The 72,089-nt window shown below is 36.7% G+C and overlaps 2 protein-coding genes and 1 long non-coding RNA gene across 4 annotated transcripts; 1 reads left to right on the plus strand and 2 right to left on the minus strand.

The window, feature by feature from the left end:
- Positions 1-2,920: 2,920 nt before the first annotated feature.
- On the minus strand, positions 2,921-3,947 carry LOC127164413 (uncharacterized). Of its 2 annotated transcripts, none has more exons than XR_007827641.1 (3): positions 3,798-3,947; positions 3,185-3,379; positions 2,921-3,031 (listed from the first exon to the last, which is right to left on the minus strand). It is a non-coding gene; the product is annotated as an uncharacterized LOC127164413 (long non-coding RNA). The 2 variants fall into 2 exon arrangements; XR_007827642.1 differs by having other exon boundaries at positions 2,974-3,063.
- A 9,604-nt stretch (positions 3,948-13,551) lies between these two features.
- On the minus strand, positions 13,552-30,393 carry LOC127163660 (NACHT, LRR and PYD domains-containing protein 12-like). Its single transcript, XM_051106949.1, is given in 8 exon segments — positions 13,552-14,489; positions 14,897-14,943; positions 18,579-18,752; positions 26,822-26,995; positions 27,082-27,255; positions 28,268-28,441; positions 28,618-29,086; positions 29,089-30,393. Coding segments are annotated over 8 exon segments (3,000 nt in total). The 5' UTR covers positions 30,359-30,393; the 3' UTR covers positions 13,552-13,971.
- Positions 30,394-40,095: 9,702 nt separating this feature from the next.
- Positions 40,096-56,545, plus strand: LOC127164061 (gastrula zinc finger protein XlCGF57.1). The gene is made up of 4 exons (XM_051107714.1): positions 40,096-40,130; positions 41,736-42,344; positions 50,771-55,004; positions 56,371-56,545. Exons 2-3 carry the CDS (start codon positions 41,741-41,743, stop codon positions 52,177-52,179), a joined length of 2,013 nt encoding a protein of 670 aa, XP_050963671.1. The 5' UTR covers positions 40,096-40,130; positions 41,736-41,740; the 3' UTR covers positions 52,180-55,004; positions 56,371-56,545.
- The last annotated feature ends 15,544 nt before the right edge of the window (positions 56,546-72,089 follow it).

Here is a 72,089-nt window from a genome sequence, read left to right on the forward strand (position 1 = left end):
ATAGTGTGCAAAGGTGGTGGCCATGTTTTGGAGCAGCACCTGTGTTTTGCAGGTGGCTGTGTATTCTTTGGCTGCATGTCTTTTTCCCCATTATATTTCTGTTGCCTACAGATTATTTGTGAGGATAAATCCAGAGGATACAACATAATGCACTACAAAACGTCATAAGACAGGAGAAATGGTGAAGATGCACTGTTCCAGCAGTGGAAGACTGTATTTTTAAGTGTTATACATGCATTGTTTTAAATAAAGTATTTGATATTTTGTAATTATTGTGTCTGTTTTAATTGAATGTCAGTATGTAGAGTAAAAATAAAATACATTTCAATGAATTCAGTATAAAAATGATAAAATCTACTGAAATCTATATTAAAATGAATGAATTACAAACATTTACAATTTATTTATGTCTGAAATCTGGCACATTCATGTAACAAAGTATCATAATATACTGTAAATAGCATTAAAAGAGATATTAATTTTAATGCTGTGTGTAAATATCAGTAGTGATGCTGTACAATGAGGATGGAAATAGTCACCAGTGTGTAGTGAGCCACTGTCCTTATCAATGTCTGACTTTGTGAGCACAATATATCAATTCACGAGCTGATTGAGACGCACCCTCTGAATGGCAGTGGACCTTGAGGGTCAGAGTTGAGAAGAACCACTGACACACTAATTAGTTAATAATCACTCATGAATAATGAGTACACTTTACACTTTCTATTTGAACAGAAATATGCAAAATGTGACTCATATTCAGTGATGTTGTTATCTTATATTCCCTTTTATTTATGTGTCAATCACAGCTAAATAAAATCAAAGTCCATTCAGCCACAGGTCACTGCATCTTTGCTGTGTAAGTCCTTTTTGTTTTTTTTGTAATGTCAAACACATTCTCAGTATTTATTTTTGTTTCGGTTTTTATAACCATTTTAGGGATCACTGTTTTAGTACGGTTCTTATGTACTGTCCATTTAACATTTCAGCAGCTGACCTTTTTTTTTTTAGTACTTGCATAGTAATTTTAATTGTACCACATTTGCGATGCATATATAGGAAGTGACATAAAACTGTTGAAAATTCTAGAAAATTGTTCTCAAGTCAGTACCCACTCTTTTGTTTGTTTGTTTTTAACATTTACATTTTGGTTCTTTTTTTCTTTCTCATTTTAGATGCTGGAGAAAAGCAGCCAGGCTAAAGCATTTAAAGTAGAAACTTTTGTTGTGGCTCAAAAATCCAGGATTGTGATGGTGAAGGAGCAGAAGAAGCAGAAGATCAGAGATCAGGCAGAGATCTACTGATGCCCCTGAGGGAACCGATTAACTAATGTGTTAACCTTCTTGTGTTAACCGATTAACCTTCATGTCTTTCCAAACCTGTAAAACTTTTGGTCATCTTTGAAACAAAAATGTAGATCTTTTTAATGAAATCTGAGAAATTTCTGTCCCTCTGTTTCACACTTTATGCAACTACCACTTTCGAGCCTCAGAAAGGTAGTAAAGACAGCATTAAAGTAATCCATGTGACTCCAGTTGTTTAACCTCAGTTTTATGAAGTGATGTGAATGGTTTATATGCACAAAAAACATTGCATTTTTATTGACAAAAAAAATGTTCACAAGAGCACCATGATGCATCAGTGTTGTGTTGGTGTGAGAGCTGTCTGACCATCTTATGGTGCTTTTTTTTTTGAAAATGCATTGGAGATACATAATTTGTGAATAAAGATGTAATTTTATTGTTGTTGCTGGGTTTTTTTTTTTTTTGCATACACAAGGCATCTGTTAAAAATATCTTTATTTGCATTCTGCACAAAAGTGTTTTTATGGGTTTGGAGTGACATTAGGGTCATTAATGGCAAAATTAGCATTTTTGTGGTGAAATATGTTCTAATGTGGTTAGAATTGGTCATTGTTCTGTGTTATAAACATTTTCAGTATTTCAAAGATTATTGTTTTGAACAGTAAGTTTCAAATAAATATTGCTCCTTTGAAAGTTGTATTTGAAGAATACTGAAAATATGTTTTCCACAAAAAATATTGGGCAGCACAACTGTTTTCCACATTGCTAATAATCAGAAATGTTTCTTGAGCAGCAAATCATATTAAAATGTTTTCTGAAGGATCATGTGACACTGAATACTGGAGTAATTATGATGAAAATATAATTCACATGAATAAATGACCTTTCACAATGTATTCATATAGAAAACATATAGTTATATTTCATAATATTACTGTTTTCACTGTATGTTTAATCAAATGCAGGCTTCATTTGTGATCAGGAAAGTGTTTTTTACTTGAAAGATGTATTTAATGTGTCAAATGTTTTAGTACTATTTTGTGAATTGTCTTATTTTGAATATGAGATAAATAAAATCATGAATTTACGATTGAAATGCGGCCTGAAAAAGACGTCTTTTTGAACTTTCGCTTTACAACCACATTTAGACGTAATTTGGACGTCTTTTACTAGACGTCTTTTCGTCTTTCACTTTTCAACCAAATGTTGAAATGACTCAGAGGACATAACATATTTCAACATAAACGGAAGTTATTGCAAACAATCGCTGGTGGTTTAAAATGAGTTTTGAGTAAAAGCGGAATATAAATCTTATTTAAATCTCGGTCGGTGCCTAAAAAGTATCAAACTCGGTTCCCAGCCCTAGACACAAAGCTGTTGAGTGATAGTTTCTCTCTCAAAGTGTAAAGAGCACATGATAAGAAAGACTGTTTGAGAATCACAGACACTAATAAACACAGTAAAAACAATATCAGAATATGCAGCTTTCTGTGATTTACTGACAAATACACACTTGATCATCTGTTTGATCACGATATAAAGAGATTTAAATGAATTCATCAAAATTACTTCAGCACAGCATCAGTCTCAGAAACACAAATTGACCAGTGACACATCATAAGACAACACACATACCTAAAAAACAACTGGAGAAAGATGAAGCTCTCACCTCAGCGTTTGTACATCTGTCTTTTTCTTCCTCTGAAGTGTCGTGTTGATCAACAGCTCTGGAAAGAGGAATAGAAAGAGGAAGAGGAATCTGAAGAGACGTGAGAAAAAATGAGATGTGATGAAAATCACATGATCTAAACTCTCATCTGCTTTGTTATTCAGTCAGTTAAAATGAAAGTTTAATTCTCTGGAAAGGCTGCTGAACTTACTTAGAAGTTGCTTTACAAGTTTGTGAATATGCTTTCAGTGTTGGAAGTCAAGTGTCAGTCCCAGATGTTGGAGAGGAAATGACACTGCTAGACTCTGGCTCTAACTATATATCAGTATACACCGCTGAGGTATCGGTCAGGACACCAAAAATGAGGAGACTGGAGCTTTTTTCCCAAAATGTATTGAATGTTAGCCTAAAATAACAAAACATAACATTAGTATAAAATAAATAGGCAAATATTCATGAATGAGTCAATCACTTCCTAGTCAAGAATACTAACATTCAGTATCATCTCTAAATAACAGTTAAAGATCTAAATATGCAGAGGATGGGCAATTGAAGACTATGTAACTATTGGGGCAATAATACTGGTTAATCTGTATGCAGCATCAAAACTGACAGATTACCGATGGGTTACAATGTAAAACGTAATATGTAACTTGGTATTTGCATAATCTATCATAATTTAGCACATCATAATTTAGCATCCTCACAAGTGTTTACACATGTAAGTTATCATTACATGTCTGTGCTCGCCCATACAAATGTACAAAGTCAAATAATACACTTAAATCATGGTTGAAAATATATAGAAATAGAAGAAAACTTACTTTCGGGTCGTGTACTAACACTCTGAACATCAAAACACCAACGAACATCCAAATTACAGGCAGGAAGAACCTGCCATCTTAAATTTCCAGTGTTTCCTTAAAGTTTCAGTGTGTGTGTGTGTAGTTTCAGAACCGCAGCCACAGAACCGGAAGTGAGGGGTTAGAGTTATTGACAATGAGATAAGCATGGCGGAGAGCATGGTGAGTTGTGAGTTGTCTGTAATTGTTTTGCTATTATATGGTGAATAATTATCGTATATATATTAACTTAAGCGTTTTTTTTTTTTTTTTTTGAAGCTTTGAATATGTTTATTATTCATAAATATATTATATTATTATTCATAACATTTGTCATAGTTAATTGTGTGGTCCTTTCATCTACCTGAGCTGCAGCAGTGCAACTAATATTTACTTACAATATGCTATTACATAACAGTTTTACAGTATACTTATTTATTTATTTTAGGCTTTACTATACACTGATGTGAATTAGGAAGTAGACAAACACTGCATGTGTGTGTGTGTGTGTGTGTGTGCATGTATACAGCAACCAATTATTGGTGTGATAAGGAACAATGAAGGTTTTTTGTTATTATTATTTATTTGGTATTTATGGAAAGAATATTCTTATTTTATGCTGTTTTCCTGTATGCTCTACAACTTGTCTGATTTTACATCTGTAAGTAATTATTTAAATAAAACTTCATTTAAATAAATGTAATTGAATTAATAATTTAAATTAACCAAGATATGTATATTACAGTGCAGAAACCCTACAAGACACCCTTTCAAGTAGAGAACAAGCTATGCTTAGCAGCAGTGACGTATGTTTCAAATAACACACAGACACACACATATATATCTTAACATAATACATTTATGAGAAATATTAATATCTTTAATATTCTGCAATGAAGGAACTCCCAGTAATCTGACACATGACAGAAGCTGTGAAATGGCTCCATTCCAGCAGACCTCTTTTCTTTATAATGGATAAAGAGCACAAGGAAAAGGCCCTCAACAATCTCCTGGAACAATCAGAAACTTGTAGATTGTCCTTCAAATTTCATTTTATGCAGGATTGTCATGGCAAAATGGGCCTAATAGTGTATTGTTCACTTGATAAACTTCAATTTAATATCATTTATTTGAATTTGACCCTCTCAGCACTTCTTATTCTAATTCTATTCTTAAAAAAACGTGACCCTTTAATATTTGCACTCTGTTCATTTTTATGCTTGTTTTCTTGATAAAAAAAAATTAAATTCATTTTACAGTCTCTCTGTTTTATTTTTATATATTAACAAACAAACAAACAAACAAACAACAAAAACCCTTGCTACATGTACTGCGTTAGGCTAACTGAGACTTGTCATAGCACTTACATATTGCTCTTTTGTTGATTTTGATTGCTTCCATTGTCCCCATTTGTAAGGCTAGGATCAAGACACCAATGACTAGAAACAAGACTAAACTAGACTAGTGCAGTGGGTTTATTTTTGCTTTGTGTGCGTTGATAATAAAAGAGACTTAACACGATGATGCAGTTGTCATGTGTTTTACTTTCGGCTTTTGGTTTCTGTTTTGAAACACAACAGACGCCATCAGACAGTGAAAGGAAGAATCTCTGGTCTAGTTGTGCCTGTCAATCATTACATACTTTTTGGTAACGCTTTAGATTACAACCCGCAAAGAACTACGTAAGTAAACTGAATTTACGGTGTATGTTTGTGTAATTATAGTGTACGTATAAAGAACGTACATGTAGGTATAAGGGAACAATATGTTATATTTGGGTAATAAGGGGATAACAAACCAGATATTCAACCTGCAAAGACCTACATAAGTATACTGAATTTACGGGGTACGTTTCTGTAATTATAGTGTACCTATTAAAGAACGTACATGTAGGTATACGGGAACAAAATGTTACGTTTTGGTAATAGAGAGTAACAACCAGATATACAACCTGCAAAGAACTGCGTCAGTAAACTAAAGTTACGGTGAATGTTTCGTATTTATATTGTACCTACGTGTAAGTATAAGGGAACAATAGGTTACGTTTGGGTAATAAGGGGGTAGCAAACAGATATCCTACAAATAATTTATAATGGATTAATTTAAAAAACTTAACAGGTACCTGTTCTATTAAATCGTACGTTTGGTGTATCTATAAGTAAGCTTTTTAAAATTACTGGGAAATTATACTCTTGTTCCATGTAGTTACAGGGTAATTGTGCCTCTGCGGGCTGTAAATTAAAGTGGCGATTGTTCCCCTCTTGTTCAACGAAGTTACAGGGTACAATACATAAACACACAATCTGAAAATATATCTAAAATATTTTTTTATAGTCGCTAATCCCACTTCTACCTCTAAACCTAACGTTAACTATGACTGAACAGTAATAAAAATATACAAAACAGGAAAGTGCAATCACAATCATTTATTTATTGCAAAAATGTCAACAGCCATACAAAAAGGTAATCCAAATAACGATGCGTTTGCAGCCGCAGTCCTCTCTGGCGGAATACAGTAGGTTTGAGGTGCAGTAGGATGAGAGCAGAATTTAAATTGTTAATCGCTGAAAATATTATCCAGATTATTGTCTTGATCCACTCCTCGAAGGCGCCCGTACGTCATTCCAACACATCTCACCAGAAACACGGCATGTCGTAATCTGTGACGAATGCAGGCGAGAGCCAATAGCTGTGTCTCATTTCGAAGGATGCGCCCTCCGGAGGTTGTATCCTTTGGAGGTCGCATCCTCTCTAGGATGCGTATGCGGAGTGTCCTCAAGCCTAGAATTAAATGAGATGGCCTTCGTAGGACGGACGGAAAAGGAAAATCATGTTGCTATGACAACACACTAACAGTCTACACTGGACTCCACAAATGTGTCACGCCGCGGCCACCTAGTTGCGCTCTAACACTAAATAAATAAAGAAAAAATATTTCTAAACTTGAAAAGTAATTTGAAAAGAAAGTGTTTTTACTTGTTTTATTTTATTGCATATTGGAGGAACTGCAGCGCAAGTACAACTGACATCTGTTACAGAAAAAAGGAGAACAAAAAAGGAAAACAAAAATGTATTAGTTTTACTTTTTATATTTAAACAACTCATCGTCGCTTGTCTTTACATCTGCCGGCATCGCAATTTATTTTCAAATAAACGACCGTTGGTTACGGCGACGCAAAGAATGTTGGGTTATCTGTAGCAGCGAAGGATACAACGCATGCATCCTCCGAATTCCTGTGAAAGAAGGACGCATTCGAAGGTCGCATTTGGAGTGTCCTACTTGCTTTTCTGAAATGAGACAGCCTCTGTGACGTATGTAGCCTTCGAATGCAGCCTCCGGAGGGTGCATCCTTCGAAATGAGACACAGCTAATGAACGTCCGATTTTCCTGTCGCAAAATGCACTTTAGCACGGGTTTACGGCTGTTGCTGCTGGACTCGCTGCTAGAGATGGAGATGAAGATCGCCGGACAAAGCCTTGAATGTGGTTCTGGTCCTCGCAAATCGTATGGATTCTGAAGATCTGGGTTACAGCACACAAATAAAATTGTTTAATTTGTAATTATGATGCTTGTTCTGTGTATTTTATGGTTCTATTGTTAGTCACAGCATGTTAGAGAAAACGCCTTTATGTTCCACCACGGCAAACGAAGTTAATATTACATGAATGATTAAACGATTGCAGAAAAATGTTGCAATGATATTATGGAGGGCCAAATTACTCAAAATTAAATAATTAAATAAATGTTGAAATATATAAATAAATCGTTAAATGTATAATTTAATTGTTGAAAGCATAAATAAATGTATAAATATTTATTTATTTAAATATTTATTTATGCATACATTTATTTATTTATTTATTTATGCATTTATTTATTGCCTCCACATTTCATTTTGAGGTTTGCGGTTGTCGGCACATCACTCAACAATAGTGGGCGCCTTTCCAGCTCGATTACTTTGTCTTTCTAGTTCAGGCGCTTTTTTCATGTTTTTCGCATCACAAGCTATAGCTGATCGAGGATGGTACAGTAAAGATCTGTCGTTGACTCTTGCAGATGAAGTGACATGACATCTGACGCACAGAAACCATTAGCACACGCCACTATGATCAGTGGCACAACCACTGATTCTTCTGGTTTTCACTGACATGTATCAGCAGAGAGTGGCATGTGCCACTGACACTCTTACTGAACATGTTAACACACACACTTAACTGCACAACGATATTTAATTGATGACGCGTTTCTATCAAATGTAGGATTAGCAACATCGCGGAATTTAATTGTATATATGTGCTTGTGTGACTGTGCCGATGAATTGTGTCAGTGTCGCGGAATGTCACCGTGTGTTTATGTTATTTTTTTTTATTTATGTTATTATTATTATTATTATTATTATTAATTGATACATTTTAAATGTAGGAGTACAATAGTATTACTGTAATCAAGACAATTTTTTATTGATTTGTTATAATTTAAATAATTTATACTGTGGTTGCTAGGGATGGGAATTGATAAGTGTAGTGCGGTCAGTGACTGATCGGAAGGCGTGGGATCCATTTGCGACATTTATTGCAAACTCGAAGTCAAACAGGCAGAGTGTCAACACCAGCAAACAGTTCAACAGAGATAATCCACAACGTAAACGATAATCCAGGCAGGTAGGTCGGGGCAGGCAGCAGAGAGTCAAAACACGAGATAAACAGTCCAATCGGCAACAGATAAACACCAGAAATGAAAACGCTCAGGATGATAGTCGAACTAACCAAACTTCGCGGTGGGCGCGTCCGACCGGCGGCCTAAAATGGCCGACAGAGAGGAAGTGCTAGGAGGGACCCGGAACAGGAAGTGGCGGACCCCAGGTACGGAATTGTGGGAAACGTAGTCAGTTAGAACTCCGGTGAGGGTTCCCGCTGACGGCGGTTAGAGGGAGCCACAGAGACCGCTCCGGTGACAGAGCCCCCCCCCTGCGAGCGACTCCTGGCGCGAGGAGGTAGCCGGCGCCGGGGTCTACCTCTTCCACGGGGAGCTGGTCGATCCGGGTGCGACGAGTGGAAGTCGGCGGTGAGGGAGGGGTCAAGAATATCCACAGCGGGGACCCAGGATCTTTCCTCTGGGCCGAACCCCTCCCAATCGACCAGATACTGGAGGCGACCTCTCCGGCGCCGGGAATCCAAGATAGCCTTGACCTGGTAGACCTCCTCGCCGTCGATGATGTTGGGGGGAGGTCCCTGTGTGGCGGTCTCATCTAGGATCTCCACTCCTTCCGGGCTGTCAGCGGGCTTTAACAAAGAAACATGGAAGGTGGGTGAGATACGATATTCTGATGGCAGTCGTAATCTAAATGAAACAGATGTAATCTGTCTAATGATCTGGAAAGGACCCACGTACCTGGGGCTTAGTTTTCGACATGGTAGACGAAGACGCAGGTCCCGGGTGGAGAGCCACACCCATTGTCCGGGTTCATAGGGGGGGTGAGGACGACGTCTGCGATCTGCCTGAACTCTGGTGCGGCGTATAGCACTCTGGAGATGGATATGGGCCTGATTCCATGTTTCCTCACTTTGCTGAAGCCAGGAGTTGACCGCGGGTAGGTCCGAGGGTTCGCCGGACCAGGGAAACAGAGGGGGCTGGAAGCCCAGGATACATTGAAAGGGGGTGAGTTGAGTGGAGGGTTTGCGTAAGGAGTTCTGGGCGTACTCTGCCCAGAAGAGATATCGGCTCCAGGTGTCCTGTCGGTTATGGCAGTAAGTGCGGAGGAACCGGGTCAACTCCTGGTTCAGTCTCTCTACCTGCCCATTGGCCTGAGGGTGATATCCCGATGTCAGACTCACATTCACTCCGAGGAGGCTGAAGAAACTGGTCCAGAGGCGTGAGGAGAACTGGGGGCCGCGGTCAGATACGATGTCTTCTGGGAGGCCGTAGAATCGGAATACCCAGTTGCACAGTAATTCCGCTGTCTCCATGGCTGTGGGGAGTTTGGCTAGGGGAATGAAGCGGCAGGCCTTCGAGAAGCGGTCAATGATCGACAGGATGGTCGTGTAGCCATGTGAGGGGGGTAGGTCCGTGACGAAGTCAATGGCTATATGGGACCACGGGCGCTGTGGCACAGGCAAGGGCTGTAGCAGGCCGGCGGGCAGGCGGTGAGGTACCTTAGAGATGTTGCATGCTGAGCACCTCCTGATGTATTGGACGGTGTCGGCGCGTTGACCTGGCCACCAGAACCGATTGCCCAGCAGCTGCAGAGTAGCCTCTATCCCAGGGTGGCCTGAGCTGGGGGTGTTGTGTACCTCTGCCAACACTCGTGATCGGAGAGCGAGCGGGACATATACTAGGTTGGGCGGGCATTCCGCTGGAGTAGGATCTTGAGCCTGGGCCTCCGAGATCTCCGTCATAATGTCCCAAGCCACGGGGGCTACAATCATGGAGGGAGGTAAGATGGGTTCGGGGTTGCCGATTGGTAGGTCGGGTTCATAGAGGCGAGAGAGAGCATCGGCCTTGGAGTTCTGGGAGCCGGGCCGATAGGTGACGGAGAAGTCGAACCTTGAGAAGAACAGTGCCCACCGAGCCTGTCGGTGATTTAGGAGTTTAGCCGAGCGGAGATACTCAAGGTTCTTATGATCTGTGAGGACGGTGAAGGGGTGTTTGGCGCCCTCTAGCCAGTGCCGCCACTCTTCTAGGGCTAACTTGATTGCCAGCAATTCTCGGTTGTCCACATCGTAGTTCTTTCTGAATGTACGTGTTCATGGCCGCGGCCTCTGCCTGTGACAGTGGGAAGATACGTCCTCTGGGTGGAGTAGCCCCGGGCAAAAGGTCGATGGCACAATCACCCGGGCGGTGAGGAGGTAATTGGGTGGCCCCCTGCTGACTGAAGGCTTCAAGCAGGTCTTGGTATTCAGCAGGTATGGGGCTGGTGGTGGATTGAGAGCTGGGTGATGGTGGAGGCTGGCTCCCGGGCTGTACGCAATGTTGCTGACAGGAAGGTGACCAACGGGTGATAGTCCGGTCATTCCAGGCAATGGTGGGTCCATGGAGGTTCAGCCAGGGGTATCCTAGTATGATGGGTGAGTGGGGTGATGATATGACAAAGAGGCGGATGGTTTCATGGTGATAGGGAGCAATGTGGAGGGTGAGATCAGTGGTGGTATGCAGAATCTTGCCAGAGCCTAATGGTCGTCCGTCAAGGGCGGCCACTGTCACAGGGGGAGAACAAGAGGAGACAGGTACTTGATTAGCGGCTACAAATGCGGCATCGATGAAATTTCCCGCAGCTCCCGAGTCAATGAGGGCGGTGGTATTAATAGTGACATTCCCAAAGCCCAGCATAACCGGTATTTCACAACAACTTGAAGGGGGTACATCAGTACTCACCGCAGCTCGTTGGCGTGGTGGTCGCGTGGGGCAGGTGGCTCGGATGTGTCCGGGTTGACCGCAGTAGAGACATAAATTACCCCGAAGTCTTCTCTCTCGCTCCTCTACAGATAATTCAGTGGCTCCAATCTGCATAGGCTCGGGCGCTGCATCAGCCGCGGACAAAGGCGGGGACGTAGTAACGAGTTGGCGGTAGGGCTTACGTGAGCGCATGATGTTGTCGACTCTGATGGATAAGTCGATGAATTGTTCTAGCGGTAAACCCTCGTCCCGACAGGCCAGCTCCACTTGTAACTCCGCGTTCAGCCCCTTCCTGTAGTGAAGCTTGAGTGGACCGTCATTCCACCCGCTCTGAGCTGCGAGGGTTCGGAAACTTAGCGCGTAGTCCGCTGCGGTCCTTCGGCCCTGTTTCAGCGCTATGATCTGTTCTCCCGCCTCTCCGCTTTCCGCGCTTGGTTGAAAAACCTCCTTGAAGCGTTGCAAGAAAGCCTGAAACGAGGGGAAGGTAGGCTGATCCAGCCGCCACACCGCCGTAGCCCAATCCAATGCTCGTCCAGAAAGCAATGAGCACACAAAAGCGATCTTAGCCTCGTCCGTCGGGTACAGATGCGGCTGCTGGCTGACGAACAGAGAGCACTGTAACAGGAATCCCTTGCATTTGGCGGGCGATCCATCGAATTTCTCGGGAAACGCCAAACGCGGGCTGGCGGCGAGCGCCTGCGCCCCCGACGATGGAGCGATCGCGGGTGGTGGCGTGGTAGGAGGCGTCAGCTGGAGACCCTGCAGCGCTTGCACGAGCTGTCCCGTAAGATCCGTGAGACGGTCCAGTTGGTGCTGGTGAGCCATCAGGGTTGAGGCTTGAGCAGACAGCTCGGTAGTGATTTGCTGAACCGTCGCGGGGCTCGCTGATGGTGTCGTCTGTAGTGCGGTCAGTGACTGATCGGAAGGCGTGGGATCCATTTGCGACATTTATTGCAAACTCGAAGTCAAACAGGCAGAGTGTCAACACCAGCAAACAGTTCAACAGAGATAATCCACAACGTAAACGATAATCCAGGCAGGTAGGTCGGGGCAGGCAGCAGAGAGTCAAAACACGAGATAAACAGTCCAATCGGCAACAGATAAACACCAGAAATGAAAACGCTCAGGATGATAGTCGAACTAACCAAACTTCGCGGTGGGCGCGTCCGACCGGCGGCCTAAAATGGCCGACAGAGAGGAAGTGCTAGGAGGGACCCGGAACAGGAAGTGGCGGACCCCAGGTACGGAATTGTGGGAAACGTAGTCAGTTAGAACTCCGGTGAGGGTTCCCGCTGACGGCGGTTAGAGGGAGCCACAGAGACCGCTCCGGTGACAATAAGATTTTTACGATTCCATTCCATTTTCGATTCTGCTTAACGATTCGATTCTTTATCGATTCCCTTATCAATTCTTATTTGGAAGAAAAGGGACAACAAATTGTTGATTAGCATCACCAATGAAAAAAATTATTAAATAATAAAATAAATATTCTTCTGTAAAATTAACAAAATACAACATAAATTATTTTGTGGCAATTCTACAAGAATGTCCAACATTTTCTAATAGAAATTAAAATTCTCCTTTTTAAAAGGATATATATGAACTCAAAAATAGAACTGTCAGCCAGTGACAAATACAATACAGTGTGATGGTCATCTAAATGTAATGCATGAGAAGGCATTCATTTAACGTTAACCGTTACTAACAGCAAGTTTTACACAGCTAATATGATGGCAGTGTTTGTTAGTTAATTAGTTACCTGCAGTTTTATTAGCCGAGGACATGCTAACGTTGTTGCTGCTGCTGCCGCTGCTGGGTTGAGAACTGTTAGTCCGGAGGGGATCGAAAACGCAACATTCTTTTATTGTTATTGCATGCTGTGTGCACAAATGTTTTAGCATGTTAGTGGTATTTCCTCCCTTTGAGGAAATATCTACGCTGCAAGTATTGCAAGTTGCCCTATTTTCGTCTTTTTTGGTGAAATACAACCAGACTTTTGAGCGTTTGTTCCGCTTAGGCGCCATGCTTACTATTGACTGAGCGTAAGCTACGCAACGTGCGTAAGTTACGCAATGCGCGTGATGACGTCATTCGTGCCCACTGGAATCGTTAAGGGAATCGTTTGCAAATTTTGCAAACGATTCAAAGGAATTGAAACACTGGGAACCGGTTCTCAACAAGAACCGGTTTTCGATTCCCATCCCTAGTGGTTGCTCAATTCAGCAAAGTTTGTACAAATTTTAATACATTTTACATATTTTAGGTAAATAAAAATAATGAATAAAAAATAAGTTAATATAAAATAGTACATTAAAAAAATATATATATATTTTGTCCATAAATATACTGTGATTAAAACATGTTAATTTTCAAACTCATTTCAGTCTTGTGAGGAATTGATTATAATTATGATACAAACATCAATTAAAATCTGATTTCAGGTTGATTTGTGACTGTGTTTTATTATTTATGTGCAAAAACAATAGAAAGAAATGAATGACATGTTCATGAATCATGTTTGTATTCAACTAACAGATGATTTTGATCATAATAAAACAAATGATTGATGAGACACGACAATAAAACACAAATATACTTACACACACTGATCTTACTGTCTATATGAGGATTTATCACACACATTTATTCTGATTCATGTTCATATTCATGTGATGAAGAGACTCTATAACATCTCACTGTTACTGATTCATCATCAGCTCAAAGCATTATGGGTACAATCTCTCATCAGTCTGTTCTCATTCATCAACACAGTTTCACTGATGATCCAGAATAAACCAAAAACCCAGGATAGAGTGTCTGAGTGAATGTGGTCTGTTCTGTGTGGATGAGACTCATTGTGTCAGAGACGCTGTAGAAGGACAGAGTTCCTGCACTCACATCCACATACACTCCTATTCTCCTGCTGATGGGCTTCACAGGGAGATCAGTCACCATGTCATTGTATCTGAATGAGAATCTCTCAGGAGAGCAGAACAAACCCCAGGACTGATCATTAAATCCAAACCAACACTCATGACCCCGTCCCTTCCTGCTGATGCTCTTATATGACACTGATATTAACACACATCCACTCCATTTAATCTCCCAGTAACAGCGTCCACACACACTCTCTTTACACAACACCTGACGATAATAATCAAATCTGTCTGGATGATCAGGATACGGCTGATTCTCATCCACACGTGTCACCGTTCTGTTCTCCTCAGACAGACTGAGTACATTGTTTGCTGTGTTTGGATCCAGTGTGAGAAAACAGGCATCTGAACACAAGAACAGACACATTTATAACACAACAACAATCACTACAGCTGTGTGTGTGTGTGTGTGTGCATGTGTGTTGTGTGTGTGTGTGTGTGTGTGTGTGTGCACCTGGTATTTATCACGTTATGGGGACCAAATGTCCCCACAAGGATAGTAATACCAGTAAATTTTGACCTTGTGGGGACATTTGTGAGGTCCCCATGAGGAAACAAGCTTATAAATCATGCAGAATGAGTTTTTTTTTTTTGAGAAAGTAAAAGTGTGCACAGTCTCCTTTGAGGGCTAGGTTTAGGGGTAGGGTGACAGAAAATACGGTTTGTACAGTATAAAAACCATTACGCCTATGGAATGTCCCCATAAAACATGGAAATACAACATGTGTGTGTGTGTGTGTTTGTAAACATACATTTCTTCAGTCCTGCTGTAATCCTGGATTCTCCTCCATGATCAACACTAGAAAACACACACAAACACATTCAGTCAACAAAGTGTTGCTATGCAGTTGCTAAGGTAATTAAGGTGCTTGCTAGACTGTTAATATGCAGTTGCTAAGGTGCTTGGGGTGGTTGCTAGACTGTTGCTGTTTTAACAGTTGATAATTATTACTCTAATAACACCCAACAGTATATTGTGTTTCTATAGAGTGTAATTTCTGAGCTGAAACATTAAGATTTTGAGTGTCAAACCCAAAAATGCAGACGAGTGTTCAAAACTAGTAACTTTCATCGTGATCAGTGAGAAGTGATGCCTAAATATACATATAGTTGACATAATCTAGCAAACACAGTACGTTGTGAGGATGTTGTCAGTTGGTCGTCATTTGGTCAGTGTGACATTATTAATGACAACATCACGAGGACGTCATGGTAACGTTCCATTTTTTTATAATTTTGGTGAATGTCCCAGAAACGTCGTGTGCACGTCCTCAAAAGACGTCTGTAGTGAGTCACATGGTGAATGTTGTAGTGTCATGGTCAGCTGGTCTCCAGATAACTTTTCATATTATTTACTACATGTATTAGGCTCTTTAAGGTGTATGTCATTATATATCGCATATATAAGGGAAATATACTGAATTCATCAAGCATTTTGCATGATGGCATTAATTATTATGTAAATATAATAATTTATGCCATCATTTAAAATGTAGATATATATTTGTCATTGAATTAATGACAAAACAAAAACCAAGTGGTAATAATTTATGTATGTGAATGACAGAGATTTATTGAAAGAGGACATGGGACAAATGTCGGTTAATACGGTTAATACACGGTTGTCAATACTGTATTTGAGTCCTTAATACAGTAGCGTTCACACACAGTACGAATATTTATGGGTGTAACAACTGTGTTCTATAACCAAACTTATGAGATGGTTGATATACCATCATGTTCACAGTGTCAATAATATCTACAAAGATGTAAGTGTCATTTCATGACATGGTCTATATGTAGCCATGATTTAGCTCTAAATTGGACGGGCTATGTGTCGTCTGCTTTTAGTCCACCCGGTGAAATCGAGGCAATCAGTGGTCTAATTTTAACAGCTCGGCTACAGCCCTATACCAGACCAGTGATGAGCACGGACAAAATAGTCTTAAAATCATTTACATGTAATTTTTGCAAAAGTAAACTTTTAAAACATTTAAATTAGCATTATTGTATATTAAATTATTTTATTGCATTATTAAATATAGCATTATTTATTACACGAAAAATAATGCTAATTTAAATGTTTCAAAAGTTTACTTGAATTTGATAATATGATGTTATGCATCACACAAGCTGTTAAATGTAACATTCATACACACAATATTATTTGACTGTCTTTCATTTTATAAATAAAAACGCAATTACAATTCCCAACCGTTAGATGGCAATTATAGCCCTATTGAGACAGGACGACTGGCAACAATAGACTTGAAAGTTAGTAAGAGATCACTGCTGCAAGATCCTGCCATAATCATTTCAGCCGTTTTGAATTTTGTTTTTACACAAGAGAGCAGTAAGTTTACCTGTCGGAGAGCAACAGGCAAACAACAAATGATAAAGGACATTCCTACTTGGTCTTGTAAGTATCTGTTTTCGTTTTGATGTGTTCATTGTTTATATATATTTAGGGATGCACCGATACCGGGCCCGATACTGAGCTCCTGTACTCGTACTCATTAAAATGCCCCGATACCAAACGCTGATACCACATCATGTGACAAGTGCGTATGCAAACAAAGAAACACGGACAACAAAACAACAGACAGCACAATGGAGTCATTAGAGATTAAGAGAGATGTCTATGAAGTATATGTATGCAAGTAATATAATGTTAAACATTCAGTATTAAGCTTGTATAACTGGTGCGCATCAGCTGATAGGCAAAGCAGGCAGATTGGATTGAGCGTGCGGCGGCCAAGATGTGCGGGCTTGTCGAGTTAATATCCCACCTTGACATCACTGGAAAGTTTGTAGTTCGGTGAGATATGTCAAAAACAATTTAAGTAAATCAATGCACAAGTTAATTAATGGTATGGAGAGAGAGGGAGTGAGAGAGAGAGAGCACGAGACAGAGAAAGAGAGAGAGTGCGCGCTGTTGCGTGATCTTCATTGATGTTCGCATATTTAGCACACGCATCTTTTGGATTAAAACAAATTCATAAATATAAAAAAAATATGTAGGGGCATTCGCTATAAACATCCTTTATTTTCAACCTTAAGCATACACGACTGTCTGGCGAAAGTGAAACTACAGCAGCCTGTGTGAAATGCGATAGACAGTACTGTACTTGCGCATGTTTTGCTTGCTTCACGAGTGTTTCTGCATTATTTGAGTCGCTTTGGATTATAGCCTAAATAGCAGCATATTTCAGATGAAAATACGCTACTTATATTTCTGAAAATATCAGAGTTAGATGAGTGGTTCACGTGATTACAGTACTGAGCCGCGGTAATGGAGAAGTTTAATGCTATTATATTGAAGATGATAGTGGGTGCAGGACACAATTTATGATAATGTGATCTAAATAAATTTTGGTTTGACTGTATCTATTTGATAAATTAAAAGTATTGATATCGGGCGAGTACTGGAAAAAGTGGTATCGGTGCATCCCTAATAAACGTAAATGTCTGCTACTAGTTAAACAGCAGCTCTACTGTCTTCATTCACTTAGGTCAGAGGAGAACCGGTCCCCAACTGAGATGGAAAGATGTTTTTTCTGCATTTGTGTCACCTGATAGAGTTTGAGTTTCTTGTCACTGTCACCTCCTGACTTGTTTAGTTGGAGTCTGAAAGTCATGTAACTTTCAGAAATGTATTGATATAACTGCATTGACTAAAACCATTTTATGAGAACAAAGCTTAAACTGAATTAAGCTGCACTATCATCTTCTGAAGAGCTGCTTTACAGCTCAACATCAAACTGGCATTGAACTGAATTATATAAAGAAATGAAGGTGACTTGACTTGACTTGTCTTATTTTGTGGTGTAATGTCATTTGTGTTTTTCTCTCTGTGATTTCCTCTTTGGCTCCTCCCATCTCTTTGACAGAAACCTGATCACAGAAGCTGAGAAACATTTTCCAGACCGCTGTCTGTGTCCTGCCTAACTTGTTGAAACTGTAGTGTATTCTTATGGTTGAGTTTATTTATTTATTTATTTATTTTTGGCATTGCTCTTTAATCCTAGGTAATGTCAGTTAATCTACTGTAATAGTGACAACAACGTGTAACTTGTAATGTTCCAAGTTAGGGTTTTTTTGTTCCTTCATTTACAAGTTGTTAATGTTTACAACATAAATGATCAACTTGAATATGTTTGTTTTTATCATTTATGAAAACTGTAGGAAGGTGGCTGCCTTTTTAGTTGTGTTTTCACTGTCTGCTCCTGTTTTGTGGCCAGTTATGGAGTTAAAGTTCTGTTTTGTTGTTAATTTGTTTTTTCTGATCAGTTTAGTTAAGATTTTACGCCTCAGACCAGTGCTCTTTAAATCCTTTATATTGTTGCATCCTATAGAAACTCCTAGACTCATATAGATATACAGAGACACTGAAAAGTTTGAACAATAAAACCCCAAAACTCCTGCTTGACATACTTGAGTTTGTCCAGTGAGCAGTTTGGATCCTCCAGTTTTTTTGTGAGCAGCTTGACTCCTGAATCTCCTGGGTGATTGTAGCTCAGATCCAGCTCTCTCAGGTGTGAGGGGTTTGAACTCAGAGCTGAAGACAAATAACCACAGCCTTCCTCTGTCACCATACAGCCAGACAACCTACAAATACATACAACAACAGTCCGCATCACATTAGTGCGTTCGTTGTACCTTTTAATTTTGATAAGATAAGATTATGTCCAATTTATGGAGGCTTCATTTACATCTGGAAGGGCATTTCATCTGCACTGCATTTTATCTACACTATATACTTACTGTGCTAACATCATAGAGGAAACAAAAAGTGTGAGAAGGTTAAATCCATTCTTGACAAGCTCCTCTCATCATCTCCACAGGCCTCTTCCTTTGTGACAGTGGTGTTATTCTGGAGCTCTTGTTTCACAAGAGCACTTAAATGTCCACCTGAATGTTTTCAAACTTAAATTTTGAAAAAAAATGTTTGGACATTTACATGTAAGGAACAGAAGTTGACCTAGGAGGACTACAAATCTGCACTATCAAAAATCATAGCACAATATTTATAAATATAGATGTGTACTGACACTCTTTTAAAGACTCTTCTAAAGACTTTAGATCTGTTCTCTAGTTTCTCTAAAGGAGAGGCCATAATGTCTTAGTTTAATAGGTTAACTCTGATTTTATTTAAAATTTGTCTCTACCTGCTACCTGTCCTTCCACCTTGCTCTTCTTCTACACTTCTTCTCTGTCCATGTCTTCTGATAGTTTCTCCTCTTGCTCTTCTTACTACACCAATCTCCTCTTTTTTACATCCACCTCTCTGATCATCTCTGTAATTTTCCGCTTTATAGTTAAAGCAATTGTGATACATGTGTAAGCAATTAGGAAAAATGTGTTTTCTGTATGTTATTAAATTAACAGTCATTAGTTTTGGGCAAACTGAAAATATACCATGTGTATTTGATGAAATGACAAATTACAGAGTTTTGTTTGGACAAATGATACATAAATGCTTGTGATTTGTGTAAAACCAATAGAAGGAGCTACAATTGATTTATATTTATGTTTATTTTTTAGATTTTATATATTATGAAAACATTAAAAAAAAAATTGTGCATAGTGTTTTGAGAAAATCATTAGCATGATTTGTAATTTGTATGAAATGAATGAACTTACAATCCATTTAGGACAATTACAAAGTGGTTCAGATCACTGTGTCACCTGTTTTGAGAACAGTCACCTGTGTTTGAAGAATTGTCAAATCGGGGAGGAGCCACTCAAATATTTGCAGCAGTGGCCCCAGTTAAATTTGATCTATTATTCATAATTGACCAGCACAAAATAGAAACTATAACAACTGGTAAGTCTGATTAAAGTCAAATTCATTAAAAAAAAATGTTTTATATATTTCAAAAATACAAATGTATCAAAAATAAAAGGAAATTTGGCCCCAAATGAGCCAATGAACAGCAGTGCTCAATGTACATACTGTAGGCCGACACATACAGTAGGACTGCAGAACTTGTCCTGAGCATGTATGTCAATCTCTGTGTCTGAGTACTTAATTCAGCTTATGAATGGCATTTTGTATTGCAAGTGTCTGTTGCACATATTGATGCCTTGATGACAGTGGTAGGGGCTCAGACTTAATAAAGTAACTAGTTACATGTAATGGAATTACATAATGTAATTGCAAAATAAACTTAACTAATCTGTTACAGTTACTGAGAAACAATGTAGTTAAAGTTACTTATAAAAATTACAAAGCGGGTTACATCTGTATATTTTTACATGCGCCACAGACGTGTGCAGTGTAAATAAGGGGTAAGAAATTTATTCATCATACAGTGCAGATCTAGACTGAAGTTGATTGTGATGTTCTTTGTTAATGTAAATGTTCTTTGCTCGTTTTCAATTACTGAGGAAATGTAACCATTTCATTAACTGCTCGTCATCAAACATTTAAAAAGCATTCCTCCTCTCCTGAAAGATTTGTGCACATCTCTGTCTCCTCAGCACCATCACAAGCCCCTACTGGCAACTCCTAACCACTTGAGAGACGTCTGGAGCGGTTTTAAATAAGTGGGAGAGTAAGAGTGATTCTTGGCTTTAAGAAACTTGATAACTTGCTTTTATACTTAAGTTTGAAAGTAAGTTAATTTCATGAATTCTCAGCACTTAAGACTAAAATGTCACTTTGAGAAGCTTGATCAGTAATAATCTGGGCAACACTGATCCAACACCTTGTTCTGGACCACACATCATGTGGAATAATAGCATTTGGGCAGTCTGGTCCTGTATGCCAGAAATAGGCCCAAGTAAGCCTTAGCATTGCCACATGTAAGCCAACCAAATAAACCAAAAAAAAAAAAAAAAAACAAAAAAAAAACAAAAAAAAAAAAATAAATAAATAAATAAACCTAATGTGGGCCACAGTTGATTCTTATTCTAACCCTGGGCTTCCCCACATTCCTCATGTGGTCCACATGCTGCATGAAATGGTGGCATTTTGGCAGTGCTCCACAAACAGGCCACTGCACAGCCACATTTTAGCTAATAATAAACCAAATAAACCATAAATATACATTATCTGGGCCACAGTAAGCCTTAAGTGAGTTATGCATCAACAATACTCAACATATTGTGAAGGGAAATTTAAAATAGTCCTCCCTAAATGTTCAAATAAGCTGATTCAGAAATCTGGTTAAATCATCCAGACCCAAGTTTTGTACAAGCAGCAATTCAAGTCTCTGATTTTAAAAACAGTTATTTACAATTCTGAACCTAAATGCTTCTCACTCAGACTCTACCTACACAGTAAGTCTGTGAGAGCTGTTATTATACAGGGCTCCAGACAAGAAAAAAAAAAAAAATTGAGTAACGAGCCATTGGCTCCTATATGAAAAATGTAGGCACCAAATTTAAGGTGCAACAGAATAAACATGTTTTATTTTTCTTTTATTATTATTGTTATTTTAACATTTAAACATTTCAGTCATACTGTCATGTGTTTATGTCTAACCTGTTCTTGACTTTATTAGTATTTTAGTCCATCTTGTGAATGATCTGGGAAACAAGGTTCACTTAAAGTGGAAACTAAACGTCTTTTCCAGCTTGATATATACAATCAGAAAGAACTGTTTATTACACAGAATCTGTATCATGAACCAGTGTAGTTTGTGTTCCTCCTGTAAATATAAATGTTTATCCCATCCTATAAATATTGTCAAATGTCTTTCACACATCCAGTCAGTTTTTCTTCACTAGCAACAAGCAATTTTATGGGAGGTGATGAATTTTATCTTTAGCTTGCATTCTTGCATTTTTATCATGTAGACAACAGGTTAATTAAAAATATTAAATATTAAATGTCACTTGTCTAGACGCCATTACAGTGAATTTAATAGTGCTCAAATGATGAGATGGTACAGTGTGAAACAATAATGACTTAGTTTATTCACAAAAGAAAGAAGGTAATAAACAAGAAGTAATTAGTACACTGGCATTATTCACAAAACAAACTTGTAACCGTCAACTGAAACCTTGCATCTGCTGGCGTCTTCCACAGTTCCATGAGCTCATTACGTCATTTACTAGGGACAAGATATTTAAACAATCTTTTGTGACAGTCTTTTGCCAGCAGGTGTCACTATATTGACAATAGTAATGACTCATACAATAGCAAAATACTCTTTATAGTTATTTTTTTAACTGACTGATGAGCTTATGGACACCGAATGATCTATTGTTATGTAACAATGTTTACACAGTAGTGTACACCTTAACATGTTTTCCAGTTTGGCACAGAACCAGCAATTACATGAGACATTTCAGTAAATTCTTATAAAATAGCCTAACTTTTGATGTTAATTCATGTTCATGTCATACTATAGTGGTAAAGAGAAAGATATAATGGGTTCACTTGTTGCTTGAACTGAGGCATTAAAGCGATCACGTCTGTTGCGGTAAAGAGCGCCAAAACCATATTTATTGTTTGATTTTGTTATGAATTTGCTAGAGATGCACGATATTGTATTTTTGCCAATATCCAATATATTTTTCATTTCATTTTGGCCGATGCAGATACCGATACCGATATATATCCTTTTGTTTGGAAACAATAAAAAGCATACCTGGAATACACAACATACGGTATTATATACCGACTAATAAATTACAGAACGTTTAGCAAACACTGAGGAATCAAATAAATAAAAAAAATAAAAGAAAGCCTCCATAACCTCAGGCAAATGGCAAAGATAACAAGCTTTTCAAAATGAAAGTAAAACTAAACTGACTGACCGTGACAGTGCTTGTATGTTTTTGTTTTTTTTTGCACACGAATACTAACATGTTCATCTTCTCTGGTTTACAAAGCAGTCTTTTACTTGAAAACCAAATCCTGGGTCCGCTTCATTATTATCAATAATCGCTTCATTTTGCTGCGCGCTGGGAGCACTCCTGCTGAAGCAGCAAATACAAACCAGGATCTATACACGAAGCGCTCACACCAAAAGCATCTCTTCACGTGATCAACGTGGAAAGTAATAGAAATTTAGTCACTAATTCGTATGAACGAATTCTTAATTCACTGCCACAAAATCTTTTTCCCACCCGCATGTTTACCACAGTAAGAGATATGAAAACCTGGATTAAAAAGTGAATGACAAGAAAATAAACCTGCAAAATTAAAGGGTGAGATGATGAGGATTTGGGAGAAGAAACTATAAATATTATTTATAGTTTGTGGAAATGTGTAACCTACCGTGTTCTACCTTAGCGAAAGTGATTCACTGGCCGCGCGCCGTAAATACATTTGGGATCACTTTATTTTAAATGCTGATCATGTCAGTTGCAAACATTGCGACTGTGTATCAAAATACAACAACAAGCACCATGAAACCATTTAAAAAGGTGCATTCAACGGTCTAGTGACTGGTATATATCACAAAATGCCGTGAGACTGGGTTCTATATGAAACAGCCAACAGTAAAATGATCCCAAACGGAACAGCAGCGCGCTCTCTTCATTTTTTATCAAATAACCATATTTACATCTATTTGTTTCATAGTCATGCTACTTGCTACTAAGACAAAAAAAAATAATAATTCAGGTGAGGAAGCTGGCATTTTAAGTGGCATTGCACATCCTGTCATGCCACTATACGTCACTACAATAGACGCAGTTTGCAAGATTAAAGTTAACGATTTAAACGACAATCAGTCATGAAAATGATCAAAAACTGACATCCCTACTTCTTACCAAACAGGCATTATAGGACCCAGGTAAAGCTGCCACGTGCTATAATTGTTTACGTCCATTCTCAGTTTAAACACAGTGATCCAAAACTTTATTTCAAGAATGAGCCACACTGCTGACGTGATCTAATCGCTAGCACACCCTGAGCACACTGAGTGGGTATTTTTATTTCCATAAGAGTATTTCTCTTATCGGCAAGACATATCGGCATAATTTTTCATATTGGGCCGATGCTGATATTTATTTTTAAAGCCATTATCAGTCCGATATCGTGCATCCCTAGAATTTGCCATGATTTCAAAGCTGATACTTTGTTCATTAAAAAGTAACAAAGCATGAAGCCTATTGTGATTACTGGATGGCAAGTGTAACACATATGCGAATATGAAGTCACGCATTAACAGAACACAGCATATTACAGTGACGCATTGCTGCCACACACATATTATATTTTCCACTCAATTATGTTGTAATAACGAGATCTTATGTAATTGTAATGACATCTTTTCTCGTAATAACGAGATGTGTCATTAAAACGACATAATTATCTTTTTAATTATCTCGTAAAAACATCCTTTTTTCTAGTAATAACAACATATTATGTCATAAAAACTATGTTTTTCCCGTTATAGAATATGATTACATTATGTGAGCAAACCAAGCGATTTTCAGTGCTGCTTTTGACACAGTCCTGACATAAAGGAGGATCTGCAGGAGGGATAATAGAAATACAGTGTTGTAAATGTATTTTCATGCAATGGTTTTATTGTAGCGGCATGTTTATTAGGATTAATAGAAAAGTGTTTTATAACGTTTTGTTGTTATTGTAAAAGTACACAACACAAAGCAGACTATATATTTCTTTCCTGTGTTATCAAAATGCAAGAGATGGCACCGGCGCCACAGACCCGAGAAGTGCAGTGTTACGCTTTATATGAAATGTATATTTGAAAGAAATATAGCCTATGCAACAGCCAAACAGCAGGAAGAAACGTTATTGTGACTAATTTGCAGAACAGTACATGAGATTAACTCTTATTCTGTGTGGGACAGTAAAGACAGCTAGAGATGAAAAGTGGAGTCAAAAAATCTAGCTTAATTTTCATTTGTCCATTTTTCAAACAGAACGAAATAATAATAATAATAATAATAATAATAGCCTAACAACAACAATAACAATAATAGGCCTAAGAAGAAGAAGAAGAATAGGCCATAATAATAATAAACTGTTTTTAATTCTCTTTATTTCTTTTTGTTTGTATTTAGATTTTTTGTTAAATCAAACTTAAGTCATTCAAATAAAGAAATATTCCAAGCCCAGAGTCGATCTTTCAGAAATAACAGTTTTAATCTGATCATCTTAATGTGTGCAGCACCTGAACACACCTGATTCAACTCATCAGCTCATTAGTAGAGACTGCCTTAGTAAAGAAGACCTGAACTGGGTGTCTCACATAAGGGAGACATACAAAACATGCAGTGCTGGGGGCCTTTGATGTCATATAACAACACCTGGTTATTTTAGGCAAATTAGAAATCCTGTGCTGAACATGTCCTAAGGAAGTGGTACGTCTGGTCACCTTACTTTACAATCCGCTCCTCCTATCACTGTGGATGAATGTCTGGTTCCATTTCATGGCCCTTCAGACAATACATGCCAAACAAACCAGCCAAACATGGCATACCGATATGGGCCACATGTGAAGCACAGTCTATCTATGCCTGAAATATGAAGTTATATACTGATAAATCCCCTGGAAAAGCACCTGAGAAAAAAAAAAAAAAAAAAAAAAAATCAGGGCATGAGGGTTGTACTAGACATGGCTGAGGGACTAAATGGCCATAACATTACATGTGATACTTTTTTTCCACATCATACGCCCTGCAAAGTAGTGCAGATAAAAGGCTGGAATGTACCTTCTGGTGGGCTGTAAGAAAAACAAATGCTGTTCATATTCTGTCTATGCAGTTTGTTAGTTTTGAAACAAGCCCTGATACAATGCTCACATTACTTTTCATAGGTGTCTTTAGCTGAATTCCTTTTACTATCCTTGATATAAGAAAAATATATGTGCTTTTACAATTTTAGGTTAATCAGTGAGTTTCTATGGTGATTTGCGAATTTGTCGATAGTCACGCAATCGGTATTGTGGATGTCTAAGGGGCGGGGAGTGGGGGGTGGGGGGAGGGGGGTTTATTTAAAAGGCCTATTTAACAAGTCAACAAAGATATAAATGACCTGACACAAAAATTTTAGTCAAAAAGTCATATTCTGGAGGTTTCACTTGCTGGGGTCAAATTGACCCCACTGGAAAAAAGGTGTTAGCGGATTTTAGGGTAACAGGAGGGTTAAAAGCATGTTTCACTCATATTCAGATCAGCCTGTATCAGTTAACTGTGTTGCATCCTACTAAAAGTACCCAAATTTTATTCAAATATTTAGGCGATATTTACTATTTCAAATGTACATTTCAATTAGCCAGTGTCAAGTGCTACATCCAAACCAGAAGTGGGGAATATTTGCCATGTCAAATGTGGGACAAGTTAGACTTAAAACTGATTAGCCAAAGCTGACTGTGCCATATATTTGACAAAAGTGGCCCAAATTGTTGTGAATTATTTGACCAATATGTGGGCCATTTTAGGCTCACAGCCACATTAGCCAGTGTTTAATGCCCCATATCTTTGCCAAAACTGACCCAAATACACTTTAATATACTGGACCACATTTGCTAAAATATATGTGGACCACATCTGGTTTACACCCTGATTAGCCTTTGTTGATTGTGCCATATTTTTGCCAAAGGTGGCCCACATCTGGATGCTATCTGGGAATGTTTTTGTCTCTCATTCTGGCATTGCATTGAAAGCAGATTAAACATTTGTTGACAAAAATCAGTGGCCATTTATGTGGTAGCATTTTGTTAATTATTTAATGGAAAACCAGTTACCTCAGTATCTCCAGCAGACAGTTTGGACTCTTCAGTCCTTCAGAAAGAATCATCACTCCAGAATCCTGCAGGTCATTGTTACTCAGGTCTAATTCTCTCAGGACAGAGTTTGAGGATTTCAAAACTGATGACAAACTCCCACAAGACTGAGCAGTGAGATTACATGTGGACAATCTGAACAAAAACAACAGTGTGGTTTATTCATTCATTTTTTTTTTTTTTCAAAAATAAATAAATAATCAAGTATTTCAAACTCAAACCTCAACATCTCCATCTTAGAGTTTTTACTCTTCAGTCCTTCAGAAAGAAGCATCACTCCAGAATCCTGCAGGTCATTGTTACTCAGATCCAGCTCTCTCAGGACAGAGTTTGAGGACTGTAGAGCTGAAGACAAACTCTCACAGGACTGAGCAGTGAGTCGACACCCAGAGAGCCTGTGAAGAGAACAAAACAAAACAGCCATATTAATGTGAATTTATCAGATAGGTTATATAGTTTATAATCTGGAGTGCATGTTTGTACTGAATAACACTTTATAATAAGAATACAAGAACAAAGCACTTTTAAACCATTTCAAAACTATTATAGTTCATTAGTAGTTAATAAACTGTAGTTTATACATTAATAGACTATATACAAGTAGTGAGTTCATCATTGATTGGCACTGTAATTAACGTGTTTAAGTAACTCATATGTAAAAAGTTAGATAATGTTTTGTTGACAATTTATGAACCACAGATTAGATTAGGTCACAGAAAATCTGAAAATGTCATAAATTAAGTGCTTTAAACCAGGCTTTATTTGACATTAATTGCATTAATATTCAGTGTCCCTTAAAATGTTTACAAATACATTAAGCACACATACACACATTGGGTTTCCATGTTTTATAAGGACCTTCCATAGAATACTGTATAAATTAAACTGTATATCGTGTCCCCACTAAATCTAACTCTAAGCCTACCCTTAATCCTAACTCATGTATTTTAACAATGTGATCTAATAAGTATTTGTACATATTTTATATTGACAGAATTATGCTATTTCATTTTTTAAGTGGTTATGCTTAACTTTGGGCAAAGACTTCATGTATTTGTACATTTTAAGAAACTCTGAATACTAATGCAATTAATGACCAATAAAGGTTGGTTTTAAGCACTTAATTAATTACATTTTTTGATATACCATGACCTAATCTAAGGTGAGAAATATTTTTTTTTTTTTTACAAAGCATTATCTAACTCTTTATATATGAGCTAATTAAAGAATAAAAAAATGCATTGTTTGTATAGTATGTTAATGTCTGTTAACAGTATTGATTAACTATAGTTTGCAAATAATTTGTAAATACTTTATTACTCTATACTTATTATAAAGTGTTACCACTTTATCCCTTAAAATGTCATTAGTAACTTAAGTAAATAATCAAGTATTTCAAACTCAAACCTCAACATCTCCAGCTTAGAGTTTGGACTCTTCAGTCCATCATAAATCAGCTTCACTCCTGAATCTTGCAGGTGATTATTACTCAGCTCCAGCTCTGTCAGATGAGAGTTTGACGATTGTAGAGCCGAAGACACAGTTTCACAGCATGTTTCATCAAAACCACAGCCATCAAATCTGCCAAAACAGAATGTTTAGCCAGAATATTTTCTGATGTTTAGCGTTTCTGCAATAACTTTTTGTACCCTTCATAATCGGGACAGGAAAATATTTCACATAGTATTTTGACATTTAACTGTTTAGTGATAAAGAACAAAATGTTTAATTGAACAGCAGTCAGTGAAATTACTCACAGGGCTTTTCTGCAGCATCTCACAGCTGGAATGAGTCTCTTGTAATTTTCTTGTGATGATGTGAACCTCTTTGGGTTGAACTCATCCAGCACCTTCTCTGACATGAGCAGTACATAGGTCAGCACTGTGCACATTGAAGATGAGAGTTCTCTTCCTGGATGTTTATCTGAACTGAGGTAACTCTGGATTTCCTCATATAATGAATGATCTTTGAGCTCAAGTAAGCAGTAGAATAGGTTGACTGAAGCTTCATCTGTGATATTATTGTTTTGTAATTGTTTAATGTATTCAGTTGTTTGTCTGATGCTCTCTGTGGTGTCTTGAGTTTGTGTGATCAGGCCTTCAAGCAGGTTTTGACTGGACTCCAGTGAAATTCCCATCAGAAACCGCAGGAACAGGTCCAGATGTCCTCTCTTACTCTGCATTGCTTTATCAGTGGCACTCTTTGTTAACTCATGAAATTTGACATTCTAAAGAAGAGCTGAAGCTTTTGTCTGACTGTAGTTTGTGAATCTTCAAAGAAAAACTGAAGCTCTCGCATGTTCTTGTTCAGGTAACAGATGAACACATGCACTGCAGCGAGAAACTCTTGAACACTCAGATGCACAAAGCTGAAAACCTTTGTCTCATAAAGTCCATTTTCCTTCTTAAAGATCTCAGCAATCATTCCAGTGAACTCAGTGCCTTCACTCACATCAATACCACATGCTTTCAGATCTTCCTCATAAAACACAATGTTTTCCTTCTTCAGCTGTTCAAATGCTAGCTTGGCTAATTTCAGAATAATTTTTTTGTTTGAATGTAAGAGCTTTGTACATTGTCTTTGTTTTTTTCCATCGTACTTCTGGTTCTTCATGTTCATCTGTATCAGCAGGAAGTGGATGTACATTTCAGTGAGTGTTGTGCTGATGTTCTCTGCATTGGTTTCAATGAGAATATGCTGAAGTACTGTGGCTGTGATCCAGCAGAACACAGGAATGTGGCACATGATGTAGAGACTACGAGACGTCTTAATGTGTGAGATGATTCTGTCGGCCATAGTCTTATCTCTGATTCTCTTTCTGAAGTACTGCTCCTTCTGTTGGTCAGTGAATCCTCGCACCTCAGTGAACAAACCTACATATCGATGAGGAATCTGATTGACTGCTGCTGGTCGTGAGGTCACCCAGACCAGATTTGTGAACAGCACATCTACAGATGATCTTTCATCAACAGTGTTCAGTGACCTATTTTTAAAATTCAGAGGCAGACGACTCTCATCAAGTCCATCAAATATAAATGCAAGTTTAGATTCTGTATATGACTTTGATTTCTCCAGGTCCTTCAATTCAGGATAAAATCCCAGCAGAAACTCATGGAAACTGATCTCTCTGTTTTTAATCATGTTGATCTCTCTGAATGGAAGCAGAAACACACAGTCTATGTCCTGACTGGTTTTTCCTTCTGCCCAGTCCAGGATGCATTTGTGCACAGAAACAGTTTTCCCAATGCCAGCAACTCCCTTGGTCAGCACAATCTTCTCCTCATTCTTTTTCCTCAGTTCATTAAATATATCTTCACATTTGATTGGTTTGTCCTGTGATTTCTGGGTCTTTAGAGCATCATCAATCTTTAGAATCTCATGTTCCTGATTGACATCTTTCATATCTCCCTCTGTGATGAACAGTTCTGTGTAAACAGCCGTGAGATCTGTGTCATTTTCATTGTTGCCCTCAAAAATATATTTTGCTTTCTTCTTCATTTTGGTTTTGTGAGTTTTCAAGAAGTTTTCCAGCTCTATAAATAAAAACAAATAAATAAGATTTAAAAAATAAGAACATAAAAAACTGATTAAATTCATACTGCTGGAAACTGAATATGTTTTTTCAGATTACTTTTCGGATTGATTCTTTCTCTCTGTTTTGGCCTTCTGTTCACACTGAGATGGCATTTTTGTCAAGGAAAACAGAGCTTTTTGAAAACCAAAGTGGATTCATTTGAAAATGCAGTTTTTGTGTTGTAGTGTGGACTGTGAAAATAGAGGCTTTTGAAAACGATGGCGCATGTTTAGTCATGTGACACATATTGTACTAGTAGATATTAATGTTTATGCTGGTATTGTGCCTGTTATGTGCTTTTCACTTTCACTGTTGCTAAAGATATGTTACTTTGTACACTTTTAATATTACAGTCCTGCAAGATGACAGAAAATTTACTCACAATTGCTGTTCTGTGGCAAAACATGAGGGAAGTTGTGTTTTAGATCAAACATATAATGGTGAGTGAGTGTGACATTGATGCATCAGTGAATGATGAGATATTTCCATAAATAAAATTATCCTGCAAAAAGAACTGCATATAAACTTACTATGACTGTTTTATCTGTATCATCTCAGTGAGCTTTAATGTGGTTTTATGCATGTGCAGTAAGGCCAATTTAGTGTTTTCCAACGATTCTGTGTGGATGAAAAACTTTTGGCAAACGCTAGTGTGGATGGAAAGTGTTTTAAAACGAAAATGCTGTTTTCAAATGTATGTGGATTAATGTAGACGTAGCCTGAATAAATTTAATGACAGTGCCATCTATCGTTTAACTTTTAATAAACATTACATTTTATACTATTGTACACTGGGTATCACTGGGGACACACTGTTTTATTCTCTATATATTTGTATAAAATCTGCCGCTGATGTGACTGGTCCTGTAAGTAATACTCACTGAGAATCATCAATCACATCAGCAAAGAGGAACATTTATGTCATACATCACACTGATAAACAGTCAATCACATTACAGTCACAGTGAAATAAAAATGATACCTTGCTTGTGTTTGTCCTCCAGCTGTTCAGCCAGTTTATTCTGGTTCATCTTCCTCAGGATGCTGACTGTGATCTTCACAGCTTCATCTGGTCCAAAACACTCACCATCTTATTCACTGTTTTTATCATATCTGCATTCTCCATTTCAGACTTTGATATACACTCATGATCTTCTTCTAAGTGCTGCTGAAACCGCTTCAGATCAGCATTTTTTAAGTTCAGTGTGTTCTCAAGCAGATGTTTAACAGATGCCATCGTCCTTCACCGATTCACAGCTGCAGGACAAGAAGAAGATCTGAAGTAGTTTCACTCTTAACATGGGGATCTAAGTGCTCAAATGTTATTTGGATTATGAAGCTATGTGCAGAGACAAATTAATGATCATAAAATATTAAACAATTGCTTTGAGTTTTGTTATCAAAAAACGAAAAAAAAAAACTACTGATGTTTACTGATACTGTAAATGTAGAATCAATACAGTACATGACATGTTTTTTTGTTTTGTGAACCTTTGATGATCCCATGAATGAATCTTCTTGAACAACATTTTGACAAACTTTTTAAATTCAACATATAGTTTTATAGGACTGTAAAAGGGGGAATTTTTTCTTTCTTTTAAACCTGTTAAACCAGAACAATTAAAAAAATCAAAACTTAAACAGAATGAAAACCAAAAAAAACTTCAACAAATGTGAGAGTAAAACCATGTGGAGAATCACTGGCTACATTTACATGGACTTCAGTAATCTAATTATTTACCTTATTCTGATTAAGACAATATTCTGATTAAGGTGTTTACATGAGTTGCTTTTAGAATATTCCTTTCATGATTCCATTTTATATCATCACGTCCCCACGCTACACCATCCAACATCCCCTCCAGAATTTCACGTATCAACATATAGTTCATTTTGTTATGGTATGGTCCATATTCAGTTTGTGGTGTTTCATTTGTAATTTTACGAAAGCTTCAAGTGCAGTTCATTATTTGTCATGCTTATGCAAATGCAAACAGATGACAGAAATATTGAAGCCATGCTCTTTTGTTTGCCATCAAAAGGTTGGTGACTGCTGTGTAAGTATCCTGTAACAAAATGTGGTGAAAAGTCATGCACGACTGTAATAGTGTAATTAAGGTGTGTACATGTCTATACTACACTTCAATAATTTGACTAAAATAGGAATACCCCACATATCTTAATTTGATTTGTGTTTATTTTGAGTATGACTTTAGTCAGATTAAGGTCATCAAAAATCTCTGTTTACATGGTAGATTCTTAACCCTCTGGTATTGTTTGGTCATTTTAGACTGGAAAAAACGTTTGTAAAAATTTACTTTTTTAAAAATCGCTACTTTATTAGAATTCTACATTCATGATTTTATAACCATTTATAATTTAATCATTTACTTTTGTACATTCATTTATAATAGTCATTTAAACACTTTATATATACACATTACATACAGTAGATTGTTCAGTTATTACATTGATTATTACAATTATTCATTGCTTAGTAATTAATATTACATCATTATATTTTATATTATTTTTCCATTGTTGTTTAATATTATGATTGTGTAGTTTCAAAGGCTATTTGTCCTGAAGAGTAAAAGATAAGAGAATGTCTCTATTTCAAGGTTTTTAAAGTCAGAATGAGGTTGTAAATCAGTTGTACTGCTTTTGACAGCAGTATTTGTGCTGCCTGTGTGTTTTTTCCATTGCTGCTGCAGTTTTGACTAATATGGTTTTTATTTCAACACTTGTTGTATTTGTGTTGTTACTTAAAAAATCAACAACTTATATTTAACAAACATTTCAGCACAAAACATTTTAGTAACTTAATAAAATAACAAATCAAAATATAATCACTTTGCCATTACATACAAAACTGAACTATTTTAATAATGAAACAGTATAAGCTGTTTTGGGAGAAGGGGTTATAGCGCCCCCTAGGCCCAGTGTAGTGCCGTCACTGCTGTACAGGCACAGCCCTATTCTGGAAAAGGGGGCGGGAGCAGCAGCTCATTTGCATTTCAGCAGACATTATTAAGAATATTGGATATTTTAAGGATCATCACTGGCTGGCATCAAAGTAATATCATATGATTCTCAGTTATTTCCCAAAAGAAATATTCAGCTGCCTATTTCACTAAAAATCTGTCTTATGTGTCTCTGACAAAAACATGGTCTCATGTTGCTGAATGTCACAGTATGTATTTTCACTTCAGTGACGTCACGGACAGGTGGACTCTAGTGGACAAATGAGTAACTGCATCTGTGTTGGTGTGATTCTGCAGCTGCACTAGACTGAAGTTACTTGTAGTTCATGACATTGGTTTGTGCTGTTGATTCAACTAAACTCATCATGATCATGAGGATGAAGGGTGAAGCTCCTGTGGTTGAGATCATTTCTAGGAGTCTTTGTCAGTTCATGCAGCTGGAGTTTGAGCCAAAAGGAGGCATTTCCTAAGGAGGCAAATCTAAGATGATTATAGTGCAGCTGTACACTAGTGTACTTTACTCACATGTAGTAGTGCTGCAGTTGACTACTGATGTACTGCAGTTTAACAGCATTTCTATCTTTCCTACAGTCTTTCATTGTGAAGTTCTGTGCATTCATTATAAATCATTATGTAAAGCCATTCAGCCATACTTTTTCAACCTCATATTTCACAGACCAACATTCAAAAAATAATAAATATTGTTTAAGGTTCAGTAATAAGCGGTAAATTGAGAAAAACAGTGATTTGACACCATGTGACAACAGTATCTGAACACACAGCTGTCTGTGATTCACTGAAAGACACACTTGATCATCTGTTTGATCACCACAACACAAGATTTCAACAAAATCATCAAAATGACTTTAGCACAGCATTAAACAAGCACAAACTAACCAATAACAAATTATAAGACAACACGTATACATGAAAACAACTAAAGAAAGATGAAACGTACATCAAATTATATTTGCAGATCTTTCTTTCTCCTCTGAACTGTTGTGTTGAACAGCAGCTCTGAAATGTCTTTCACTTCTTTCAGGAAGAGATGTGAGAATGAGAAGAATGACAGTCAGTCATCTAATCTATTGTCTGCTTTGTTATTCATCAGGTTCTTTCTCAGGAATTTGGAAGTTGCTTTACAAGTGTTTCAAGTGTCAGTCCAACATCTTTATACTGTTGTGACATGTTTGTGTGACGGTCTTGCCTGGGCAGCGTCTCTGTACAATGGAGACAGCGTGTGTGAATAGGGTTTCACGGATTTTTTAAGAGAATAAACCACCTCCACATAAAACACAAGAGAACACACAAATTGATCACAATCAAGTCTCTTAACATATAAACACATTATATCTCAATACTGAGTAACTCACTCGACGCCAAACGCGACTTAACAGAGTCCCAACATATTCATAGAAAGATACCGTGACAATAAAGCAAATATTTGTGTGTTTTGGACACTTATATATGTCAATTCTCAGATCGCGAAAAACGTGCAACTTACCCACAGCAATGCTTCATTAAGGCCTTGTTTACACTAGTGCGTTTTCGTTTTAAAACGGCGTTTTAAAATGAAAACGATCCTCGTCTACATTAGAGTTTTCACTGCGTTTTGGAAACGATCTCCGTCTACACTACGCAACCGAAAACGCATGTCACATGACCATTCATGCAGGTACAACCATAGATATGTATAGGTAGATTCCCTATTATTTAAAAGTAAAAATTAGTAGCACCTTAACAGCATCCATGATAATCCTGATTTACGATGATCCGTAGCCAAACAAACTATAAATACGGCGCTCACATGACGTTAAGCATTTTCTGGCGCATAATGTGACGTTTGAGAACCTAAAACCCCGTTTCTCCCAGTTGACACGGCAACACATAACCGGCGTTATCAGAAATCTCCACTTTGGCCGGAGTTTTTAGAAATAATCGTTTTCTGTGATAAAAACGGGGTTTTCGTGTAAATGAGAGGCCAAACCGCAGGGAAATATCTGCGTCTTCCCTTCGTGTAAACGGGGCCTAACTCTGCTGTGGGCGGTCCCTACTCTACACGCTAAATTACACACGCGCCACATAGATGGCGCTGTCCCCATTTATGTAATAATTTAACATCTTTTCACTTAGTTACATTTGTCTGTACAGTGATGGGTTTTCACAATAAAAGGTGAATTTGTGAAAAAAAAAACATGATTTTATTATTTAATCTTTAATAGGTTACAGTTAGCTTTCATCATGGTGTGTATACAGATTATTTTGTATCATTGTTTAATAATATAATATTAATATTAATATTAAGTTTGCTCTATAGCTTTATGTAATTGTAGAAATGACTGTGGCTCAATTTGTGTAGTTTGAGTGCTGTGATTACTGGTATGCTTACGTCATTGTATTTTAGTAACTAAAATATATTTATATATGCACAATTATATACAGCAGAGCTGATCAAGGTAAGTGATCAAGCAGGACTGGGTTCATTTATTGGATCCTTTGCCCATACCTTGAATTTACATCACAGAGATGAACATCAGTCAGTCAGATATTTCAACTGCTGGGAAAAATCAGAAAAACTCTTGGCTTTTTCAGCTGCAGCTCAGTGTCTGTCCATAGTTTTCAGAAAATATTTCAAAAGGAAGATCAACAACAGATGCATTAGTAATTAATGAAGTGGAAACTGTAATTAAAATGAAAGTCAGTGGTAATAATATTTTTTGACATTGAAGAAAAGACAATATCACAAAATACAAAAGTCAGTCATAAAAGACATGAGGATAAAATAGAAGGAATGATCATATCAAGACGATCATATCAAGACTAAATCATCTACATGTTTGTTCTGGGGAACAGTGATAAGTGTTTGCACTGTGGCATTAAAGAAAACGCTGATCATATAATAAAGAACTGCATTAGATACGAAGAGGAATGAAGCAGATTAAGGGACAAAAGTTCAGTAGAAGAACTGTTTTTTTTTTTTTTTTTTTTGCAAGACAAAAAGGAAAACAACAATAAACAGCACTGCATAACAATACAATAACATAAAAGAAGGAAAGAAAAAATAAATAAATAAATAAAAATTAAAAAAAAAAAAAAAAAATAGAACCTCAATCAGTAGGAAAAAGATCGTCATATGCCTTAAGAAACTTGTTGTTCTTGTTATCATCAATAAGTTTAAGAGAATGAACAATAAGCAAAATCTCTGCGAGAAAGACATCAAATCTAGGTAACATATTAAGAAATTTGGATTTATGAATAAAAAATTTACAGTGCAAAACAAAAAAATTAACAACAAGTTCAGTAGCATGGTCACTACTAGAAAAATATAGAAATATTTCTTTTAGCGTAAATTTTAAATCAAATTTTATAAAGGAAGATAGATAACATCTTAAGTTCTCCCAAAGAATTTTAACCTGATCGCAATGATAGAATAAATGAAGTAAAGTTTCTTCCTCAACTTTACAGAATACACATAAATTAGAAATATCAAAAAAATAAGCAATTTGGGAGTTTGTTGGGTAGACATTATGCAAAATCTTAAAATGTATCTCTCTGATTTTATTAGAAATGCAAAATTTTTCAGGAAGTAACCATGCTTTCTTCCAATGTATACAGTCAACAAAATTAGTCCAGAAAAATTTACATCTAGGAGATGTATATACTGAATAGTGTAACATTCGCTTTATAAACTTACCATTACATTTTTTATCAAGAAGACAAACTCCATCTAATAAAAGTTTGGGCATAGTTGTTTTTCTCTCATTAAAGCAAAGGTATGTTTTAAATAGATGCACATAACTTGGAGACAAACTTTTGATGACAGAATTGAAAGATCTTGCTGGCAGAGGAAGATTGTACAAAATCATAAATTCTTCATATTCCAGTATAGTACCATCATCTTTAAACAAATCCAAAACAAAAACAATACCTCTGTCATACCACTTGTCAATAAATAAAGATTTTCCACGAATTAAAATACATGAATTATTCCACAGAATTTCTTTGTGGGGAGAAAAGTTGTGCACATAACACAATTTCCAAGCAAGTAGAGCTTGTTGGTAAAAATTAGAGAGAGAAATCGGCAATTTAGAAGGGGTGAAATTGCATTTTAAAAGAAAATCTAAACCACCTAATCTATGAAATATAGTTTTGGGGATATAGTACCAAATTGAATCATTACTACAGAGACATTTTTTTAACCAACTAATTCTAAATGAACTAACTAATTCTTTGAAATCCAAAACTTCTAGTCCACCCTCAGCACGCCTATTAGACAAAACAGATTTCCTAATTTTATGGGACTTATTCTTCCAAATAAAATTCAGTAACATTTTATTTATATCATCAGCAATTTTGTCACTAACAAATAAAGATAAAGCAGGGTAAACACAACGGGACAAACCCTCTGCTTTAGAAATAAGAACTCTGCCATAAATGGACAGATCTCGTTGAAGCCAAGAATTAAAGATTGTTCTAGTTTTCTTTATTTTAGGAGAAAAATTAAGATGTTGACGAGACAATCTATCTTTAGTAAGGAAAATCCCCAGGTACTTGACACAGTCTTTAACAGGTATATGATGGATTGATGATTGTTGGGTATCATAGAGACAAAATAGTTCACATTTTGATAAATTTAAATATAAACCTGAGGCTTCAGAGAAAGATTGAATAATATCAATACATAAAGGAATTTGACTTTGATCTTTGAGAAATATGGTAGTATCGTCAGCAAGTTGGGATATTTTAAATTCTTTACCAAACAGAGAAATACCTTTTAAAGTAGGATTTTGTAAAATATTAAGTGATAACAATTCAACGGCAAAAAGAAAAAGAAAAGGGGAAATGGGGCAACCTTGACGCACTCCTCTGTAACAATTAAAACGTTTAGTAGTTTGCAAGCTAACCAAAACTGAAGAGTTAATATCATTATAAAGCATTCTCACCATGTTAATAAATTTATTTCCAAACCCAAAGACACTTAGAGATTTAAACAAAAAATGGTGCTCTAATGAATCAAAGGCTTTATAAAAATCCAAGAACATTATAATAGAGTCTGAGTCAATATTCTCTGAATAGTCAATGAGATCAAGTACGAGTCTTATATTGGAACTGATATGTCTATTCCTCATAAACCCATTTTGTGTTTCGCCAATTATACTATTAAGACCAGATTTTAAACGAGTTGCAAGTATTAAAGCAAGTAATTTATAATCAATATTCAATAAAGATATTGGTCTCCAGTTTTCAATTAAAAGTGGATCTTTATCCGATTTAGGGATTAAAGAAATAAGCCCCTGCTTCATAGTGGCTGTCATCTCTCCTTTGTGAATACATTCTTTAAACAAACAATATAAAGGCTGCTTTAAAAGGTCCCAAAAATGTAAATAAAATTCAACTGACAGGCCATCAGTACCTGGAGACTTTCCTTTCTTCATAGATTTCAGTGCCTCCTCCATTTCAGTAATAGAAAGGTCAGAATCACATAGTAATTTAAAATCCTCATCAATACCTGGAACTTTATCACAAACCCTCAAAAGAAAAGAATCACATTTTTCTTGAGAAAACTGAGAAGTATACAATTCTTTGTAAAAATTGTATACAAAATTTGAAATCCTTCCTGGATCCATACATAAATCACTGTTAATCTTAAGGGCAGAGAGAGATGTTTTTTTACGATTTCTTTTCTCTAGAGCAAAAAAATAATTACTATTTCTTTCACCCTTCTCGATCCATTTTGCTCTAGAACGTATGAAAGCACCTTTAGCCATCTCTGTGTACATATTTTCAATTTTCATTTGACAAACACTATATTCTACCTCATCTTCTGTACTGGGATTATTCTTCTGCATTAACACACCTAACCTATGAATAAGTTAAAATTCTTCGTTATTCTTTTCCCTTTTAATTTGTTTACTTCTATTAACAGCAAAGTCTCTTACTTTAAATTTGAAGAACTCCCACCTAGAGCAAGGGTCACGTTCGACTTTACTAAACATAGTTTTAGCCAGATGAGTAACATATTCATTAAAAGGATCATCTTCCAACAGACAATTGTTAAATTTCCAGTAACCTCTTGTACTACTTGGCTTTCTATACTGTTTAAGGTCCAAATAAATTAACATATGGTCAGTAAATGGGGCAAACTGATGATTAACAGAAATAACATCTTTCAAAATAGCATGAGAAATAAGAAAAATATCAATTCTAGCCTTAAGAGATCCAGATTTGTTGGACCAAGTAAAGCCACTACAACCACTGTTAAAGAAACGCCAGGCATCTACAACCGAAAGATTTTCACACAACCATAAAATAATGTTATCATATGTGCGGGTAGTTCTTGAAGGAAATCTATCTTGCACGTCATCTGGAGTTTCATTAAAATCTCCGGCTATAATCAAATAAGCATTAGTAAAACGACTTTGAATAGTAATAAGCATAGCTCCCAATTCTTTGAACATGCGTACATTAGCGTTCCTTGAGTTGTGCCCGTAAACATTACATAAAATGAATACCACATTTTCAGTTTTACATACTAAAATGATCCATCTACCCTCATCAGACAAAAAGGATTCTAGAATGTCACCCCTAAATTTATGCGTCAAAATTAAAGTACCGGCAGTAGAAGAACTGGGTTTTATTTTGGTCTGGTGATGTGACATCATAAAGCTGCGCCGCCGCGCTCCTGCGTCTGTTGTGATTCTACTGAAGAAAGGTTTGTGTTTCAAAACATTTAAAGTGTTTAAATAAACGCAAAATTCAGTTTTATAACGTTTGCAAGCTATGTGAAATGCTAAATTATTATGGCATGTAACAATATGTTCTATTAAACGAGGAACGTTATTTTTGTGAGTGATCGCATCCACAGATGAATAAAAGAAAAGATGCGTCTCTTCTCTTCTCTATATCGCGAATCATTTCATAGTAAACACAAATTCAGTCACTGGCCAGTAATGTTATGATGATTCATTGATTGGAATCTCTCGAAACACTGACGAAACCTTTAATGACACAGTTAAATGCCAAAAGCTAAACAATATTTTATTTTATAAAACGGGGATTTTTTTTTTTTTTCAGAAAACAAGACATAATATCTAAAGTCGTTTTACTTGTCAAGTAAATGCATCTTCAATCAATAATTTTGCTCCATCTGTGTTCTGATCATCTTTCTGAATCTGATCCAAGTGTAGTCTTATACTACAACAACAAAAACATTTTCAACTTCTTGTATAAAATGTGTTTCATCAGTTTCTTTTTTTAAATTAAATGTAACCACATTCAGATGTTGTTTAAAAAAATACATGAAAATAAAAGCAGGTGCTGTTTCTTTATTTTGACATATTGTATGTTCATACACTGCTGTTCATATGTTTGGGATCAGGAACATTTTTATTGTTTTTAGAGACATTTCTTCTGCTCATCAAGGCTACATTTATTTGGTCAAAAACACAGAAAAGCAGTAATCTTGTGAAGTTTTATTACAATTTAAAATATATATAATTTTTATTTTAGTAAAATATTGTTTATTCATGTGATGCAAAGCTGAATTGTCAGCATCATTACTCCAGTCTTCAGTGTCACATGATCCTTCAGAAATCATTCTGATTTATTAACAATATTTATAATAATATTTTGTTGGAACAAGTGATTTTTTTTTCACGATTCTTTGATGAATAAAAAGTTTAAAAGAACAGCATTTATTTAAAATAGAAATCAAACTTTTCTAACATTTTTTTTTAAATCAATTTAACACATCCTTGCTGAAAACAATTATTAATTCCTCAAAAAAAGAATGAAACAATTTACTGACCTCAAACATTTGAAACGGTAGTGTATTTTATTACAGAATATTTATTTTTAATATTTACTTTTTTATTCATCAAAGAATCCTGAAAAAAGTATCAAAGGTTCCAAAAAATTTTTAGAAGCAAAAACATTTTTTACCATTGATAATAAATAATCATATTTGAATGATTTCTGAAGGATCATGTGACACTGAAGACTGGAGTAATGATGCTGACAATTCAGCTTTGATCACAGAAATAAATTGCATTTTAAAGTATAATAAAATAGTAAACCATTATTTTAAATCCCAATAATATTTCATAATATTACTGTTTTTTGTCTGTATTTTTGATCAAATAAGTGCTACGTCAGTGAGCATAAGAAACTGACAGGGAAAGAGTTCATTAGGGTTTTATCTAAGCTGTGCGGGACAGTGTTTCCTGTTTGTCTTTATTTATTTGCTTGACATTTTTTGATGTCTCTTGCTTTGTGCCTCGAAACTCACATTAACTTTGATTTGTATTTTTCATCTTAGACCTGATGCTGCATGAAATGGATGAAATAGAAGAGAAAACTCCATATGAGAAACATCTTGATTTCATAACTGGAGAAAAATCTTTTATTTGCTCACAGACTGAAAAATCCAAAAGAAAGATTTCGTCTCAGAAGAGAAGAGAAGATAGAAGTCATTTCACCTGCCAACAGTGTGGAAAGAGCTTCACACAAAGAGGAAATCTTACGGTTCACGTGAGAATTCACACAGGAGAGAAACCGTTCACCTGTCAACAGTGTGGAAAAAGTTTCACTCAAAAAGTGAGTCTTACATACCACATGAAAATTCACACTGGAGAGACACCGTACACCTGCCAGGAGTGTGGAAACAGTTTCACTGAGAAAAGGAGCCTCGAGATCCACATGAGAATTCACACCGGAGAGAAGCCGTACACCTGCAGAGAGTGTGGAAGACGTTTCATTCGAAGAGAAGACCTGAAAAGCCACGTGAGAGTTCACACTGGAGAGAAACCGTTCACCTGCCAACAGTGTGGAAAGAGCTTCACACAGAAAGGAAATCTCACGACTCACATGAGAATTCACACTGGAGAAAAGCCGTTCGTATGTGTTCAATGTGGCAGTAGTTACAGAAGTAAAGCAAACTTTAATTGCCACATGAGGAAACACTCGTGAAAACTGTCTTAAATGTCATCAGTGTGAAAGGAGTTTCAGATACAGGCGACTCCTCACACTAGACACAAACGTTCACACTTGCTCCTCGTGACTCTGCCTCAGGCGTCCCGAATCCCAGCTCTGACTTGGCCCTCGGAAAATCATGATTCACTACAACTTTCGGATTAAAATTAATTCTAAATTTAAGAAAAAAATACAGGAACAACTGAAAGCGCACATTTAATGTTTCTAATAATTTGGATAATTGCATGTGTTGTGAATTAGGTGAAATGTTTTCATGAGAAGTTCAAATGTGCGGTATAAAAATGAATAATCTACACAATGGACTACTTGCACTGAGCCTCGTGACGTACTTCCGTTTTGAAATCGTAGGGCTCAGTTATTTCCGGTTATGTACATTTTCAATGCGCTGTAATCATGTAGTTGACTTAAACGCCTATTAAAATGAGATTTTGCGGGATGATTTCCAATTCGCAAATTTTCGGAGACGGGAGAAAACATATTCTGATAATTATTGCGTATAGAATTTTCCAAACTCAACAGAACGTAAAGTTTAATGCAACATAAACCGATCTGAGAAAGCAGTGACTGGTAATCATACGCGATTGTTCACCACAGGGTGTCAGTGTCTATAGTGGCCTAATCACGACGCTGCAGTTTGTGAAATCTGATGAATAAGATCATAATGAACCTTTATTTATCTGTATTAAATATATTAGTCACTATTCTGTGTCATATTCTGTCATCATTTCACTGTATGTAGTCTAATGCCAAAATATGAGTATTCAATCGTCGCACTGTCAGCGTGTTACTGTTAAAAATTATTTTAAGATTTAACATCGTTAAATAAGGCAGTTACCGCACATTCATTCAGCCATTTTAAACAATGGAATAAGCAGTATGGGCTCGGAATAAGAGCGCCAAGGCACACAAACAAATTAGCCATGGTTCTACTACAAATAAAAGCAAAAAATGCAATTGAAGTTAAACCATATAACAACAAATTCATCAGGTATGAATTATGATCAGTAAAAGAAAAATGCTGTCCATGAGAATGCGGCAGATTAGTGGGGAAATGTATTTATTTATTATTCAGAATGCACATACTGAAGGGAAATATATTTATAGTAACCATTCAGCAGGTTGAATATGATTCATTTTAACGCAGAGAATATGATTAATTGTTTTTTTAAAGAAATGCCAGCCCTAAAATGTAGTAATAATCTGCGTCCTCATGAGAAACTGTCTGTATGTAGGTGCGCTGAACGCTAACCGGAACCTCCCGAGCCCTAACAAGTAGAACGCGGAAGTAGTTGTGCAAGTAGTCCATTATTAGTGAATGAGACCCATTGTATTTCTCCTTTACTCCTACGTGTTTGTTTTCCATTTTGTTTCTTTCTTTTTTTGATTTCTTTATTTTTACAAATGCTGCTGCAATGATATCCTGCCTCAACTACACCTCGTCCCTGTAATCAGTCCTGTGACAGAGATAATAAGATAGAGTTATATTTTAAACATCATTTGTTCATCAGACATTCCTCATTAAAAGAAGAAAAAAAAAGAAAATCAGCTGTATGCAAAGTGACTTATTTATTTATTTATTTATTTTTAGTAAAAATGTGTTGTGAAATGGTTGAAGTTTCTCCTGGATTGAGTATGTTGTATGTTGTGTTGCAGTTTTGGGATCAGTTTCAGTTCTTTTTGAACAGTACTGTGTGGAATTAGAAGCTGCAAGAACACGACTATTTGTTAAACACTTGAACAATTTACCTTAAATTAAAAAACAAACAAACCAAAAAAACATTAAAATTATTTGTTTGTTTGTTTGTTTAAATATTAAATACTAAAGAAACATGGTTTAAAAGCAGCAAGACATGGTAAAATTACTAATTATAGACAGACAAATAGAATAGGTAAATAGAAGCCAGGTGTGTGTCTATATATGTATGTGTGTGTGTATATATGTTGTCGTAAAAAGGTCAATTTAAAATAGGATGAACATGGTCAAAATTAGTTGATCTGCTCCTGTTTTTTTTTTTTTGTTTTTTTGTTTTCTTTTATGGGGGTTATTATAGCAGTTGTAAGTGATTAAAAACAATCAAGAAGACAATGAAGAATGGACAATTTCAATAATTAAAGAAAACGAAGAGGATAAACAGACATTAAGTAAGTGTGCTGGAAGAGGATCCAGCTGACAGATAATAGATTTATATTTCTGAATGATGCAGGTTAAACTCATCAACAGTAGAAAGACTAAAAATAGAGAAAGTGGACAGAGAAATTTAGGAGAGAAGGGATCTAAACAGCCGCAGTCAACATTATGTGCAGACATTTGCTTATGAATTTTAGTTTTAACTCAACATATGCTTACATAAAATACTTATAGTACTTATAGTCCATAAATGTATTACGTACATTAGTAGAATACAAGTAAGATGGTAGAGATTCTGCAGACTGCAAGAGCTCTTAGTAGATAAGAGCAATCTAGTATTCCCTACATGTGCGTTAAATAAATTAATGTAAAATTCACATTTAGCCGTAGTGATAGCCTCCTTATAGTTTAGCATATGTTGAGTATGACCAGTTTTGGCGTACAAACACTCATGTCGACGGCCTAAAGCCTTAAACTGGCACAATTCAGGGGTATACCAAGGTGCTAAATGAATAAACGAAACAGTTGAGGTTTTCAGAGGTGCATAAACATCTAAGATCTCACAGAGCTCATCATTATAAGCAACAACCATGTCACCTAAAGTAGATCAATCAAATTTGCTGGAGAATATGGCAAGATCATCATTAGAGGTGATTGTTTAAAGATGAGACAGGATGAGCCTTGCAGTGCTTTTCCCAGAATAATTATATTCATATTGTTCAGATATATACATATGCGACTTTACTATAAGTGTTTTATGTAAGGAATAATTGATGACAGGGAGACTTTTTTTAGGTTGGGATGGTCAAAGTTGGTCCTGGAAAGCCACAGTCCTGCTCAGATCAAACACAGATCTTTCTTACAAAAGTAATCTTTAACAACAAATTCTTAATGAATTTGAAATATTCAACAATTCTTTCCAATCATTTGTAATATGAAGATCAAGATACTGGACTTCATTCATGATTGAGAATATCACAAATGTTCTGTAGTTGGTATAATTATATTTTGAAATGAGTCAAGCAAGCACAGTGCTGTTAATAGCTTTGGGAATCTGTGATTTATACTTTGAAACAATCCTTTATTTTACCATTTGATTGTGTTTTCTGTATGTGAATATCTATTTCGTGTGAACAGGACTTTTATTTTGGCGTTGCTGTATGACGTCATAAGGCTGCACCGCTCGATTCTGTTGGGAAAAAAAGGTTCGTGTTTTCAATCAAGTGTTTAAAATATACAACCCGTTCATACAGTTTGATCGAGAAGTTAGTAATAGAAGAATTATTTTTGAATGCAACATTATAATGTGTCTAATAACGTTAATGACCAGTCTGTTTATGAGTAAAGCACATCCAAACATGAATAACACAAACTGTGCGTCTCGTAGAGAAACTGAGCTTTTTAAAACAAATGGTTCATTGTTGATAAGCACTCAAATTACAGCACAAATGTGTGTAATGACATCTTTTGATGACAACTTGATGAAAATGTAATTCATTAAATATAATCTACAAATCGATACATACCAAATGTAAATCATAAATGCTTAAATAACAATGGTCTGTTTGATCTGTTGTTTTATTCATTTGTAGTGCTAGTTTTGAGTGCTTTTTGACTCTCTTACTAGTGCACTGACTACTGAACTAGAAAAGTGATTAAGACGCACACATAGTTTTTAAAATGTATTTTATTTTTCTGTCTGTTCATCTTAAACAGGTCTACACAGAAAAACTCCTGGTGAAAAGACTGAGATCCACGTGACACGCTGTTATGAAGATGGAGTTTATTAAAGAAGAGAGTGAAGACATGATTGAAGAAGCATTCAGAGTCAAACTTGAAGACACTGAGGAACAAACAGGTTGCTTTATTTGATCATTCATCTGTTTATCTCTATTTTATAGAGCCTTAAGGACCATGGTGGTGGGAAAAAAAATGATGGGAGGAAAAATTAAGTCAATGCATTTGCATTTTGTCATGACAAAATCAAGTGCCATTCATAGTTTAATTTGACCTAAGCAGTTCATCAGTACATTTCAGTAATGTTAAAAAGCTTTGGTTTTTTTTAGAACAACTTTAAAAACAGTTGCCTGCAGAGGGCGCCAACGGCCTGGTGTTGTTACAGTGGATCAACCCCTTGTTTAATGTGGACCAAATTACATTTAATTCAAATCTTCACTTAGCCTTTCATATTTGGCCACTTCTTTATGATAGAAAATGCTACTACAGTAACATGTGGACATCAAAACATGCAATATCAGAGCGAGGGTTTGAGTTTTTTATTTTGAAATCATGATGAACAGTTTGCATATTTAGAAACGTATTAATGTTGTGTTGGCCTATGTTTATAAATGATTTACATTACAAATATGATGAAATGTCACAAGTCGCACACCTAGATGAATGTTATAAACAACCCAAACTCACAGCATATGCAGAGATGGAGTTTGAGACACTCCATGCGTGTAAATGATAAAAGCTCACGCGCAGCCGCATTTGCTGTCCGGTGTTTTTCTGGTTACTCGGCATGGGTAAATTGAGGATTTGAGGATTTTTTTAAAATCGAGTACTCAAATTTAATCGAGGAATTGTGACAGCCCTACAGAGCAAGTGCGATAAAAGATGTGCAACAAAATGGAGCAAAAATGTTGGACAAGGTAATGTTTATTAGGGGCCAAGCCCAAAGGGCTGTAGCCCCTATTGTATCTGTAATGATGATTTTTCTTCTTCTTCCCCAATGGGAGTCTATGGCAGCCCTATGAAGGGAACATAGGAAAATGATGAAATTTGGCACACTTGTAGTGCTTGCCATGAATAGTGATCTGACCAACTTTGGGGTCTCCAGAACCAACTCTATAGCGCCACCACTAGTTCAAAAATTCAACATTCAAATGGTAATAACTCCTGAAGGCCTAATTCTAGAAAAATGAAACTTCCTCTCTTCCTGCTGATCACATTCAATAGCTTACATTAAGACTCTACCCATTACAGCAGCAGCCATTTTGAAAAGTACAGTATTCAGTTTTTTTGCTACTACTCCTCCTTCAAAATGGATCGAATTCTTCCCAAAATTGGGTCAGATGATCTTTGGTTTGAGCTGCACAGAAATGACAGAACAGATTTTTTTTTATTCATCTTTGTTGAAAAGTTATGATGTCACAAACTTAACAAGGTTGACCAAGAATTGGTTCAGAGGCTGTATCTCGGACAAACTTTGATTAGTTGAAACACAACTTGGTACACTTCACCAACACTACAAACTGAGGGTCCATGCCTAAGTTGGGAACAGCGCCACCTATGGGTCGTGAGATACCGAAAATGCATATTTTTGCTTTTTTAACTTTCGAACAGTTAGTCAGAATATTATATTGGTGTCATTATATTGGCGTCAGTGGATTCCTTGTGCCATGCTGTGGATATAAATTTTGCCAGGATCAGCTGGACCATTTTATTTTTATATCCTTTTATTCCCTGGGTTATGCCGATTCTGATGATGTCTCATTTGTCATTTTCCATCAGTGTCTTTGTCGGCCATATTGAAGTAAATGAAGAACAGTTTTATCACTAATCCTCCTTTAAATTTTCCCGAATTTTGTCCCAAATCTGATCATGTGATCTTTGGACCGAGCTGCACAGAAATGACCGAATATAAAAAATACCTCTTCGAATTTGACCGTGACTGTGTTTGTTGATTTCTGCTAGTTAGCTTAGCATGCTAATTGGTTAGCATTCTAACCAGTTGTCATTCATTCTATTGTGGCTCTTCAGCTACCAGGTATATTTTTGTTGTATTATATGTTTATTATATTTTATTATCATCTCACACATCATGGATCTGCATTTTCTATAATGTATTTTAATAAATAAATAAAAATACATATCTGATTTGACTTACAGTATAATTAGAATCAAATAAGCAGTATAATTATTATTCTCCAGGATTAAAGATTGAACAGGAAAAAAAGATTGCACAACCACCAATAAGGTGGCGATATGCACTAAGTACCTTTGAAGAGAAGAAGAAAGAAGCAGTGTGGCACACTTTTTCTTAGCGTCTGTTTCCATGGTGACTTGTCGATTCGTCGCTCTGTTGAGAATGTCTTGCGTGTTAACCAGGAACATACTCTGTGTTGAATGAACTTACTCCCGGACACATTTTTGGAACCGGCATACCTTGAGTAAGCAAGGTTTGGGTTAATCAATCGAGAGTTCAGGGTTTAGCAGATGGTAAGTTAACCTTGCTTTTTGGAATGCACCCCTGGTTTGTCTCAATCATAAACATTTATTTAACAGGTTTTGAAGGTCAGTCTCTGATTAAGTCTTAGGGAGCATTTTACAATGATAGAGACGATATGAACATAAAAACTGCAAACATATTTAGCAGATACCAACAAACACTGCAAAGTAATATCTGCTACAAAGTTATAAGTAGCTTACCTGTAAACTGTTTGTCAGTAACAACTGTAACATCAATTCAGATGAATGCACAATAAGCAGGCCTGTTTAGAAATGGAATGTTATAATGTTTGTGAAGAAACAGTGAACAGTTTCTACATTCTTGGTTGGAGATGATTACTTGAAGCAGTGTGCATCTGTGCAACATCCCTTCTGTAAACCAGTTATACAGTCTATTCTTCTTTCAACCAGTAGCTCAGACAGACTAGTTAATTCATTTTCAGATTACCTACAGTCATGGACAAAAATATCGGCACCCTTGCAATTCTGTCAGAAAATGCAAACCTTCTTTCAGAAAACTTTTGCAGTTGCAAATGTTTTGGTACTCACATGTTTGTTTGTTTATTTATTTTTTGTTTGCATTGGAACAACACAAAAAACAGAGAAGAAAATTCAAATCTGATACAATTCCACACAGAGCCCAAAAATGCACTGGACAAAATTATTGTCACTCTTAACTTAATATTTGGTAGCACCCTTTTGGAAAAAAATAACTGAAATCAATCGCTTCCTTAACCATGAATGAGTTTCTTACACCACTCTACTGGAATTTTGGACCACTCCTCTTTTGCAAACTGCTCTAGGTCATTCAGATTTGAAGGATGCCTTTTCCCGACTGCTGTTTTGAGATCTCTCCACAGGTGTTCTATGGGATTCAGATCTGGACTCATTGCTGGCCATTTCAGAACTCTCCAGCGCTGTGTTTGTAACTATTTCTGAGTGCTTTTTGAAGTGTGTTTCGGGTCATTGTCCTGCTGGAAGACCCATGACCTCTGCTGGAGACGCAGCTTTCTGACACTCTCTTGTTGACTGTAGGGACTGTGTTCTTTTCTTTGAAGGCCTCATTTCTTTTTCTGTAAATAATGCCATGATGTCCTTTACCAAAAAGCTCTACTGTTGTCTCATCTGTCCACAGTACATTCTCCCAGAAGGATTGTGGTTTTGTCACGTAAGTTTTGGCAAACTCCAGTCTCGCTTTTTTATGCCTTTGTGTCAGCAGTGGTGTCCTCTTGGGTAATCTGGGTTCTTTATCCACCATTCAAACAATTCTTCGTTGTAATTTTTCATTAATTTTGCTCTTCTGTCCACGTCCAGTGAGGTTAGCTACAGTGCCATGGGCTGTAAAGCTCTTGATGATATTGCACACAGTGGACAGAGGAACATTAAGATCTCTGGAGATGGACTTGTAGCCTTGAGATTGTCCATGTTTTTCCACAATTTTTTTCTCTCAAATCCACAGACAACTCTTTATACTTCTTTCTTTTCTCCATGCTCAGTGTGACACACAACACAAAGGTTGAGTCAACTTTTCTTCATTTTAACTGGTTGCAAGTGGTTCCTCTAAGGGAAATTTGTCAGAGTATCAGACTTGCCTTTTTATTATTTTGTATAATAAAACCCCACTTTAATCTTTTCTGAACATGTGTTGACTCCATTGTTCTTTTTAAAGAACAATGGAGTCCGTGTATATTTTTTGACCACTCGAAGGATCCCAACCCAAATGTGTGCAGTGCTCTTCTGTGGGTTTTACCAGGGGTAGTATTTGGGATTTGTCCTAAAGAAAGTTAAGAGTTAACAGTATTAAGAAGAGGTTCTGAGATTACAGGTCTAAATGCATATATGTATGTTGCTTTGTGCCATTAAACCAAACGTATTTTTGTTTCTTTTCACTCTAGACCTAATGGTGCTGAAAGAGGAGAGTCAAGAACTGAATGAAATGGAAAAGATAAACTTCATGACTGGTGAAGAATCTTTCAGTAACGCACAGACTGATAAAACAGACACTAGAAACCTTAATGCCCACATGATAATCTACACTGGAGACGAGCCGTACACCTGCCAACAGTGTGGAAAAAGTTTCTCACTAAAAGGAAATCTTAAGACTCACATGAGAATTCACACTGGAGAGAAGCCGTTCACATGCTCTCAGTGTGGAAAATGTTTTACACAGAAAAAAACCCTTACAGGCCACATGAGAATTCACACTGGAGTGAAACCTTACTCCTGCAAAACATGTGGGCAGAGTTTCGCTCAAAAACATAGTCTTGAAGGCCACATGAAAATCCACACTGGAGAAAAGTCAGTCATATGCCCTGAGTGTGGAAAGAGTTTCAAACTGAAAAAAAACCTTGATGCCCACTTGAAAGTTCACACTAAAAAGAAGCCTTACATCTGCGAACTGTGCGGAAATAGCTTCTCACTAAATGGACATCTTAAGACTCACATGAGAATTCACACTGGAGAGAAGCCGTTCATATGCTCTCAGTGTGGAAAGAGTTTCAGACAGAATAGAGACCTCAATGCCCACATGACAAATCACACTGGAGAAAAGCCTTACAAATGCAAACTGTGCGGGAAGAGCTTTATGCAAAAAGAAAATTTTAAGACTCACATGAGAATTCACACTGGAGAGGATCCGTTTGTTTGTGATCAGTGTGGAAAGAGTTTCAGATGTAGAGAATACCTTAATCATCACATGAGGATTCACTCAGGAGAGGACTGTTTTATATGTCATCAGTGCGAAAGGAGTTTCACAGACAGGAATCACCTTGAGAATCATGTAAAAGTTCATATTGGGGAGAAGCCTTACATGTGCCATCAATGTGGAATGAGTTTCACCAACAGAGCAAAGCTGGAAGATCACATGAATGTTCACGCTGGAGAGAAGCCTTTCACCTGCAAACTGTGTGGAAAGAGCTTTACAATTAAAAGAGATCTTCATATTCATATACAACTTCACTCTGGAGAGCAGCCTTACAAGTGTCATCAGTGTGAAAGGAGTTTCACAGAGAGGAATCACCTTGAGAATCATGTAAAAGTTCACATTGGAGAGAAACCTTTTTTATGCCCTCACTGTGGAAAGGGTTTCACATACAGAGCAAACCTTGAGTATCACATAAGAATTCACTCTGGAGAGAAGCCTTACACCTGCACTCAGTGTGGAAGGAGCTTCACGGTTAAAGGAAACCTTAAGCTGCACATGAGAGTTCACACTGGAGAGAAGCCTTACAAGTGTCTCCAGTGTGAAAAGAGTTTCACAATTCAAGGAAACCTTAAGATTCACATGCGAATGCACACTGGAGAGAAGCCTTACAAGTGTGATCAGTGTGACATGAGTTTCTCATATCACATAAGCCTGAAAAATCATTTGCAAACTCATTCTGGAAATTTCTCCTTTTCCTCAGTTTGACAAGAGGTTTAGAAAAAGGAGTAATTCAGCAATCATATGCACATTCACTCTGGAGAAAGACAGTTTAATTGTGATCAGTGCAATAAAAATATTAAACATTTATACATGCATAAGCAAAGTCATGTGAATGTGAGAGCCTGTTTGTTTTTGTTAAAGTAGTAGAGTAGAGTCATAGAGTATGACAATAAAAAATGCTGTATGGCTGTAATACTCGAGTCCGTTCTCAAGATGATTTTCTATTGTCTTGGACTCGTTAGTATTGGCACTCAGACGTGGTCATTGGTCTCGCTAAATGTTCTGGTTGGTTTCATTGGTTTGAGGCAGTCTTTGTGGCCACTGTAACTCGATGGAATCCCACCTTCAAGCAAGTATGTATACACCGCCTTGACACAGATCTGCTCTCTTGACGGATCAGAGCGTTCACACTGCACGCGGTTGCTGTCCGGCAGTGCGTTCCAGATGCGGTGCGTTTGCAGCAGTGCAGCGATCGTTTCGGCACAGAGTCTATTTTTGCTGTGCTGGAATCCGGAACAGCAGATTGTTTGTGGGCAAAATGAACATGGATTGGCATTAAATTGTAATAAATTCATAATTTACGCACAATTAATGTGTGATACTTTGTACACAGTAAATTAGAAAAATAAATCCAAAAAAGAAATAAAGAAATAAAAAAGGAAAATACATAAATGAGCACAGTACTTCTATAAAACTTGCATAATGCGATCAGATATGTTTTTTCCCTACAAAAATTACTTTTTATATCGTTGGAGGAAGAGGGGGAGTTTAATCGCATCAGCCAATCACGTGGCGGAACTACAACTACTCAAAACAAGGTGACATGGACGACACTCGTCTAATTGTGGAGGTGGAAAAATACAGAATTCTGTACGACCCGCAGAATTCGTTGTACAAAGATTTGATTGCGAAGGAAAGGGCATGGGAAACCGTTTCTTCGGCTATTGGTGTGAATGGTAAGTTTTCAAATCTTTATTTCTTAAGTGCCATGTTTACGTGTACTTACACTTGCTTCAGCAACTATCATTATATATAAGCGTAATGACTGTAACATTACGCTATTTATGTGTAGGTTTTTCAACATGAATACAAACTGTTGGGCCTATATGTTGTTCGTGAATACAGTAGTGTTTCTCTTTTTATCTATATTCAAGTTTACACTTGAATTTAGCATGTCATAGTCATACATAAATGTTATGTCTAATTAGTAGGCCAGATGTCATTTATAAAGGGCTGTCAATTAAGTAGTTTGTTAAAGTTTAAGTGTACATATAAGTGTTAAAATTGTATTCTTCTAATTTTACGTGACAATGTATAAATATCAGTCGTTTCAATTGATAATAAAGTGTAATATGAATTATTAATATAGAAATGCATATCTTAATATAGTGTACATATCTGTAATTAATATAATACATATTATTACTGCATATTATCAATTTACATGGATATATTCATACTAAAATTTACTTTATATTCAGGCAGACAACTATATGAAAAGTTATTTATTCAGATATACATTAATGTATTCATATTTTATCCAAATGTTTCCTGTATAAAATCGAGGATTGAACCGGCGTCAGTAGCGCACTGCAAACGTGTCCTGTGTGAAAGCACAATGACCGCTTCCTGCTTCTGCACCGCATACGTAACGCACACGGACTGCATACGCACTGCAGATGGAGTAAAACGTGAAACGTGAAGGAACAAGCTAACGGTAAGCAACTTATTTTTGAAGTAATTGAGCTATGTTGATGTTTAGATTAGCCTGTTTGTAGATAGATAAATTAAGTTCGCTGTAGAGCAGGATGGAGTGCATTTGTATTTGCTGTAAATTATGGTGTTTCAATTTAGTTTGTCACCTTTTTCACCCTTGATGAGTTTGCACCCCTGTCTAGAGTGATGAATTTTGATGATAACAGGATGAGGGCAGGCATCTGTAGACGTACCAAGCCGACTGCGATACACAAGACTGGCGACTCCCGCAGTTTAGGGATGAAACTTTAGAAAAAAGTCATTATGGGATCACTTCCCTCAACCGACTACTTGAGGTTTAGAATTCTGATATTTTCCTGTCAGGAACGATCCTCTTCTGTAACAGCTTTGGTAATGTGTTTAGGCAGGGCCTCTTAACACACTCTTGTTCACTCTGCCATCATTTACAGAAGTCATTCATGGCAATTTTCAAGTGACAGCTAAAAACTCATCTCTTTCATCATTTCACTGCATCCTAATTTAAAAAAAAACATATTGCTTTTTCTTTCTTTAATCCCTCCCTGTCTAGCTTGTTATAATCTGAACAATGTCTGAAACTTTGTATCATTTGCTACTTTATGATGAATAGCTGCTTGTATTCATCTTCTGCAAGTCACTTTGGATAAAAGCATCTGCTAAATAAATGTAAATGAATCTCTTGTTGTAGGTGGGTGTGTGCATGAATACAAATGTAAAATCATCTTTAGTCTTTATTGTCTGTTGATGTTTGTGTCTGGTTTGTTTAACTGTTCTCATTGTTCCTGAGTTGAGTGTGACTTTCCCTGATCTCTATGATAATGAGTGCTGTAGATCTGCTGATGAATCTGAGTGCTTCCTATAACTGCTGACATCCTTTTAGTGCTTTGTTTGCTTTGTCTTCAGCTGTAAGGACGGCCTCCTGAAATCTAAATCAAATGACAACTCTGTTTCACTGCTTTAGTCAGACTTCATGACTGCGGCACCACAGTTTAATCTCCATCAAGAATCTGCTGAAGATTCAAAGAGTCTCCTGATCTTCACCTCACTGTTTCTACCGGTGCAACTGGATATTCAAGGTATTTTCTTCTCAAAACTTTTAATTCATTAATGTCATAACATGTATGTATACATTTTCTGTACCACTATGCTAGATCTCCCTTTAGACAGGCAGGAAGTGGCCATTAAAAGAATTATTCATGAAACATACGAGTAAATATTAAGGGTTGTGGGCTGGTCTTGGGCATTAAACCCCTGGGCTGAAAATGGGCTCCACTCTGGCCCTGTTCAACCCTAATTAAACACACCTGATCCAGCTAACCAAGGCTTTTAGGCTTTTCAGGTGTTTGTGGTAGAGCCGGAATGAAACTAAACTGTGGCCCTCCAAGAACTGAGTTTATGAGGAAACACAGCCCAGAAATACAGACATAAAACAATGCATGTAATTAAACGGAATCATAGGATGAATGTGTTCATATTGAGCTAAAGTAAAGCACCACACATGACAAATAACCTGGGCCTCCCTGTTGAAAAAAAAACAACATATGCTGTTTAGGTAGGATTTGGTGCTGGTATGCTGGTCCTTAGCTGGTTAAAGCTGGTCCTGGACCAGCTAAGGACCAGCATACCAGCACCAAATCCTACCCAAACAGCATATGCTGGTTTTTTCAACAGGGCTATTTTTTATTATCCTAATAAAACTCACTCAGCTTTTGATAGGCTACAAAACATCACAATTGTTTGGCTGCAGCGGGTCCTACAAAAACCATATATTAAAACATATGTGCAATAAACACATTTACACTCTTACACCTAACAAATAACAATAACAGTTTAAAGCTGTGATAACACATTTCTCGATAGTATCTGGTTTAGTATGTCCAGGAAGAAATGCTTTATCTTTGAAGGAGAGAACGGAAAACGGATCAGACCTCAGCACAGAGGTGCCATATTTATTTATAATTTTGTTTTGGTGCAACTTACAAAGTCCAATTCTTTCCCATTTTTTTTTCAGTAACATCTCTGAAATTTGTCCGAATATCTGACTTGCTTTGTTTAAATTTTGTATAGTAAAAAAAAAACATTTGTTGACTCCATTCTTCTTGTGAAATCATGGGAGCTGCAGTATATATTTGATCTCCCTGTTCCACATGCAGCAAAGGTAAAACCACCTGCTCCTGTTGGATTTGTGTTGGCACCCACTGGATCCCAATCCAGTGCTCTACAGTGGGTTTATATGAAGGGTTTGATAAATGCCGGCTTAAAAGTATTTGGGACGAATTAACAATAAGAGGTTCTGGGATTACAGGTTTCACCTTTTTCAGTTGTTTAGTGTCCCTAAATGTATAGGATCTAGCATATGTATAGTTCTATTACATGTCTGAAGTCTTTCATGTGTTTGTGCCTTTAAACTTGTGTTAACTTGTTTTTGTGTTTTAACCTTAGACCTGATGCCACTGAAAGGGGAGAGTCAGCAGTCTCACTCTGACACAGAATAACAGCAGGAAGACTACACTACAACTGCAAAACACTGCTCAGACCCCGCTAACAGATGCAGAACACCAGTTAACGGGTTCTTCCCATGAACACAGTTGCTGCTAGTTAGGAGCTTGTTAGAAAGTTGCAGAAATGCAGAAAGAACACTGCTTTTCCTCTGATAGGCCTCTGGATCCTGGCTGTCTGTTCACATGCAATGCCAAGTGGAGCGTGGACCGGCACAGTTGCAGTGAATTTCCCAGTAGCTGTAGTCCAGCCTGGCGGTGGCTCCGGGGAAAGGATGGGACTGCCCACACCAAAACAATTCTGCACCGTTCTCAAAAGACCTCTGATAAGCTACTCGATTCAAGCGTTTGAGAGATTATCATGGATTGGAACTGTTGTTGTTGTGGTTGCAAAGGAAAATCATGACTTGATCCTGAACATTGTCCGGGAGTTTAATCACTCAAAGGTAAAAGTAGTCCACGGAGGAACCACCAGACATAGGTCTATCTTAAAAGGACTTCAGGCCTTCAACAACACTACGGAATCACACACACCCAAACCAAAAGTGGTCATCATCCATGATGCTGTACGGCCATTTGTGGAAGAAGATCTTCTGCTGAAAATCACTCTAGCAGCTAAGGTGTCCACGGTCATCGCAACCTTGTCAGAGGGATACCTGGACCACTCGCTGGAGAGAGCAAAGTACCGAGCCAGTGAAATGCCTCAAGGATTTCTTTATGACGTTATCTTCCAGGCCTACCAGCAATGCAGCGAATTTGACCTTGAGTTTGGCACAGAGTGCCTGCACTTGGCCCTGGAGTACTGCCACACGAACGCAAAGCTCAAAGGACCACCAACTCTGTGGAAAGTAACACACAAGCGAGATCTAGCAGCTGCAGAGGCTATTATTAAAGAGACTCTTTCGATGTCAGCATGTATTATCACAGGCGCTAAAGCAGAAGCTTTTGAGTTGGCCAAATTATTTCAGAGAAACTTAAACATGATGGAGACAAACGTCATTCCATGGGCAAAAGAGAGTAATGCCGAGTACCTGTCCAAACCTGAAACTTCAATCACATATCTGTGCATCAACTGTACACACACACACACAAACCACTGGGTCTGGCCTCTGAAGTGCTACAGGCAAACATTCTGTTCTATGGGATTCAGATTGATCACTCTGAGGTGCCGGAGCAGTGGGAGAGATCTGTGGAAAGACTCGCTCAAATCACTGTGGCTCTCATCCGAGACAGAAACGCTGCTCTCACTGGCCAGTTGCTGCAAGTCTGAACCTGAAACATGAGAAGCTACGTTACAATAGACAACCAGGATATGGCAGGGACACAAAGACTGAAGCACAGAATTTCCAAGATCAGAGAACATTTGCAAATAAAGGCATTTCAATATAAAATACATTACAGTGAGTGACTGCATTGTCATTGTTTTTATTAATTGATCAATTAATTTATAAATTGCAACCAATATTAAATGCATAATTGGCCTGGTTTGCCTAGGCTCATGTATAGTACAGTGGTGCTTGAAAGTTTGTGAATAAATATAGTCATAAATATGACTAAAAAGATAATCAGATTTTTCATAAGTCCTGAAAGTTGAAAAAAGAATTCAATCAAACAAATTAGACAAAAATATAAACTTTGTCATTTTTTTCCTGGAAAATTATACAAGATCACATATATGTGAGTATGTGAATCTCTAGGATTAGCAGTTAATTTGAAGGTGAAAATATAGCTTTGAATTGTTTTATAGTTCTAAATATTCTATAGCTTTTATAAAGTTTAGCTGCTTATCTATTTTGCAAACTGCTTATTGATGGTTATCACCATACACCATTGAGAGAATGTATTGCATTTAACATCTTCAAATGAAATCACTCATCATTTCTCCTCACAGTACCTCTTATGGTCTCACTGAGTTTCAAACCCACGATATGAAGCGTTTGGGATCCATGGTGTTACACGTTGAGCTAGACACTCAGGCATGTTCACCAGGCTGCTGAGTAGAGGTCAACAAACAAAGGCACGGTCCTGAGAGGTACTTCTCAAGAATGGAAGCAAATATCAAAAATCCGTTAAGTCATTTCTGTGTGGCTCAGTCCAAAGATCATCTGATTCTATTTTGGACAAAACTGGACAACATTTGAAGGAGACGTAGTAAAAATACTGTTTTTCATTTATTTCAATATGGTGGACAGGCACATTAATGAAAAATGACAATTGTCAGAATTGGCATTACCCAGAGAATCAAAGGATACAAAAAAAAAAAAAAAAAAAAAAACATTGGGCGATGTTTTAAAAAATTATAAGCATTTTTGTAAAAATCATTATATATCTGGAACACTAGGTGGCACTGTGTTCAAACTTATGTACCAATTTTTGTGCAGATATGTGAAATAGTATAAAATATATTGCAATTTAGGACATATTTTAAAATGGCAGACACATGGTTCAGCTGACAAAATTGATATCCACAGATTCAGCATGACCCAAGGAATCCATAGATACCACCATTTTTAGATGTTCAAAAGTTACAGAGGGTATACACTGACGTCATTTTCCCCCCCGAAACACGCCCCCTCAGCAGGACTGAGCGGCAAAAGAGCAGCTGCGTGAATGGATTTAATATGGAAGCTCTATAAAATGAGTAATCCTTCATTAATGTCCAATTAATGTTTTATTTCAAATAAAATGGTAATCATTTTGCTGGACTCAAAATAATATTTCTTACAACTTACCAAATATCCAGTGGTCCATGGATACTGATATGCAACCAGGAATCGTGTTTCCTGACATTTATATGTGCCTGATTAAATACAAAAATAGGTTGGTCTAAACCCCAGTGATCACTTATATTAACGTTATATATATGGTCATATCTTCCAGCCCAAAATTTTATATAGTTTTTGTCAGTGTTTATTTAAAAACATCCAGTTATGCAGAATTTAAGATGGTAAATGTTTAATTGATGAGTTGTCAATACGATAAATTATAATACAATATATAGGGTATGATTTTACAGCAATAATCAACATATCAACATGAAATGATAACTGGAGTCCATTTATTTCTTTGAATTGCAGCGATCCATTTGCTTTGCTTTTCTGTAGCTTTTGGCAGCTTGTAAAAATATACCTTAGGTTTCTTGTCAAATCGCTTTGTACAGTCAACTGCAAAGCTCATTCTGGTTTTAGAGGTGTTTTCTGTGTTCTGTCGCAGCATTCACACTGTAACCAATGCTCCCACTCAGTCTTTTTGCCACTTAGTGGGTGGAGCCACGCTCACTTGTAGCATCTGGACCAATCAGACATACAGTTATTTGTTACATTTAACAAATAGTCTTTAAACCCAACAAGCCAGCTGTATACTGGAGTTCTGGAGACAACCCCCAAAGCAACTAACACCCCAAAAGGGCTCAGTTGCCAGACAGGCATCTGATGATGGGTTTTATTGCCACAAAGGAATGCACATTTGCCCATGCTACATTTGCCCGTAGGAAAGACACAATGCCTATAGAAATGGACTCTTTCCTATTCATTCACAGACAAACCTATCCTTGACCTTCCTATCACACACAGCCCCAGGTCCCTCCAAAGGTGAAAGTTACCATTGGTTCTTGGACCTCTTCTCTCTCTCTTCTCTCTTCTGCAAAAATCCTCCGATTGCTGCCTGTGTGGAGTAACCCACGAGCAGCCTGAACCGGCACAGGGCATGCCCGGCGGGCCCAACAGGCCCCAATCTATAGAGCTGTGGCTCTCGACCACAAAGAGCAGGACATTTTCACTCAACCCTGGAATTCATCTTCATGGAAATGTCCTTGAACAGACATTTCTCTCTCCCACGTTTTTTTTTTTAGTTTTCTTCACTCATCTCACATGAGTTCATTTAGAACCTAAGAGGATGAGGAGGATGAGCTAGAACTTGTCGGGACTTCTCTAAGTTGCACCAGACCTTGCGGCCTTGTCTTTCCATTCCCCAAAGATCACAGAACTTCAGCTGGGTCCCTCTCAGCTCTTGGTTCTTCTTCACTTTTCACATGGGAAGAAACTCCCAGTCACCATCGAGTCAGAACATCTTTGGAGTTCATCACTCTTCGGACCCGGAAGAATGTGATCACGATTTCCAAAACCACCACTGCTCCAAACCATCAAGACTTTCACCCGAGAGTGCATTCGGACACTTGTTCAACAACCAATCCAAGGCTATGCAAGTATTGTACATTTAACTAAACAAAACAGAGGTTTAATATAAGCTGTAGATGGCACTGATGGTTTCACTCAGGTGGTTAACTGACTCTTTTCATAGCTTCAATTTCTTGTCTCTCTAATGGCTTTTCACTGACCATTCTCCCATGTATGAGTGATTTCATGTTTGTTTGTTTAGAGTAGTTTTGTGTTAGTCCTTTGTTAATAAAACTCTTGTGCACAAATTACATGAGTTTTGATTCTGATTCTGCCTTGTAAATTAATGTCCCTTTACGATTCCGATTCGAGCTACATGCTCTAATGCAATGGTACTTTAAGAAAGTTATTTTCTGTGGTCAAGAAAATATAATTTTTTAGAGTTGATATAAAAATTATACTGAATGTTCGCTGGACGAACAGATTAGTTGATTGAAAATAATCATGCTACAGTTACTACTGGCAGCTGATATAAATTTAATTGTAATTAATCATAATTAATTGTAATTATTTATATACATTTTCCCTTTGAGCTACATCGTCACACACTCAAATTTTCGTAAGAATTTCGCAAGAATTCCACAACCACACCTTTATCTCACTCTCAACTTCAGAATCAGGAGGACTTGGCTAAGAGGAACATTTTCAATCAGCCTCTGAAAAGCAAATAGGCCTATATCGGGAATCCTCAGATCTGGCTTGAGATCCACTTTCCTGCAGACATTAGCTCCAGCTTTGATCAAACTCACCCACCTGTGATTTTCTAATGATCCTGAAGACTTTGATTAGCATGCTCAGTTGTGTTTGATTAGGGTTAGAGCTTAACTCTGCAAAAAAGTGCAGAAAGTGATTTGAGGTTCCCTGGCCTATGTGAAAAAACAGGTTCAGAAAAGGTCTCTTTTGGTTTGGGCCATTCCAGTTCAACTGAGTGGCTAAAGAATGGTCAGTCAATGTTGTTATCAGAATCAGAATCAGAATTAGCTTTATTTGCCAGGTGTGTGCAAACACACAAAGAATTTTTGATGTTTTTTAAGGTGCTCCTGGTACATGCATGCATACATACATATACATACATATCTGACATGAGAACAGAGAAAATATTTAAATAAAATACAAACTTATAATAAATAATAATGTGTATGAATCTGGAACAGATGTATGTACAGATTTGTGCATTATTTACTCTATATACAGCTGTATAAATTAGAGATGTGCATGTGTATTTACATAATAATACTACAGAAAGAGACAATAATTAGAAATGGAGAAAGAAATACAGAAATGAATTGTAGAACACAGGTAATGATTCATGTTTTAGCTGTTTAAGCTGGAGATGGCAAAACTGTTTTTATGCCTAGATGTTCTAGTACTCAGGGATCTGTAGCGTCTGCCTGAGGGGAGAAGTGCAAACAGGTTGTGTCCGGGGTAAGAAGGGTCTTTGATGATGTTTCCTGCCTGTTTCTTCACTTTGGATTCTCCTAGTTGGATTACAGGGCTGCCTACACAAAACCTGCATGAGCCCAAAGGTACAAAAATTGCTCTGGGCCCAAATGGGCTGGTGCACACTGGGCCATCATGGGATTAATTTGGACAGTCCGCTAGTGTGGGCTGCTCACAGAGAGCCCATGGTGAGCCCAAAACTGTGGGGCCTACCTGAGCAAGCCTGCACTGGGCCTGTTTAAGTTTGGTGTGGACTGGTCCTAGCCCACTGTGTCCACAAAAAGCCAGCATGGGCCCCGCAAGTATGGAAGGTATTTTCTGGCAATTTTAAATAAATCAATTTAAATATGAAAATGAAAATGAAAACCAGATTATCAATTTCATTTTAAAAAGCTATACGTAAAATATGTGCCAAAACTGAAAATGGAATGAAATTATTTAATTTTCATTTTCACTGTAACAATGCATTTTCCATGACAAATTGAAATATAAAACGCAGTTGGTGATGTGACATTTCATTTTCACTGCAATCTCGAGGCAAAGCTGGCAATCTTAAAATGAAAAGGCAAACGTGAAAAAGAAAATGTAAATCCAGTTTTACAAAGCTTTTATTAAAGCTCATGCAATAATAGTGACACTATATTCAAATTAAAATGTAAAGTTTATTTTTTATTTTTTGTCTCTTTTATTTCAGAGTTTTAATTTTCAAAGTCAACTTGTATGTAAATACTAAGTTGATAAGGGTGCGGGACTTATTGTTAGAGCGACATACAGAGGCCTGTTCCCACCACAGTTAAGTAAAAAATATATATGACTCCCTAAGTCATAATAATGAGAAACGCTGTCATATCAATGACTTGATATGGCACAATAATGACTGACTTCTCTCCTACCAGTGAGAAACTATCTAGTGGCACACTAGCGACACCCGCTGGTCAAAGCCATGTAAATGAGAGAACAGTGTGTTCTTCAAAACACTCTGCCTAATCATAAATAGCAATAACACTCTCAATCAGTAAATGAGACAGGCTTCCATAGTGTAGTCTTTTATTTACACAAAGCTTTTTAAAATGAAATCGTTAATCTGGTTTTCAGTGATTTATTTAAAATTGGCAGAAAATGCCTTCTTTACCCAAGGACACCTTTGCAGGGTAATCAGCGAAATATATTCCTTTTTTATTATAAACAAAATTGCTCATATAAAAGAGCATTACTGTTGAAATCAGTAAGATCGAAGATATACCATATATGTCCCTGATAAGATGGATTTGTTGGTTTTCACGATGTATAATATTCACTAGAGAAGTAAAATTATGTAAATCAATTTCCAATAAATGATAACCCGTTTGTGAATATGAGAGTTTAAAAGATGCTTAATTACATTTCAACACAAATTCCATTAAATTCCATTTTTTATTAAAGGTTATTCATGGAAATGTGAAGATTCATTCCTATTAAGAAATTATTTTAAGCATTTTTTTTCCATTCAGACAGTCAAAATCAATTGTTTTAAACTCACCATCACTGTAATCCTTTTCAGCCATTGCCCTTTTAATATAATCCACTTTAACAAAAACTCCTTATATTCTGTGAAGAAACCGAGGTGGAAAATGTTGGATATACAACATAAGGATTCAATAAATTAAACACAGCTCTCTAAAAAAGTGTGTTTGAGTGTTTTTTGTCTAATCAGGTCATTTAAGTCCATTAACCTTCACTAACTGACTCCCTTACTAATGTGCTGACTATTAAACTAGGAAGCTGATTGAGACGCACCCAGAGATTTAGTTTGCATCTATTTTTCTGTCGGTTAATTATTCTCATCCTAAACACAGACAAACTCCTGGTGAAGCGACGGAGATCCACGTGACACACTGTTATAAAGATGCTGTTTATTAAAGAGGAGAGTGAAGACGTGAGGATTGAAGGAGCTTTCAGCCTGAAACATGAAGATACTGAGGAACAAACAAAAGTGGCTTTTATTAAAGAGGAGAGTGAAAACGTGAAGATTAAAGAAACATTCAGCCTGAACCATGAAGATTCTGAGAATCAAACAGGTTGGTTTCATTCTCAGAGTCTTACTTCGCTCATTCTGCATCATGCATCTTTATTGTATTTACTACATGCAACTACAAGAAAAATAATACAAACAAAAAAGGTTATTTTATGTGTCATTAAATCAATATCTACTTCTGAGTTAGCAATGCAAGTCATTAATTGATATAAGTTATGCAAGAGTATTAAGTAAGAAATACATGTGATGATCTTTCCATTTGTTGTGAATAATTGATTTTTTATTTTTTATCAAATTGGGGTCATTCTTTTCAGACACTAAAACAGTTATTCCTTTGAAACAACTTTTATAAGGAAATAAGATGAAAAACACTTTCTCCTTTTGAGAAAAAATTTAATGTTTTTATGTTACATTTTTGAGTGATCCACATGGAAGCTGTCTGTTCAAAACTGAACACAGTTGAGAGGACAGTATTTTTACGGTATGTTATAGATGAATGTCAGATTTGAGGTCTGTCTGTAATTAATCAGTTCTCCTGGGTCAGTCTGTGAGTTATAGTCCTGCAAGGCACTGTTTTCTTGATCCCGCTCACGCTGAACTTCTGACATTGCCTGTTAATGCAATATGTGTTTCACTCCTGCTGCTCACACAATGTGGCTCATTCCTGATATTCTGTGCCTTTCTGATATCATAAAATGTAGAAAATCAAACCGCTTTTAAAATAACTTTGTAGTCATGATATAGAGATGTAAAACAAAAGAAAAAGCACTGAACAGAAGGAATGACCCGTGTGTGTTTGCTACAGCTTGCAGAGATTGACATGAATGTTAGGGCTAAAGCAGGAGAGTCCAGTCCTGTTCCTGCAGAGGAATTTGGGAGTCATTTTTGATTCAGAACATTGTTTTGATTGTCAAATAAACATGGTTGTGAAAGCAGCTTTTTTTCAGATAGGATGCCTGTCTAAAGGGTCAGAGGAGAACTGGTCCCCAAACTGAGCCTGGTTTCTCCCAAGGTTTTTTCTCAATTTCTGTCACTGATGGAGTTTTGGTTCCTTGCCGCTGTCACCTCTGGTGAACTACCTTCCTGCAAAGTTCAGCTCCAACCCTGATCAAACAGAACTCGTAATTACAACTTGTGAACTGGGAGTCTTCTGAGAGCTACGACTTGTACCACATGACCGCTGTACCACCTGACCAACGTAGGCTCTGTTTAGGGTTGAAAGTGTTGCCATAGAAAAACATAATTCCGAGTCTGAGGACACGAACAGCTCCGAGTAGAACGGCACATGTTGCCATCTTGAAATTACGTTAATTACGATATGGCGTGAACGCAGCATAAACTCTGCAAGGAAGGCAGATCTCCAGGAACAGGATTGGGCACCCCTGGTATAAAAGGTTTGAGAACCACTGGGTTAAGTAATAAATGTAGCCTAAATATCAGGTACTTGTTTAAATATTGAATGTATTAATAATTGTTAATAATTACACAGGATGATTATATGTTATGAAGCCATATGGTTATGATCCAAACACACGAATCAGCATATAAAGCACTGTAAAACTTAACTGGTGTGTAAAAGCATTTTTTAAACAGCTGCATGTTTTATTCTGATTATTAAATAACTACACTGCAAAACTTGTTTTACTTAGTACTTTTGTCTTGTTTCTTGCCAAAATATCTAAAAATTCTTAAGTCAAGATGTATTTACTAGATATTTAATCTTGATTCCTGGGTGGGTGGGGACAGGGGGTTTAAATTAAGGGCATTTTGCTTAAAATAAGTAAAGTTATCTGCCAGTGTGGAAAGAGTTTCACAGTCAAAGGAAACTTCGAGAATCACATGAGAGTTTACACTGGAGAGAAGCCTTACAAGTGTGATCAGTGTGAGAAGACTTTTGCAGTTAAAGAAACCAAAATATTTACATGAGACTTCACACTGGAGAAAAGCCGTTCAAGTGTGTTCAGTGTGACATGAGTTTCACAGATCCCACAAACATGAAGCGGCATATGCAAACTCATTCTGTAAATTAACTGTGTTAGTGTGACAAGAAGTATAGAAATAGGAGTGATTTCAGTAATCATCTGTTTATTCATTATGGACAAGGACAATAAAAAAAAGTGTGATCAGTCTAATAAAAACACCATTCTTAAACATACATATTAGGGTAATTTACATATTAAAGAAATGTAAATGTCAGACCCTGTTTGTGTTCTTTGTTAAAGAGTACCTTTACAAAAAAGTTGATTCAAGCATGATTAGCATATTTCTTTTAAAGTGCCCCACTTTAATTTACTTAACCCCATGTCATCCAAGATGTTCATGTCTCTCTTTCTTCAATAGTTGACTTCAGTGGTGCTCAACGGATTAAAGGTTATAAATGCAGCTTCAAAGGGCTCTACATGATCCCAGCCAAGGATTAATGTAGATTAAAGTCTTATCTAACAAAATGATTGGTCATTTTCTTAAAAAACCTAATATTTATACACTTTTTTTAACCACGAATGCAAACATACCTTCTCTCTGTGCTGTTCTGTTCAAAGCAGTTAGGGAATGCCAAAAAAAACTCCCATCCCATTTTCTCCTCCAAATTCAAAATCGCCCTATATTGCTGTTTTTTTTTTTTGTTTGTTTTTTTTGTGTAAAGGGTGTTTGACCCACCTTGCATGTTTACTTTGTAAACACTGGGTCAGTACTTCTGCGTCGATGTAGGACGATGAAGTTGGAGGAGAAAATTAGATTTTTTTTGGCATTTTTTTGACATACCCTAACGGATTTCCCCTCACAGTGCAGATCACAGCATCTTCTATTGTCTTCTCCACAGGAAACCACAAGTGTTTGAGGGTCTGAGCAAGCAAGCAAGCAGCAAGTGGGCAGGATGTCAACTTGAAACAGCTAAAGAAACAACTAATTTTCATGACTCAGAACTAACTCTTTTATTTGAAAGACAATAACTTCATACACGGAGCACTTTCAGATGTTTTCATACACTTAGAGCTGTGTTACACCCCATACGGAAATGTAATATATGTGCTTATATGAAATACCCATATATTAAATACATGTTTTATATATGCCATATCCATATATGATTCCTATTAGAAAGTGGAACATTTCATATATTGACATAAGTTTACCCCATACAAAAATATGTTTATGTATGTATAATACATGTATTGCCATATATGGAATGTATATAATTATTAATATATGTATTTTTTTTATTACGTTATATACAAATTAGACATATATGCATGAAATATATGGTTTCATATATTTAATATTTTAATATGTGATCTTTGATCTTTAAATAGAAGTTGTAGACACATGTAAGACACTCTACAAAGTTGCAGTGCATTGCACATTTCACACCTTAAGCATTAAATGTTAAATGGTACAGTAAGCTACACAAAGAAACATCTTTTTTTAAACAGAATTTATTTAAATAGAAAACAAAATGTTACTGACCTGCACAATCAAACAAAAAAAAGAAACAATTACATATATAACTGATCAAAACACTGAACAGGCATAAGAAACAGAACATCAATTGTAGTGGTTCAGCTAAAGGTCTACAGGTTTGTATTCCCACAGCTTGGTTAGTTTTTGGTTTATTGCCATCCCCAGTAGGCCCCAGGTGAAGAAATTTCTGGATTCCAGCATCTGTAAAAAAAAAAAAAAAAAAAAAAAAAAAGTAAAAGTTAGGTTTTTATAAGATAATTACAATAAATCTTCTGAACCATATATAATTTCAGGAAGTGCACACCATTCAAAAGCAACTTTTTAGCTTTGGTAGTGTTGGGTGGTACAGTAAACTAAACTTGATTTTAGTCAACATTATATTAAAATATAAAACCTGGATAAGTGTTGCAATCCAACATTGTACCAAAGTTTAATTTTGCTTTTTAGTTAGAACTGTGCCTATATCTTAAAGTGATTAACTACTATAAGATGACAAATATACTGAGTATTAAACATGGTTGGTAAAGTTAAAGATTATTTTAAAACTGCAGAATACTCATTTATGTAATAATTATAAGTTGTAGTTGTAAAATATTCCCAGATACCACAAGGACAATGGCAGAACAACGACAGAGCACAGCCTGCATGCCCATTCAAATAATATGTCTCTATATACATGAAGAACTAAACTATAGTAACCCAAATGCTCAATGACAGAGTTCACAGCTAAGGTTACAATTTAATTTGCTATTTAGCATCAATGAAATAAAGTGTTGACATTCATAATACCTAATATGTGCATCGTTTTGGCCTGGAGAAAAGAAATAGAGGGGTGGAACTATGACATGGGTTTTTGAATGACAATTTTGATTAAATCCCCTAAAATAAGGTCCGCGGTTCACACAAACTCATAATACTTTCACGTTTTATTCTATGACATAAAACACACCAGTTAAACCCCACTCTTGATTTATTTATTTTTTTTTTTTAAACTGTTATGTTTCTAAAAAAAGATGGTTGCTAACATGCTGCTAAATGGGACTACAGGCCCTGTCAGAGGCATTAAACGTCATCACGCCGAACAGTTTATCAATTTACAGTATTTTCTAATTGTAGTATAATTTATAGTACAATTAATTGTAGAATAACCAATTAATAGTCTCCCGCATTTTTTTTGTTTTGCTTTTCCCTGAAATGCAACACAAGTCTTCGGATGGAAGATGCTCATTTGATCGCTTTCCTACTGATACGGGGACTCTCTCTGTATTTGTACCATATATATATATGTATTCCATATAAACACCACATTTACTGCCTTTGTCACAGTGAAAGTGAAACTTTAATAATCTATAGTGCTTAAAGCCACGTTAAAAATAAATGTTTACGGCCACATGAGATTGAGGATTTTCTAGAAGCAAGGATAAAATAATATTTTGTGTACCCACCCTAACAAAATAATAGCTGAAATGTGGTACTTCATTCACTAAAATAAGTTTAATCTTACCATATCCAAAAACTCACTCACTCTACTGTTATTTAATAGATTAAATGCACTAGAATTTTATTAAATAGTACATGGAGACACATTTTTAACTAAAATATTTTGTTGATTTGATTTGTTTACATGTATATTGCAGATGCTAGTTTTGGTTTCAATAAAATATTTCACCTTTTCTGTGTAGATGCTCCATCATTCACATCACTGCCATCCACATCTGCAGGTTCGGCCTCCATTTCTATTTTCGGAGAATTTTGGGACTCATTACCTTTTCATGGGACACAAACAAGAATAGCACAATTATCAGCAAAGATATGAACAAAACCAGCGGGTGTGTTTAAATTTTGGCGTATGCGCAAAAGCGGTATTGTGACATAACAATCGCTCATGTATTTTAATGAAATGCGTTTTAGTTCATTGATGATGAGAGCACATATGGACAAACAGTTACATGAAGTGTTTTTTTCCCCCCCTCAATAACTCTATAATACATTCCTTTTACTACAAGTAACTTTTAGTACATTTGCATTTTTTGAACAGGTTATACTTTTTCCCCAGAAAACTGAATTGAAACAATTAAGTTAAGCAAAAATTAATTTTGTTATATGATTTACAATAAGCAGTATCTTTTAGTCATATATGGTTAATAAACTTGCATAAATTCAATATATACATTGGTAACAAATGGTCAAAACATAGAGTACCATATATAATTTTGATATATATTGTTAACATATATGGTCATATCATATAATACAATATACCATTTTAATATATATTGTAAACATATATGGTCATAACATGCAATACCATATAAAAGTTAACCATATATATACTTTCAATATATGTTTATATACAAATTGTACTATGGGAAATTCATATATGTTATAAACATATATCTACATATATCTATCTGATAATAATATATTGCCCTATATTTAACATATATGAGAGTAGCACTTCTGATATAGGGACATATATGTCATATATTACATTTCCGTATGGGACATTGCATGAAAGGTAATTTTCAAAAATTCATAATAGGGGCACTTTAAACTAAAAATAAGGAATTAAGACAAGAGATAGTAACCTTCTCCAGTAACCTCATCACTGACTTTCCCATTGCAATTCTCTGGTGGACCTCCATAGTTAATGTGGCCTCTGTGTTCACTATCATAAGCTGAGTAAACTGAAGACCTTAACAACTTCTATTTCATCGCCATTCAGCTGGAAATTGTCCTGGTCATAGTCAAAAGTTCTCAAGATCTTATTTTTGGCCATATGAGGCTTTTATGCTTGACTGCTCGTAATATGTTCTTCATGCCCTCCAAGCTGTTCGCTATCAAAATGTTATCATCTGCATATCTAAGATTGTTCATGTTATGTCCACCAATACAAATGCCTTCTTTGCTCTCAGCAAGCTTGGCGTTCCTGAAGATTACTTCAGCATATAGAGTTAGGTCTATATACTTGGACACTGACACAATTTTCATAATTTTGGCTGCCACTAGCATAGATTTAAAATGAAACAATCAAGATAACATTGAAGTGCAGACTTTAAGCTTTAATTCAATGGGGTTGAACAAAAATATAAAATGCTTAGGAAGTACAACCAATTATATACACAGTCCCCCATTTTCAGGGGCTCAAATGTAATCAGACAAATAAGTATAAACATAATGATGATGATGTTGTATGCTTTGGATCAGGGGTGCTCCACCCTGTTCCTGGAGATCTACCTTCCTGCAGAGTTCAGGTCCAACCCTGATCAAACACACCTGAACCAACTAATTAAGACCTGAAGGAGCACTTGATAATTACATTCAGGTGTGTTTGATCAGGGTTGGAACTAAACTCTGCAGGAGGGTAGATCTTCCCGTCATTCTGGTACAGGTTGATCTTAATTTGAGCTGTCCAAAGAATGCTTTGCCAAAAAACATCTAAAAAGCCAGACCACTTCTGTCTAACCTAGCCTTGTTTGCACCTTGTGGTGAACCCTCTGTATTTGCGCTTGTGAAGTCTTCTTTTGATTGCAGACTTTAACAGTAACATGCCTACCTCCTGGAGAGTGTTCTTCACTTGGATGTTGTGAAACAGTTTTTCTTTACCATGGAGAGGATCATCCAATCATCCACCACTGTTGTCTTTTCTGAAGCTCACCAGTTTGTTCTGCTATCTCTCTGATGGATTTATTTTGTTTTTGATGCCTAATTGCCTGTTTTACTTGCATGCCGAGCTCCTTTGACTGCATGATGTGGGTTCAGAGCAACAGCTTCCAAATACAAATGGCACACTTAGAATCAACTTCAGACCTTTTACCTGCTTAATCAATGTAGAAAAAAATGAAGGAATAGCCCACAACTGTTCATGAAACAGCTTTTGAGTCAACTGTCCAATTACTTATGATCCTTTGAAAAAGGGGGAGGTACATATTAAAGAGATGTAATTCCTTAACCTTTCCTCTTGTTTTGATGAGGATACCCTTAAATTAAAGATCAGAGATCACAGAGATTATATAACTGTTACTTGAATATGTTTTGGTCAACAGCTAAAATAATAAAACTTGTGTCAGTGTCCAAATATATATGGACCTGAAAATGAGTTGAACAAGAATGGTGATAGAATGCATTCTTTTCTAACTCCGTGTTCCACTCTAAAACACTGGGTATCTCCATACTCAGTTTTGACTGTGGCCTCTTGGTCTTCATAGAGAGACTTTTTATGTGGTTGATCAGATATATTGGCACACCCATGTTCTTAGCGTCTTCCAAAGGTTTCGATGATCAATGAAATCAAAAGCTTTACTGTAGTCAATAAAGCATAGGTTAAGGCCTTTCTGGTACTCCTTGGCTTTTTCTATAATCCAACTGAACTCCTTTCCTGAAGCTGGCTTGGTCTTCAGGTAGTTCTCTTTCTATATATGGCAATAAACATCCCTGCATGATCTTTAAAAAGATTTTGCTGGCATGAGATATAAGTGCAATAGTATGGTAGTTGCCACAGTTGGTAACATCACCTTTCTTAAGAAATGGGACAAAGACTCATCTTGACCAATCCTTCAGTCACTTTCCAGTTCT

Source organism: Labeo rohita, chromosome 4 (genome assembly GCF_022985175.1).
Source record: "Labeo rohita strain BAU-BD-2019 chromosome 4, IGBB_LRoh.1.0, whole genome shotgun sequence".
Classification (NCBI taxonomy): domain Eukaryota; kingdom Metazoa; phylum Chordata; class Actinopteri; order Cypriniformes; family Cyprinidae; genus Labeo; species Labeo rohita.

Bases quoted from the DNA above. Each gene is read 5' to 3' on its own strand.
- LOC127164061 (XM_051107714.1), top strand. From the start codon at position 41,741: ATGCTGCATGAAATGGATGAAATAGAAGAGAAAACTCCATATGAGAAA. The intron at 42,345-50,770 runs GTAAAGCAAACT...CTGATAAAACAG, and splicing joins ATGTGGCAGTAGTTACAGAA to ACACTAGAAACCTTAATGCC.